This window comes from Eumetopias jubatus, unplaced genomic scaffold (assembly GCF_037043125.1).
Source record: "Eumetopias jubatus isolate StellerSeaLion01/CBP00866 unplaced genomic scaffold, mEumJub1_p1.0 scaffold_1, whole genome shotgun sequence".
Classification (NCBI taxonomy): Eukaryota; Metazoa; Chordata; class Mammalia; order Carnivora; family Otariidae; genus Eumetopias; species Eumetopias jubatus.
In genome coordinates, this window is record NW_028274807.1 from 10,528 (window position 1) to 81,047 (window position 70,520).

At 53.0% G+C, this 70,520-nt stretch overlaps 2 protein-coding genes across 2 annotated transcripts; both read right to left on the reverse strand.

Moving 5' to 3' along the window:
• Positions 1 to 19,844: 19,844 nt before the first annotated feature.
• Positions 19,845 to 23,097, reverse strand: LOC148164942 (voltage-dependent N-type calcium channel subunit alpha-1B-like). The gene is made up of 4 exons (XM_088024165.1): positions 22,985 to 23,097; positions 21,392 to 21,599; positions 20,912 to 21,156; positions 19,845 to 20,508 (listed from the first exon to the last, which is right to left on the reverse strand). The coding sequence occupies exons 1-4, from the start codon at positions 23,084 to 23,086 to the stop codon at positions 20,098 to 20,100; spliced, it is 966 nt and encodes a 321-aa protein (XP_087880291.1). The 5' UTR covers positions 23,087 to 23,097; the 3' UTR covers positions 19,845 to 20,097.
• Positions 23,098 to 23,207: 110 nt separating this feature from the next.
• On the reverse strand, positions 23,208 to 57,162 carry LOC148164943 (voltage-dependent N-type calcium channel subunit alpha-1B-like). The gene is made up of 13 exons (XM_088018944.1): positions 56,998 to 57,162; positions 56,132 to 56,333; positions 44,141 to 44,243; positions 42,779 to 42,971; positions 41,693 to 41,820; positions 33,947 to 34,069; positions 33,637 to 33,664; positions 32,542 to 32,650; positions 26,516 to 26,623; positions 25,900 to 26,012; positions 24,762 to 24,889; positions 24,476 to 24,577; positions 23,208 to 23,406 (listed from the first exon to the last, which is right to left on the reverse strand). The coding sequence occupies exons 3-13, from the start codon at positions 44,212 to 44,214 to the stop codon at positions 23,208 to 23,210; spliced, it is 1,305 nt and encodes a 434-aa protein (XP_087875070.1). The 5' UTR covers positions 44,215 to 44,243; positions 56,132 to 56,333; positions 56,998 to 57,162.
• Between the last annotated feature and the right edge of the window lie 13,358 nt (positions 57,163 to 70,520).

Below are 70,520 nucleotides of genomic sequence, written 5' to 3' on the forward strand. Positions count from 1 at the left end.
CCATGGGGGCTGGGACACAGGCAGGAGGGGGGTGGCTTTGCCTGGACCCCAGAGCACACCCAAGCCCCACTGAGCTGTGCCCCATGCCAAGCCCAGCTACTTGGCTCATCCTTGCATTGCCAAGTATGCACCAGCCTCCTGTGATAGCAGGCACGGAACATGTGTAGAGGTCCTACCCCTGATGGCATCCCTAGAACTAGAAGCCAGAATACCCCGATGTGCAGATGGGGAGCCTGGGGAGGCCCTGAGAGGCACGGGGTCTGTCCAGGGTCATAGCCCTGGGCATGCGCAGGAGTCTGGTCTGAACCCAGCTCTGTGTCCTCACAGCAGGGACACCGGCTGCACCCAGGCCTCCCGGGGATGTGGGTGGGCTGTGAGGGTGTCACTGTATGGATGGGGCATGGGGGGAGGGTGAGCATTCCGCAGCGGGGGAGGGGGCCCCTCAGGGGGCTCTTGTGTGAGGAGGAAGTTGGGTACGGGGACCCCAGGCAGTGGTGACCTCACTTCCCTGACAACAGAGCCCAACAGAATTTGGAACCCCGGTAACCAGGCACCCACATTCCACAGACAGCCCCCTGCCCAGCTCATTTCATTGGAGATCTTAATGGCAAAATGTTCACGTGTTGCCTGCCAAGGTCCCGAGGCTGCAGGTGGAAGAAGGTGCGCCTTGAGGACGCTGTCCCCCGCTGGGGATTTCATGTCAGGAATCCCCACCGCCTCTGGCCATTTGGTCGGAAGGACAGAAAGGTGACAGCAGGAGGCCCAGAGCCGGCCACCCAGCCCCACTTGCTCTGATGACCTGTGTAGTCCTAGGTGCCCTCCCTGTGTGTGTGTGTGTGTGTGAGTGTGCACATGTGTGTGTGCGTGTGTATGTGAGTGTGTGTGTAAAGAGGGGTCATGGGGGTGGGGACTGGGCAGGAGAACAGTGCGGATGGCCGGGCAGGGCTGTGATGCCTTGGGGCCGGCTACCGGTCCCTGTCTTTGCAGAAGGCCACGGAGGACACGGAGAGGCAGCTGGCGGACGTGCCCTCTTCCCTGACAGAGGGGGTGACCCCAAAGGCATCCCAAGAAACAGGTGCTGGGGATTGCGAGGCAAGACCTCCGACACCACGCGGACCACCGTCCCAGGTGGTCGTCCACTGGACAGTGGTCCAGGACCCAGAGCCCATGGAGGCTGAGGCCGAGGGTGAGAAGGGTGGGGCTGGGTGTTTGGGGTGTGTGGGGACGGGTCGGTGCGGCCCCACAGGGAGGAGCCCCCAGAGGCTGGTGTGGGGCCACGAGCAACGACTGGGCACAGAGCACACAGCGGGTGGACTGCAGTTGGGGAGACGTCCCCGTGAAGGTTCCTTCCCGGCTGTGGCTTCTCTGGGAGACCCTGGGCTGGGCTTTCTCTCTGCAAAGGCCCACGGAGAGCAGGCATATGGGTGAGCTTTTCTCCTCTCACAGCTGCTCCACCACCTGAGGAGCTAGAGCCCGATCTGGAGGGAGGGCTGGTGCCTGCAGTGACTTCAGGAGGAGACCAGGAGCCGGCAGGTGACCCGGCACCTGCCCACGGAGAGCCTGGTGCTGTCCAGGAAGAACTGGCACCTGCTCCTGCCCCAGCCCCTGCCCCTGCCCCTGCTACAGTTCCTGCCACTCCCCCTTCCCCCACCCCAGCCCCTGCCCCTGCCTCGGACCTAGATCCTGACCTGGCTCCTGCCCCTTCCCTTACCCCTGCCTCTGCCCCTGCCCCAGCCCCTGCCCCTGCCTGTGCTCTTGTTCCTGCCCCTGCCCCTGTTCCTGCTCCTGCCCCTGCCAGAGCCACTGTCCCTGACCCAGATCCTACCCTTGCTCCTGCCCCTGTCCGTACTCCTGCCAGAGCCACTGCCCCTTCCCCTGCCCCTGCCAGTGGTCCTGTTCCTCCCCCTGAGCCAGATCCTGTCCCTGCTCCTGCCCTGGATCCTGCACCTGCCACTACTGCTGACCCTGTCCCTCCCCTTGCCCCTGCCCCTGTCCCTGCCCCTATCCTGAGCCCTGCCCCTACTCCTGCTCCTGCAGGGCTCCCACAGCCACATCCAGAGCCCACAGCCCTGCAGGGAGAGCTCCTTGTACAATCACCCTTAGTTCCATCCCCGGAACCCGAGACCCCGCCCGATTGTTTCATGCCCTCCCCCTGTGTTCTTTCTCTCTGGTACATATTAACTGTTATTTTATCCTTCCATGTCCTATATACTGTTTATTATTTGTTTTAAATAAAATTACTTGTTTTCAATTGAACACGTCTTGAGCATTAAGTACATGCCCAACGCTGTGCCACCACAGCCCAGAACATTGCCGCAGAATATCTCATTCCCCAAAGGAGTCCCCGAACCAGAAGCCCTCCCTGCCCATTTCTCCTGCAGCCCAGACCCCGGTGACCCCTAAGCTGCTTTCTCTCTCTGTTCCTTTACCTATTCCTGATGCTTCTGTAAGTGGAATCACACAATAGGGGCCTTTGTGTCTGCCCCCCTATTTTCAAAGGGGACCCGTTTTCTTCTGTGTTTATTTGTCATAAAATTTCCCTTATTTGATATTGAAATCCCCGACGGATGACACATCAGATGGAATCATAGAGGCCACTTTAGGAATTATGGGCACAATCTCGGGGCTGAGACCCCTGGTCCTGCTGGGACACCACAGCCTGAACCCAGACAGGACAGGGCTGGTTCCTCCTGAGACCCACACAAAAACCAGGGAAATGCAGAAAGCTGGAAGACACACCACAAAGGGCAAAAGCATTGCTCACAACCCAAGGCCAAAGAAAGGGTTCACCTGACTCTGGTCCAAACCACGCTCCAAGTCACTGGGTTCCACAGGGACGGAGACCAAACACATGCAAGTCCAAGGCGGAAGGATAGGCACGCAGGGAATATGGGTCAGAGATGCGGGAGCTCCTGGGGAAGGACTCCGGCAAAGGAAACCCTATGGAGGCAGCGCTGGTCACCCTCAGACTGGCAGGTGTCTGGTCTGGGGACCAGCAGCCCTGGGGAGAACATGAGGAAGTAGAGGTCCCCTGGAGAGAAGGGTGACAGGCACCCCTGTCTGGGAGAACAGTGAGCAGCACCCATCCCAGGCCACAGGTGCACCCATCCTCAGCCTCGGACTCAGCCCCGGAAACTCCGGCTCGGTTTTTCACACACCTATTGTCAGGAGTGTTCATCACAGTGGTGCTGGAGAGAGCAGGGAATGGAACAACACTAATGCCCAAGGAGATGGATGGGATCCACTGTCCCAGTTCTCATGATAGAATGCCCTGCAGCTACTGTCCCGGTGTCATCCAGGGCACAGGATCTGGGAAGCTCCTCCTAAGACCCAACCATCCTGCCACCCTGCCCCTGGGAACATTGGGAATTGTTTGAGGAGGAGGGGGAGAGGATCCAGGATGACAGCGGGTCCAAGGAGAAGGAAGGTCAGCACTGGGAGGACAGATGGACGTGCCCTGAGCCACCATCCAGGGCCCAGGCTGTGATGCCCTCGGACTTCACCCCAACTAAGGACTCCTGATTTATGGACCCAGCTTCTGTGGTTTTACTCCCTCCCTCATTCATTCTCTCCCTCATTCATTCCCCACCTCCAACCCTCCCCTCCCTCCCCCTCCCTCCCTCCCTCCCTCTTTCCTCCCTCATTCAGCAGAGGATCTGGGGTCCCTGCTGTGTACTGAGCACTGGGGCTTCATCAGTGAGCACCCCCCAACCCACATGGTCACGTCCACTGTGGGAGGTGACGGGGGCAGTCCTCAGGGCTAGCACTGGTGATGAGCACCAGGAATCTGCTCCTGAAAACACCGGCCAGTTGCACAAAGAATGGAGAGACCCATGCTTAGCACTTCCTCTAGAAAAATCTAGTCCTGAAAAGTGATGAAAAGTAAGTATATCCTAGACTTCATGCGATGTGAGTTCTAATGGCAGGTACCTACTGATTCCTAGAACCAACAAAGAGTAAATCATCCAGTGTCGACTGGGGTGTTGTGACCCAACTTTTCTGACCAAATGACACGTTTCAGCCAACATCTCCAGGGCCTCTGAGTTTTCCCAAGGGTCTCTGCGATTCTCTGATCCTTCCATCAACCTCCTTGGGAAGCTCTATCCTGTCGTCTTCCTTGTCTCCTGCCTCTTCTGGGACCCTTCCGTGGCCTCCCCACCAGGGCCACCCCCACCAGGACTCCCTGTGCCCCCTGGCCTGATGCCCACATCCCACGCTGGGTCCTGTGAGTCCGGTGCTTTTTGCAAGGACTGTGTGCTCCCTCTGGGGTCACTTGGCATCTCTCTTGCAGTGGCCTGCATCTTCCTGTGCTAGGTCTCCTCTGAGCAGTCTGTGAGGCTGGACTGTACCCATGTCACGGGCATGGAAGCGAGAGTCCAGAAGGTCCAGACGACCTGCTCCCAGTCCCAGCGTGTGGAGCATGGGTCAAGGATGGTCCGCGAGCAGAGGAAGATTTGGGCCCAGGGAGACTGAGGGAGGATGTGGCACAGTGAGCCTGCAGGAGGAGAGTGAGCACTATGGGGGCCTGGTGCTCAGACCTGCTGGGAGACCGCATCTCACCCACAGCAGCTCTGTCCCCAGGGCTGGAGGGTGTCAGGGTAGCCACCCTCTGAGGCTCTAGGCTGACAGTGACTGGCAGGAGAGGAGGTGCACCTGATGCAGGAGAGAACCCTCAGGCAGAGAGGAGGGGGCAGGTGCTTCCCCAGCAGCTGGAGGAACTCGGGGTAGCCACCCTCCCAGGGTGCAGGATGGCAGTGGCCGGCAGGGGAGGAGGCACCTGGTGCAGGAGAGAGCCCTCAGGCAGAGAGGAGGGGATAGGCTCTCCCCCAGCACCAGGTGCACTGGGGCAGGCTGAGGGGGCATCCGTGGACAGCAGTGCCTGCAGCTGGGGTCTCCACACAGACCCCCTCCTCAGGCTCAGCACAAGCTTGTCTGGATGGCCTTTGTCCCCCAAATACAAAGTCTGGCCCAGGACCCTCCTCAAGCCCCGACTCCCAATCCTTTGACCTCAGCTCAAGTGACAAGAAATGGCCAATAGTTTAGGTGGGGTTGGGTGCACAGGGACATTTGCTTTTCTGGCTCATGCTGTAACATTGCTGGCATTTTAAAGATCTCAGGGCTTTGATTCAAAAACGGTAGGATGCCGGGGACCCCAGTCGGCTTTCTGGAAACCTGCCTCTGGGCCTTGCAGCCCTCCCATCCCACCAGTTCTGCTCAGAATCCCTCCAGGTCACAGACCCACAGTCTTGGCTCCTCAGATGGCCCGGACGATGCACCTTCAAAAAGCGATCCCGGTGGGGCAGCAGGACACACTGTGGATTCCAGCAAATACACCTCCCAGAAACTGAGGGTGCTGCTGGACGAGCTGTCTGAAAACAGCCATGTCAGGGTTCCAGGAAGATACCAGAGGCACAGGAGTAACTGAGGAGCATCTGAAGGTCAGGTAGGGGCAGTCAGAGCTTCCAGACCCTTCTTCCCTAAAGCTCCTCATTCCTCAGCCTTTCTTCCGGTGATTCTGCCTGGTTTCTATTTGCCCCAACTGTTATCCATTGCCTTAGGCAGCAGAGACTCACGTATGCCTTTAAATGTTTTGGACATTGAATGTCCTCCAGTAGCCACTTCACTGCTGGGAGAGTTGGTAGCAAGCAAGAAGTCCCAGAGGACTCCAAGGGTCTGGACTTGGTGTTTCCCTCTCCTGAGATGGGGACACCTGTGGGAGGTGCAGGTGATCAGCTGGGGGAGGGGGGCAGGCACCTGATGTGGACAGATGGGGCATAGGTAAGGCCCGAGGCCCCCGGGGTATGTGCCTGGCATCCGGACTGAACAGGTCTTCAAAGCTGCAGACTGGCTGGGATCATCTTCAGGCTGAGGAGGAAGGTGAGGGGAACAGAGGGGACTGAGGAGGTTCGGCTCAGACAGGAGAGGGCTGAGCCACACTTTTGGGGGAAAAGCGGGGTCAGGTTCAGACTCACAGGGACAGACCTTGAGGCCATTATGCCATGTGAAATAAGCCAGTCCCTAAAGGACCGACACTGGAGGACCCCACTTGTGAGGGATGGAGAGCACTCCCATCACAGAGGTGGAAGGAGCTGCTGGGTGCCGGGGCTGGGGAAAGGGAATGGGGGGTTAGGGTTCAGTTGGGGATGATGAAAACATTGTAGCGATGGACGGAAGTAGCCGGTGCAGAACAGGGATTATACTTATTGCCACTGAAACGCGCTTCATGGTATCAACTGTATGTCCATTATACCACAATACAAAAGAAGTGAGTCAGGACGTCGGGGCCGTCACAAATCCCTGGAGGGCCCAGGAGCAGGGAGCCTGTATCTTAGTTCTCGCTCTCACGCTCTGCCCCTTGTTGGGTGACTGAGCTCAGTAAGTGCTTGCTAAGACACAGTGCAGGCAGCTGGTCCAGAGAAAGTGCACAAGTGCAAACCCACTGGTGGGCACTGAGGAATCCCAAGGGGACGTGCATCCAGACGGAGCGAGTGCCCACATTTCACAAACACCAGCATAGAAATAGCCATTTATTTTTTTTAAAGATTTTATTTATTTATTTGAGAGAGAGGGAATGAGAGACAGAGAGCACGAGAGGGAAGAGGGTCAGAGGTAGAAGCAGACTCCCTGCTGAGCAGGGAGCCCGATGTGGGACTCGATCCTGGGACTCCAGGATCATGACCTGAGCCGAAGGCCGTCGCTTAACCAACTGAGCCACCCAGGCGCCCAGAAATAGCCATTTAAAACCAAGGCAGGAACCTTATATAGCCCAGAGGGCTCCACGCTCCTGGAGGCCGAGCTAGTGGCCACGGCCAAGGCCTCTGGTGGTGAGGGCACTGGGGGGTCTGAGAGGTGACTCGGCGCACCCTGACCCTGAAGCCCCATGGCTGGGGTGAGGTGTAAGGACTGGGAGGGAAGACCCGGCCAGCACCTGTTCTGGCTCCATGGCTGCTACAGGGCTGCTCCCAGCCCCAACAGGCAATGTCTGTTTAGAACCAGAGAGAAAACCTTTTCCCTCAATTGTTCTTTTTAAAGATGGTTGCTCAGCATTGACACAGAAAAACCTCTGACATAAAACTGGAGCCGTTCACAGCTGCAAATGACCCCGAAATGATCAAAATGTAGTGACCACAAAGAGAGGAACGTGTGCCCCCAGGCAGGCCTCCTGTGCACAGGGGTGCCTGGGGCATTGGCGTGCCCGTGCAAGCAGTGCTGGGCTCCACAGTTTCCCTCAAGGGGACAGAAGTAGGAATCTGCTCTGACAGGAATCTGCTGCTCAAGGCAGCACCCCCTGATGGAGACGGGGGCAGCCCCTCGTGACTTCCAGATGTCCTGGTGATTCTTGGGCACAGCCATGGATCTCAGCTTCTTCATGACCCAGGGAATGATGGGGGACCAGCCCAGCAGCCTCGGGTCCCGCAGATCCTCCAGGGGACAGCCCAGTAGCCGCGGGTCCTGCATGGCCTCTGGGGGCAGCCCCTCATGAGTTCTGTGTGTCCTGGTGATTCTTGGGCATGGCCCGAATCTCAGCTTCTTCATGACAGGGGCCAGCCCAGCAGCCGCGGGTCCCACAGGTCCTTCAGGGGACAGCCCAATACCGTGGGTCCCATAGCTCCTCTGGGGACAGCGCCTCATGAGTTCTGGGGGTCCTGGTGATTCTTGGGCACAGCCATGGATCTCAGCTTCTTCATGACCCGGGGAATGATGGGGGCCAGCCCAGCAGCCGTGGGTCCCACAGGTCCTCCGGGGAGAGCACCTTGGTGGGCCTGTGCAAGTCCCATGCGCTCCCTCTGGGGTCACTTGGCATCTCCCTTGCAGCGGCCTGCGTCTTCCTGCACTGAGTCTCCTCTGAGCAGTCTGTGAGGCTGCACTGTGCCCATGTCACGGGCACGGAAGCGAGAGTCCAGAAGGTCCAGATGACCTGCTCCCAGTCTCACCATGTGGAGCCTGGGCAGGGAGTGGTCCCTGAGCAGAGGAGGACTTGGGCCCAGGGAGCCTGAGGGAGGATGTGGCACAGTGATCCCACAGGAGGAGAGTGAGCAATGTACGGGCCTGGTGCTCAGACCTGCTGGGAGACCACATCGCACTGGCTCTGTCCCCAGGGCTGGAGGTTGTCAGGGTATCCACCCTCCCAGGCTGCAGGCTGGCAGGGACTGGCAGGAGAGAAGGCCCCTGGTACAGGACAGAGCTCTCAGGCAAAGAGGAGGGGGCAGGTGTTCCCCCAGCAGCTGGAGGAACTCTGGGTAGCCACCCTCCCAGGCTGCAGGCTGACAGTGACTCGCAGGAGGAGGCGCACCTGGGGCAGGAGTGAGCCCTCTGCAGAGAGGACGCGGCAGGTGCTCCCCCAGCAGCAGGGGCACTTGGACAGCCTGAGCGGGCATCAGTGGACAGCAGTGCCTGCAGCTGGGGTCTCCACACAGACCCCATCCTCAGGCTCAGCACAAGATTGTCTGATGGCCTTTGTCCCCCAAATACAAAGTCTGGCCCAGGATCCCCCCTCAAGCCCCAACTCCCAATCCTTTATACTCAGCTCAAGTGACAAGAAATGGCCAATAGTTTAGGTGGGGTGGGTGCACAGGGACATTTGTTTTTGTGGCCCATGCTGTACCGTGGCTGGCATTTTAAAGATCTCAGGGCTTTGATTCGAAAACGGTAGGATGCCGGGGACCCCAGACAGCTTTTGGAAACCTGCCTCTGGGCCTTACAGCCCTCCCATCCCACCAGCGCTGCTCAGAATCCCTCCAGGCCACAGACCCACAGTCTTGGCTCCTCAGATGGCCCAGACGATGTGCCTTCAAAAAGCGATCCTGGTGGGGCTGCAGGACACACTGCAGATTCCACCAAATCCCCCTCCCAGAAAGTGAGGGTACGACTGGACCAGCTGCCGAAAACTGACAGGTCAGGATTCCAAGAAGACACCAGAGGCAGCATCTGAAGGCCAGGTAGGGACAGTGAGAATCTCCAGTTTTGCCTAGGGGCAGCTCCCGTCCCCCTAAACCCTCAGTGGGATGGCTTTACTGGGGGATTGGGGGGGACCATGCCTGGAGGACCCATGGCTCCACTGTTAGAGGTCGCCGACTTGATCAGTGCACAGGTGGGGAAACCTGGCCACACCCAAAGAATTTCTAGAAACAGTAGCCATCTCAGTGGTAGCTGACCTGGGAGGTCAACCTTCCAGCTGCCTGAGGTGAGATCGAGCCACAGACCAGCACACTAGCCAGAAATGGAAGAAGGAGAACAAGTTCTTCATTTCATAGTTTCTAAGTCACCGGTTTGTTCCTACGGTCAGTATACTTTGCATCCTGGGAAATCTCTGCCTGTCTAAGGTCATGAAAATGTTCTCCTCATGTTCTCTGCTGGAGTTCTTAAAAAATCTCTGGTTTATAGGTAAAAATCATCCGGAATTGACTTTGGTTGGCACAGCCATGCTGGGAAAAGGATGGATTTTCCCCAAAATACTAAAAATAGAACTCCTGTATGATCCCACTGTCAGGTAGACCTTTTGGCATCAGCACAGTGGGTCGGTCCTGAGGCCTTGGAACACCTGTCCTCGCCCCGGAGGAGGAGGGCTGAGCGCGCATGCCCCGCACGGGTCGCGGGGCGGGACTCGGGCGCCTCCCGGCGGGAGGTGGGGGCAGTGCAGGATGCGGTGCACTCAGTTGCGTGGAGGCACCTGTCCCTTCTGGGGTCCAGCTGAATCCATTACATTTGGGAAATTCGAACTGAAATGGAGTCCAATTATCCCCTGACTTCTCCAGAAATAGAAACTATTAATTAGAAACCGTACGGAATTAAGTGAAATGCAGACACAGGCTTTACAACTTACACCAAAATTCATTTAAAATTGTAGATAAATTTAAAATGTAAAACTATCAAAATAAAGGGGGCTCCTGGGTGGCTCAGTCGGTGAAGCGGCTGCCTGCGGCTCAGGTCGTGATCCCAGGGTCCTGGAATCAACCCTCCGTCGGGCTCCTTGCTCAGCAGGGAGCCTGCTTCTCCCCTGCCTGCTGTTCCCCCTGCTTGTGCTTGCTCTCTCTCTCTCTCTCTCTCTGTCAAATAAATAAATAAAATCTTTCAAAAAACAAAAAGTAAAAAAAAGAAAATCCACATGGTCTTGGGTTCAGTGATGAGCTTTAACACACAACACCAAAAGCCAATCCACAAATGAAAAAAATTGATAACATGAACTTCCTAAAATTAAAACTTTTGCGGGGCGCCTGGGTGGTTCAGTCGTTAAGCGTCTGCCTTCGGCTCAGGTCATGATCTCAGGGTCCTGGGATCGAGCCCTACATCGGGCTCCCTGCTCAGCAGGGAGCCCGCTTCTCCCTCTCCCACTCCCCCTGCTTGTGTTCCCTCTCCCACTCCCCCTGCTTGTGTTCCCTCTCTCACTGTGTCTCTCTCTGTCAAATAAATAAATAAAATCTTAAAAAAAAAAAAACTTTTGCTCTGTGAAAGACCTTGCTCAGAAAACTAAAAGACAAGCCACGAACTGGGAGGAAATATTTGCAAAGCACAAATCTGGTAAAAGATTTGTATTCAAAAAATACAAAAGACTATCAGAACTCAATGATAAGGAAACAAACATCCTAATTGATAATGGGTAAGGATCTGAACAGATGCCTGGACAAAGAAGATATTCAGATACAAAATAAGCATACAAAATTATGTTTGACATCATCATTAGGAAAGTACAAATTTAAACAACAGTGAGACAGCCAGTACTGCACACCTATCACAAATACTAAACTCCAAAAACAAGAACACCAATTGCTGGAAGGTGAGGAATGGCAGCAACTGTCCCTTCAGAAGACATTTTGGCCATTTTTTCCAAACCTAAGTTAGTCTCATGTTAAGATCCAACAATTGCACTTCTAGTATTTAGCAACTGCTTTGAAAAACTATTTCCGAACAAAAACTCACATGCAGTTATGCACGGTAGCTCCATTCATAATGGTTACAAACTTAAAGAAACCAGGATGTCCTTCCATTAGTGAATCCATAAGCAAACTAAGTGCATCCATGTGAAGGAAGCAGAATATGCCATGCAAAATATACCTCTTTTGCACAAGGGATATTTGCGCTGATTAATTTTAAGAAACGCCAGACATGGGAGAATCTCTGAAAACTGGGTAAAAGTTGCCATTTGGTGAGTGACATGTACACTTATAAAGGAACACCCCATTTGTAAGCCTGTCTCCCTCTGTATCAGGAACAGAATTACTAAATCTCAAGAAACGCTTACCAAAAGAGAAGGCACAGACTTAAAGCTGTGTAACAACCATACCCTCGTTTACTGTGCTCACCTGATAACATCCCTTAACTGGCCTTCCCACCACCCAAAATCTTTTGGTCTTTAGCTGAAGATAGCATTTAGGGTGAGGGCTGGGCCACTTCAAGGAATTACACCATTTTCCTGGGTATCTCCCATGAATACAGGACATATGCATGATATTAAACTTTGACTTGTTTTTCTCCTGTTAATCTATTCAGCAATAAAAAGAAATGAACCATCACCCCATACAATCACATGGATGAACGTTACATGTATTTTTCTAAGTGCAAGAATCCAGTCTGAAAAGGCTGCACACTGAGTGACCCGATTTGTAGGAGATTCTGGAAAAGGCAAAACTAGAGATGATATAAGGATCTGGGAGTGAATTCCATGATATTTTCATGATTTATACCTGCCATTAAGCATTTGACAAAACCCAAACCTTTTGGGGCACCTGGCTGGCTCATTTGGTGGAGCGTGCAACTCTTGATCTTGGGGTTGTGAATTCGGGCCCCATGTTGGGTGTGGAGATTACTTAAAAATAAAATCTTTAAAAAATACAAACATTTCTACATCCCAAAGAGTAAATAATAATCTACAGAAAGTAAGTTGTTTAGGATGTGGGAGTGTCACAGGATGGTGTGGGGGCCAAGGGCAGGCTGCCCCAAATCTGCCACTTTGACATACAGATCATTTTAAATAAAAGTTACTTAAGAGACAGCCTATGCAATGAGGACACTTAGACCCTCCTCTGTCCCCCTGCAAAGGAAATCAATCTCCCATGTGAAGGTATCCCTATACCAGGAGGTAAAGAGATTTTGACATCACCAGAGATGGGAGATTTGGAGCCCATAAGGCTGTATAAACAACCCTTGTTACTTTTTACTAATTTACGACCCCAGCCCAAATTTTGTTTAGAATTCCTTACTAATCGAAGCTCCCAAGGTTAAGTTTTCTTTGTCCTGTGATTTCTTCACAGGTGTAGTTACTCTTTGTCCAAAAAGTATAAAACCTGGCTTCCTTGGTCATTTCTTTAGACCTCAGGTTCATTATTGGGTCTCCATGTGCACAGTATTGCACTTTAGGTTTTTTTCTCCCACTTATCTGTTTCATGTCAATTTCTTTCCTCATCCCACGATAAGAACCTTGGACAAAGGAAAATTTCTTCCTCCCCTTCAATGGAATACAGAACGTGACACATAATCTAACTGTATTAGAAACATATGGGGGGAAAAAACCCTCACTGTAGGTTGTATGACAAAAGGTGCTGACCTAAGTAACTTTGGAAATGAATGGAATCTGTAGATTAAAGAAAAAATGTACTGTACGTACACAGTGGACTCCATTTGATAAAGTTCTCTGCCATCAGAGTGGTAGCTAACAGTTCTGAAAACACCACATCTGTAATCTGGAATGGAGCAATGAATTAAATAAAGGGCCGGTGGTGAGAGCCAGGTTTGTCACTGTTAGAGTAGGAAGTTACAGATCAGCAAAGGGAGTAGATCACAATCTCCATGTGGTGGCGGACCAGGTTGGAGACATCAGTATAAACTCATCCTTAGCTTAATATGGACGCAGACGGTTCCACACAGAAATCTTTATCATTAGGTGTGTCGACATAGGTGGGAATACAGGCATATATTGCCTTGCATTGTCCGCTGAGCATGGACATTTAGCTCCCCCGTGTAAGACTTTAATACCGTTCTCTACTACCCAGAGCTCCTTAAAGAACTTGCTGATGCTAGAACTTGGACAGTAAGTATAGGAGCCAGGATAATCTTGACGTATCAGAAAGTAAGGAAGTACCAAGAAAAGAGCCACAGAGATGGAATGATGTCAATGGAAAGCAGGAGCCGATGGAAAGTGCTCTCCATCACCAAAGGAGGAATGAGCCAGCGACCAAACACTGAGGTGCTGGAACATAACCTACCCTGGTGTCCACGCTGGTAAAAATAAATGATTCTTTTTAAGATTTTTACTTATTTATTTGAGAGGGAGAGAGAGTGCATAAGCAGAGGGGAGAGACAGAGGGAGAGGGAGAAGCAGACCCCCCACTGAGTGGGGAGCCCGACGTGGGCCTCGATCCCAGGACTCTGAGATCATGACCTGAGCTGAAGGTAGACACTTAACTGACTGAGACACCCAGGTGCCCCCAAATAGACGATTTTTTAAAAAGAAACCACAGGGCCAAAATGGAGTCACTTACGTCAGGAGACCCAAGCCAGCAAACCAAGACTTACTACCTGACCTAACTGCAGTTCCACACACCCTCACCTCCACGTAAACTTTAACCGGTCAACCTGGAAAATGAACTGAATGGCCCCTTCTGTTCCCCTTAGGAGGGGGACATTGCCTAAAATAGTGCATCCTTTTCTAGTAATTTCTTTTTTTCAATGCCCTCTCTGCCTTTAAAATCCTTCCCCTCCCTGCAGCTCAAAGGAGCCCCTTTCTTTTTGCTAAATGGGATGCTGCCTGTTTCATGAATTGTTCAGTGAAGCCAATGGGACTGGGATCTTTTAAATTACTTTGTTGCCTTTTTATTAACAAATTACATAGCTTTTTATAAGCGGGACTGCATAGACCTCTCCTATAAGAATTCCAACTAATAGATGTAGATAACCATTCATCAAGTAAATGGAGCTAACTCTCCTCTCCTAAAGTGGGGGCTCAGGGCAGTTGTCTTCCTGCACATGGGAAAGAGTAACTTCCTGGTGGGGAAGCCTGACCAATGCTGCCTCAGCCAGGTGACCAGCGTTAACATGGACAGTGACAAGTGTTCCCTCGTTGTAAAGTAACGACAAAGCACTTTACCTCCCTGATCTGCTTCCTCAAAACCCATAACCCCAGTCTAATCAGGAGGAAAACAAGTAAATCCCAATGGGGGACTTTCTACAAAATGCCTGACCGGTCCTCCTCAACACTGCCAAGGTCACTGAAACAAAGCAAGACTGAGAAAGTGTCACAGCCAAGGAGAGCCTAAAGACACATGATGAGCACATGTCACATGGTGCCCTGCATGGGATCCTGGAGCGAGAAAAGGTAGAACAGAGGGAACCTGAATAAAATACGGACTCCCGCTAAAAACAACATATCAATATTTGTTCACTAATTGTGACAATTTTGTAGAAAACTCGAAAAAGAGGAGAAATTAGGGGCACCTGGGTGGCTCAGTCAGTTAAGCGTCCGCCTTCGGCTCAGGTCATGATCCCGGGGTCCTGGGATCGAGCCCCACGTCGGGCCCCCTGCTCCGCGGGAGCCTGCTTCTCCCTCTCCCTTGCTGCTCACCCTGCTTGTGCTCTCTCTCTCGCTCGCTCGCAGTCAAATAAATAAATAAGATCTTTATAAAAAAAAACAGACATTAAAGGTCAAATAAGGGAAACCTATTGCATCGGACTGGAAGTCTAGAGGAAATGGGTGATTTCCTAATTAAAATGCACAATAATAAAATGGACGCTAAAATAAGGAAAAAACAGGCAGACCAATGAGCCATCCAGGGCCTCATCTTACTGCTGGTTCTCCTCTCACTGTTCTGGGGTTTTCCTCTCCTAGGACAGAAAAGGAACAGGGACAGAAGTGTTCTGGAGCTGCCCTTAGACCCGACCCCACTCACTGTCTTCCTCTCCCCCAGCCATACCCTGCTCAGCGAGGACACTATGCACGGGGAGTCTCAGGGATTGTGGATCCTGATGTGTCACCCAGTTCTTTTTTGGATGGCAAGGGACTGGACACACTTACTAAAGTAAAAGAAGTTAATATTTTTTAATGGTAGAAATACCTTAATACTTGCAAGAGACAAGAGTGGGTTTGGACCTGGCAGGCCCAAAGGCTCACACTCTCACAGTGTGACCTAGACACACTCCAACACTCCATCCTGCTAAGCGCTCTGGGGTGGCCCCATTCATAGGCACAGTCTCTCTCACTGCATCTGGGGCCTCCCACAACTCCAGGCTGACACCCACTCACCATCCATTCTACTGGGAAGGGTTTCTCTTTCCCTTGGGTTCCATGAAAAGTCATGGCTTTAACTGTCTTTGGCCCGGCTTGGGTCACACTCTCATCCTTGAAGCCATCAGAGCACCCAGAAAATAGAGCAAGGGGTTGGGTAGACTTGGATCATACACGCATCTCTGAAGTGGGTGGAAAGTGGGGTCTGCCCTCTGGAACTGTCTGGATGGTAGGCAGGTGACATGGGGTTCCCAAAGGCAAGCTGAGATGCTGGACTTGGACGTGAGAAGAGATGCCAGGCTGGGAAAGCAGCAGACTCCGCATCACTGGTGACTGACTGCACGGCTTTGGAATCTGAAGCCCAAGGAAGGAAGGGGTCACTTCGTTAGGGTCACGGGCTGCAGCCGCCCATCCAGTGCTCTTGCTATTTTCCCATGACGGCAAGGCGCTCTCCTACTTGCTGAAAAAGCAACTTTGCTGTTGGTAGGAAACTCAAGGCTCCTGCCTTGGATATTGGGTCCTCACATCTCAGAGACTGGAAGGCCCACAGACCTCACTCTTCTCCCTGGGAGGAAGGAGCCCCGGAGTCACACCTGCCCCCCACATTAATCGCTCCTCCCCAAAGAACAAACTGGCTCATTCTCCAGTCTCTTCTCTCTCCTTTATGAAGAACAGAGAGCAAATGTAAGGATGATAAGGAAAGTATCGCTCATTGAAACAGTGGGAGGCTCAAGGATTATTCCACACCACAAATCCACACATGGCAGACTTTCTGGAGGCCACAGTCCCTGAATCATGCATGTGACTCTCTGAAACCAGGCAGCCTCACTGAGAAACTGCCTGCTGGGAGGCACAGTTACTCCCATAACCTTAATTCTTAACAAATACGTATGTCAAAGGTTTACATCACAATCGGGAGGCCAAAGGACTGCAGGGTCAGTCTGCTGTATGGCTGTATGGCTGCTGTGGACAGGGCCACATCCAACACTTGGAGGGTTAAGAGACTGTGAAGGAGGAAGCCCTTGTCTCAACCACACAGACGTTGGGAATGGAAACATCCTGTGGGGCTGTCTACACTGCCCATGGGCCTGTTACACTGCCAGGAGCACAGTCAGCTCAGTAATGGCTGTGGGGGTTGTCAGGACCCTTTCTGGCCTGAGCTGGAGGGCCACAGATGGCTCCCTGGATGGTCAGAGGCCAAGGGCTGTCCTGTCTACTGCCTGTTTCCTGCCGATCACTCAGATGGGATGAAGGATCTAGCCAGCGCCAGGGGGGGGGGTCCCCAACAGCCCGAAGAAGGCTGTACATGGGGGCGGGCAGGCCATGGCAGTCAGTCCTATATGAATCCATTCATGTCTACAGAGTGCCCTCGTGGGGTGGGGCCATGCTGGAACTTGCGGCTGCCCAGGCAGAGTGGGGCCAGCAGCACCCTTCCCAGGTGGGAAGGCAGAAGAACCCTTTATAACCTCTGAGTCCCCCTATAACCCCTGACTGGGGATGAGTTGGATCTCAAACTGTCAGGAATCAGGTGGACATTTCCCTTTTCTTCTGTCTGAGCCCAGGAGTGAAGGGCTGAAAACCAATGCTCCAGCTCACCTCTGACTCGTGTGTGACCCTGGGTGAGTCCTGTCTACCCTGGAGGCCCAGGGAGTTGGAGGAGGGGGAAGAAAGCCAATTATGCTTAAACCTAACCCCGATCCAGACCCTGGCCCTGACCCCAACCCATGACCCTCACCCCAACCCCACCCAGATTCTCAGGCTGATCCACACTTGCATCACGAACAGGCCCAAATCAGTTTTAGGGGGTTATTTTCTCCAGAGAGCTGCTCAGCTCTGCACTCCTGCCCACACGCCCATGGAGGTGGCCCTGCCTCCTGAGGACGCACAGGTTGCTGACTCCCACACCTCTTGCATACATCACCCAGCAGCATGGTGGGGTTTGTTTTGATTTTTTGCTAAGTTTTATTTTAATCCAAGGACTTTGATTCATACCAAATGTCATTGTAGAAACAATAGCAGAATCCAAAGTCTGGGTGATCAGTATTACTCAGGCAGCAAACTCGTCAATCACAGAATTGTTTTAAAGCAGGTCCCAGTTGTGTTGCATGGTTGGGACTTCTTTTTGGGTTTTTTTTTTTAACACTGTTCTTAAATATAAAGCTTTGCAACAAACCTTTGACTTATGTCAAATATAATTAAAAATTAACAAATGAGTACATTGTATCAAAAAGTACGAAGATATACATTTCATGCACATACTTGTATATATGTATATATGTATATATTTTACATGCACACATAACTTCATCAAACTACAGCCACTGCTTGACTGGTCCAGATGCAGACAACTGGTTAATGCATTTCAAATTTGGCAACTCACTATGAGATCTCAGTGGAAACATATGATAGCTGAGAAGAGACGATACAGAAACAAAACCCAAAGTCAGGAAAACAAGACACAGTATCTCTTCCCCCACTCCCTGTAGTTTTCACCAATTCCAGTGTCTAGAAGAATCCAGACAGACTGGTGAGGCCGTGTGGGGCTAGAACAGTGATTCTCCACCCAACATGGCCTGGGAAGCAGCTGCGGTTCTGCACAGAATGGATACATTCACAATAACGTGGGCCAGAGATGAAACATCAGCATCAAAATACACATCCTTCTGCTTTGCAACAGGAACAGAGCTATCTCATGCAGAGTCTGAGATACCATTCCAGTTATTATTTCCTATTGCATGTAAAATACTCTGTAATCTTTCAGAGTATTGTGCCTTCCAGTAAGGAGGTTCTATAAAATGGTTTGGTCACAATCATGCTGAAACCCTAGAACAGGTGGTGGTCTTACGTGATTTATTTCTATTGAATGTGTGTCCTTTGTTGCATAGCCCTGTGGGTTAACGACATCCACTCACTGGGACACACCTCCACACAGAGAAACGCACACACACGTCACAGGCCAGGTTTAAGGTGAGTCATGGGGCAACAGCCAATGGGAACACTCAAATGATCCAGCGAAGAGATCATCTGACATTTCCAAACACGGAGGATGCACCAAAATCTAATCATCTAAATATTCCTTTTGTTCACAAAACAAAGGGTCTCCCGGCATTTTATGCACAGCCTCCTACCTACGGTGTTTCCCTTTTGACAGTGGCCATGAGGTTGGATTTCCCTTTCGCTTCCTGCTTTCCCGTGTCTTGTGCCACAGTGCTGGGCTTCAGATGGCTCCTACCTGAGCCTCAGTCGCCAAGCTTCTCCTTGCCCCATCGCTTCCTCCGAGTTTTGGCCTCATTTCAGTCGGGCCGTCCCAAGTGCCCGCACCTGCACAGACACAGGCCCTCCCTCCTGCCCGCCGGGTCCATCTCCACTCCCCCACCTCTCCCTCTTCCCACGACCTCTCCCTCTCTCTGGCCTTATCTGAAAAGAAACTTTCACAACAGATACCACGCCCTCTTTGGCAGGCATCCCGTCCCTGAGATTCAGACGTAGAACAGACTGAAAACACCCCATACAAGGACACGCTCTACACTGCTCTGTGGCTTCCCAGGAAACCCTTCCACTTGTGGGAGGAAAACAGGGAAATGGTCGCTTCGTTTCCAACTACAACCGTCCCACTGGATGTTATATGAGTGTTCTCCATGGACACCAGCTTTCTACTTGGTTGATATTTGGAACTGGAAACAGTTCCAAGGATTCACCCACGCTTCACACAGGCTTCACATCACCGCCCCCAGGAGCCTGGCACGAGAGGGCTCGGAAGTCAGGCACTTGGTCGAGAGCAGCAGAAGCCAGGGGAGCTGGGGGGCCACCCAGGCTGGACGCAAGAGCATCTCCTTGCACGAGAGAGAGAGAGAGAGAGAGAGAGAGAGAGAGAGAGAGAGAGAGAGAGAGAGAGAGAGAGAGAGAGAGAGAGAGAGAGAGAGAGGCACCCCCCCCCCAAAGAGCTGAGAGCTTCCTACAGGTTGGATTTTTTTTAAGTTCTGTTACTATTTCCTTCCCCATTTTTCTGTTTTTCTCTTCTTTCTAGATCAAGTATATGGAATTGACAAAAGAGGGAAGGGTGTTTCGATTAAAAACCAAAACCAACAGCAAGAATGTTTTCCAGATTTGGTCCCTGTCAAGGTTGACAGCATCTGGGAGAGGACAGAGTGTGTGTGAGTGTATTTCTGGTGTCCACCTGCTGTTTCAGTACAAAGAGCCACGCTGGATGTGTTTGTGTTTGTGGGCACTGACAAGAATGCACGGAGCCACAGGCCGGGCTCCTGAGGTTACTGCTGTTGACCAACCACTCTGTCTTATCTGGCCAGGCATGTAAACATGCCGGGCTCCGTACCACACACGTGGATAAAGGATGGTCTCTACCAGATCCAGACCTCCTAAAAGTGGCCCGGGCACACCCCCCAGACGCTGGGAGCCATCACACAGGATTTAGACTGACAGGGTCCCACTCAGCACATGCAGTGACTTCCCGTGTAGGGTCTGTGGCACGAGACCCAGGCAGGCAGCATACAAGGGGACAGAGAGAGCCACGTCCCTCTCCGAAAGGGCTTTAGGAATTGGTCCAGCGTAAAAGAGAAGGTGGGGGCGGGGGGGTGGGGGGGAGCCACGGGGCCTCCCCTCAGCTGGCCCCAAAGGCGGGGTCGCTCCAACCAGGGGCTGCTGCCCCTGCCTCGGTGCCCCTGCGCGTCCCTGGGAGCCCAGCGTGGATGATAAAACTCATCGGCTGGAACGCGCCCACTGAGCAGGCGTGAAGCGGAGGTGCGGCTAGCACCAGTGGTCTTGATCGGGGTGGTGGTAGCTATGCTGAACCCGGCCGCCCGAGCTGAGCCCCAGAGTGCAGTGGTAGCCGTTGGGCACGCAGCGGAGGGGGTGCGACTGGGAGGTCAGGGAGGACACATAGGAAGTCCGGGAGGAGCGGCCTGAGTTGGTGGCCACAGCCTCCTTGAAGGTAAGCGTGTCCTCAGGCTGGGTGTGGGCAGTGTCCTCACTGTCCAGACGCTGCCCCAAGTAAGGGTCAGAGCCGATCCTAGAGCCGGCGGCCAGGGGCTGGCTGAGGGGGTCTCTCTGGAGCAGAGCGTTGTGTTCGGAAAGGCCACGGCTAAGCCGGCCCGGGGAAAAGGTGGGGAGGCTGGTCTGTGCCCCAGCAAAGTGGACAAGCGAAGATTGGCCATCTTGTAGGTGACACTGGGAAGGGGGGTCAGCGAAGTCTGGGGGAGCTGCCTCCGCCCACCACGGCCAGGGGTGCTAGCACCGGATGTTGGCAACAAGGGGCTCCCATTCACTGAACCACCACCCTACAAGAAAATAGAACAGAGAAAAAAAAAATCAAAGTCCCAGACCAGAGGCCAATGCAGGTGAGAACCATGGAGGTGGGGGGTGAGGCATGGAGAGAGGCAGGCACCCTGGGAGGGGACCCATAGGGTGTGTGGTGGAGGGGGGAAAGCCGCTGGTGCCGGTAGGCCTGGGGAGGTGGTTGGGGACCAGTGGGGAACAAAGGGACAGGCACAGCTCAGGGAGAAGGAAGACCAGAGGCCAGTCCAGGGCAGTTGGGAGGGGAGGATCGGGCTGGTGCGGGAGGAATGGAGCAAGGAGGGGGGGAGCACAGACTCGGGCCTGGGAACCAGGACATGAAGGAGGATTCGGAGCACGGTGGGGGGGGGCTCGTGAGGAGGGGCAGTGAGGGGGGTCCTGTCTTACCGGTCTCGGGGGTCCTGGCTCCTGCCCAGCTGTTGGTGACGTGGGGTGGCTGCTGAGGGAGGGTTTGGGCTGCGAGGGCTCCCGGCCCCCAAAGCGGTCACAGGAGTAGAAACGCTGCTTCTCCGAGGAAGAGGAAGAGGGCTGCCTCCGCTCTTGGGACCGGCCCCGCTCCTGTCTGCGCTCCGTCCGGCAGCCTGTGGGCCCCTCTCGCGGGGGTGGGCCTGGCCCTGCAGCACTGCTGGGTGCTGGCCAGGAAGAGGGGAAGTCAGCACAGCGAGCCAGGTGGGGAGACAGACCCCCAGCCCAGACCCAGTCCCCAGGGCCAGCAGGGGGACCCAGGGGGAGAGCTGAGGTGCGTGCGTGATCCTGCCTGGTCCCCAGACCTGGGCCTCACAGCCCCCTACTCAGGGCCGTTTGGATGGTGGAGGCACAGAAAGGAATGCCTCAGGCCCTGGCCATAGGAGGGACCCCCGCACGCACCGCCATCTGTGTCTGCGGACAGGCTGGGCCCCTTCTCCAAGGACTTCTGCTTCCTGTCCCTGCGGCGATGGCAGCGGTGGTGGTGATGGGGCGCAGCCTGGCTGTCTGGGGCACGGTCCAGGGCAGCGCTGCAGAGATGAGCCACGTGGGGACGCTGGGGCGCCAGTGTGGAGATGGAGCACTTCATGGGGCTGGCGTTGGGGGCCGGCTGTGGGTGGGATGTGGGTTGGCACACAGTCTGAGAGAGGGGCCTGGGGCAGGCTCCAGGGTGGCACTGCAGGCCTGGGGTTCAGGAACCACCAGGCCCCTCCCTCTCCCCAGAAAGCTCTTCCCCACCCAGGCCCACCCTTTCTCCCAGAGCACGCTGCACAAGGTGCTGTCCGTCTCTGCCAGCGGGGCCCAGAGAGCTGTTGGCCTCAGTGTCCCTGGGGGACAGGGACGATGCCAGGAAGAGGGAGCCTGCGGGCCTGGCTGGGAGAACCCTGAGGGCTGGCTGCGTGTGATGGCTCTGCTGGGCCAGGGCCATGGGGCTCCTGCCCTGGACTGAAATCGGGACCTGCGGAAAGGGGCTCTCCAAGAGGAGCTGACCCACAGCCTCCACTCGACGTCCTCAAGCTGGCCGCCCAGCGGGCCAGGGTCGGGAAGGGGAAGAGGGCGGGAGCCACCACCAATGGGAGGCAGAGACAAGTTTAGAGAATGAAGTCATTTGGAATGTGCAGAACCAGGAACCACAAAAGGAGGCAGGGACAGGGCCAGCCCCAGGCAAACACTGAAGGTCCCCGGCTGGAGGACATGCCCCTCTAAAGCCCCTCACCATCCCAGGAAGTGAAAGCAGGGCCCCCTGACAACAGCCTCAGGTCTGCAGGCCCCTCTCTGAGTCCTTGTGAATGGGCCCACAGCCCCCTTGCCCTGGAGCTTCCTGCTCGGTACTCAAAGCATCCCCGAAGGAGCAGGGGATGGAGGTGGTGCCGCCTCCAGAGTCCAGAGAAAGAACAGGGCAGGTCGGGCGCCTGGGTGGCTCAGTTGGTTAAGCGACTGCCTTCGGCTCAGGTCATGACCCTGGAGTTCCAGGATCGAGTCCCGCATTGGGCTCAGCAGGGAGTCTGCTTCTCCCTCTGACCCTCCCCCCTCTCATGTGCTCTCTCTCTCAAATAAAATAAATAAAATCTTTAAAAGAAAAAAAGAACAGGGCAGGTCCTCCCCAGAGCATCCATGGGGAAAGGGAGGACCAAGCTGTGAGGCACCGTGTGCATGGCGGGGGGGCCGGGGGGGGCAATGCAGGCTGGCGTGGGAGAGGGGTGTCCTAGAGAGAGGGAGAGTCTGGGTCAGGGACACTGGGCTGGGAGATGGAAGCCCCAGGGCCACCGCAGGAGGCTGAGCACCGGTGGGTGGTGGGGATTCCTGGCAGGCCTCCGAGGACTCTGGCTGCACCTCTTGAGACCATCATCCTGGGAGCTCCCAACGGGGCTGACAGTGTCCAGGCCGCCGTGCAGGTAGGGAGCCCTCACGCGGACACAAGCCCTCCCCAAGCCAGGGCTCCTCATCCCCCACGCCCCCACCCTCCCATGACCCTGGCCCTCCCAGACCACCCACCTGAGTCTCTGCAGCCGGGCGAGGCATGGAGGCCGCGCGTCCCTGGCTCTCCAGTCCGGGTTGGGGCTCCCCGTCAGGACCTCTCAGGGCCATGCTCTGCATCTGGACGTCCACAGCCTGGGCACACAGCAGCCCGCAGTCACACCGGCCCCCACCCCACTCTCACCTTCCCCCCCATCCTGGGCTCCCCGCCACACTCCTGCCATCCCCCACCATCCCTGTCTCACCCCAATCCTTGTCTCATCCCCCATCCCCAGCCTGGCTCCCCAGCCCTGGGAGCCCTCTCCGGGTTTCCTGGCTGCACCACTGGGATCTCTGTAGAGTGGCCACGCTCCAGGGGTGTCCTTGCCTCATAGGGTACCTCCTGGGTCCTCTGAGTGCCCCAGGAAACAGACTCCTTGATGCCACTCTCCTGGGGTTGTCTGTAGAGAAGAGAGGATTGTGCTGTTGGCTCAGAGGTCTGTGGGCCTTGGAAGGCCCACCAAGGACCTGGCTCCAACCTGCCAGGAACCTATACTGGCCCCTTCTACTCTGGGTTAGAAGCAGCCCAGACGCGTGAGGCCCTTCAAGTACAGGCTCTCAAGTGGCCACAGAGCAAGGGATGTGGACCCAGTACCAGGGCTCAGAGCAGATGGGCAGAGAGGGCCCCCGGACATGAGTCCGAGGGAGGTCTGGGCCCACCGCTTGCTGGTCTAGGGACACCCGGCAGGTTCCTTGGCCCTAGACAGGGCCTCCCAGGAGTAGTGGGAGGCCACATGTGCACAGCATGCATGACGCAGAGGGCGGACATCCTGTCTACGCTGGTGCACAGCAGGCCCTGACCACTACGTTAGGGGCAGTGTAGTACTCAGGAAAACCTACCTGATTAACAGTCCAAGACCCACAACTAGGCTGCAGAAAAGAACGTCCAAACATGTACAGATGAGGAGGAAATCAGGAGCCCTAAACATGCATGCTGTGCCCAGCCTGGTACCAGGCCCCACACCTTAGCCCTTGCTGGATGAGGCAGAGCACAGGCCCCCCTCTTTGGGCTCAGCCAATGATTTCCTTTAGCCAATAAGGGTGTTAGCAGACCTGGGACCCTGCTGGCCCTGAGGGGGTGGCTGAGAGGAGCCTGCCTGCTACCACCCCCCAGCGACACACGGTGCAAGACAGGTAGGTGACTGTTAGTTCGCAACACTTGGTTTTGGGTGGTTCATTACCAAGAATTATTGTGGCAAGAGTTAGGGGTTAGGTAACAAGGACGTTACCAATTTGTCTACAAAATACAATTGCTTCAGAAATCACTACTGGAGTGGAGATCTGAGGAAAAATGTCTTAGAGGAGTTAGGAAGACTAGACACACACAGGCCGTCAACAGAATGGGGTCAAAACAAATCATTTTCAACAGGCAGTGAGGAAGCAGAGGCAGAGGCCCCTCACTGGAAAGGGAAATGGGCACGCACAATGGGAGGTGACAGTGGGAACCACCGACTGTCTAAATCCACTGACCTCAGTGCCATCAGAGGCACCCATGTAACGTTTTGGGAATTAGCTTTGGAGTCCACCATGGACCGCTCCAGCAGCCCGCCTGGACTAGCTTTCAGGCAGCATCTGCGGGGAACCATTTGGGGGGAGGTGGGCACGGGGTGGAACAGAGAGGCCAGTCTCCCAAAGTGGTGATGGGACCTGAGGGCTCCATGTCCTGCAGCACAGCCTACAGGGAGCCCCTCTGGGAGGGGGAGAAACCAGGAGTCCTGCCTCCTCCGTGCACCTCGCACCCTGGCCAGGTACTCACACGGCCCCGCCGTTGCTGAGGGACGCAGAGCTCTTCTGCCGAAGGAAAACCCGGGCTCCTCGGAGCACAGCCGGCTGTGTCTGCTCCAGCGTGGCCTTCAGAGGGTGGAACAGGGACACAGGGCCCATCTGTAGAAGGGACGCAGGGAAGACGAAGAGCTCTAAGGGCACAGACAGGTGTGCCAGAAAGCTGGCCTGACCCCACAGCATGGGTTGGTGCTCCTTCTGCCCTGCCCCAGCCCTACACAGGAGGTAGGCGGGGGCTTACTCCCAACCTGGCCTGTGAGTGACATCAGGAAAGTCATTTCACTTCTTGGAGCTTCAGTATCCCTACCTACAAAATCTGGGGACCTCATCCAATTAAAAATGGTAAAAGGTTTCATCTCATCATCAACTTGGATTGATGGGTAGAGGCTGCATGAGCCCTGGACTGAGCAGAATTCTAAGGACATTTCAGGGCTTGGGGGGCGGCGGGGGGGTCACTGATGGGTGTCTGCAACAGACAGGGGAACGGGGGATGTGGTGTGGGCATCAGATACTTCCCATCCCATGATGGGTGAATGTCCCTGTAAGCTCCGAACACCAGGCAACTTTCTAGACAGAGTCTACGTATGGTCACTGATGGTTTGGCTGCGTGGGAAAGTTGTTATCTTTGAAGGATGACGTCAGGAAGATGGGGCCCCAAACCAGCCCAGTCAGAGTCATGAGTGGAAGAAATCATGACCCTGGACCCATCAGTTTGAATCTCTCCGGTCCCTGCCAATGTGCACGGTAATCAGGTTCTCCTCGAACCTCCCCAAACAACCTCCTCAAATATTCTTCAAACTTCTTTCTTCTACCACTTAAAACAGTGGGATCTCCAGGGAACATGTCCTCAGCCCCTTGTCTACTGCTCCTGAACACTAGGTCTCCATGTCAGGGGGCCCCCAGTACCAGCAAGAGACCAGCCGTTGGAAAGCACGCAGGCTGTATGGGGTTTCTGACTTTGGGGCCGGAGAGTGAGGCTACAGTAGGAACCTCTCATCTTCCTTTTCCCGCCATGCAATCCCCAGGAAGGATGTGGGTTTCCTCTGCCATCAAAACAACTGACGGGTGCCAGAGTCTGAGGTTTACTTCTTGGAAATCCTGGAACTCGGTACCTGGGACAGGCCTCCCGTGGCCTGGTGAATCTGGTCTCTGGGGGTCTTTTTCTGTTTGTAGAAGTCAAATATCATCAGAGCTGCGTACACCTTTCCTACGGTCATCTCATCGGCTGGAGGGAGAGAAAACAGAGGGTGGGGTGTGGAGGAGGAAGGGGAGGTGGGGGACAAGGGAACAGCCTCCACCACAGGGACTCCTGGACATGCTCAGGGAAGGGCACAGCGCTTGGCCGAAGTGGCATCTTTGGGCACTGAGCACGTGTCCTCTGGAGCTGTACTGACTCTCCACAGGGCCCTCCATCTCCTCCCAGTGAAGTGGATGTGGGGTTTAATCTTTAAGCACCTCATCTCTAACTGTAGGAGTCTCCCTGATGTTCTCTGGATTTTTTTAAGTATACACCCCTACCAGGAACGTGGGTGACTGTGGTCAACAGAATAAAGCCGAGGGAATCCCTTCCCACAGTCCCTATGCACCCACTGGTAAGACCGTTCTCCCTGCAGGTGGAAACTAAGTCTAGACTATTGACGAGGTCACCCTGGCCCAGGCCTCCTGGCTCTGCCTCTGGGTGGGACACAAAAGGGGGGTGAACAAGGAGAATTTCTTGCCCTCACTTACGTTTATGGGGTGGCACCAGTAAATCCAGGGTCTTCTGGGGCAGATTGGCCCACACAGAGGAAATCTCCTTCCTCAACTCTGCATCACACTGATGCTGCTTGGTGCCGGCTGGGGCAGGACAAGGGTGTGGAGGGGAAGAGAAATGTTAGGAGCTGTCTCACAGGCCCCCTGGGGGAGCCGGCAGGGAGAGGTATGGTGTGAGGGGAAATGGGGCAAGGACAGTGCCAGGAGAAAGGGCAGAGCAGGGAGAAGCATGGCCACGGCGGCTGTCGGAGCATCCCTGATGGGCACGTGCAGAGACAGAGGCCTGTGTGCGTGGGCCCTGGGAGTGGAGAAGGGATATGGTGGCGGTCCAGCTGTTCGTCCAGCCATTCAAAACTATCAAGAGAGCACCCTCCCGTGCCAGGGACTATTCTAGGTGATGGAACAAAAGCAAAGGAGCCGCCTTTGTGGCACCATGTGGCTTGACCCAACAATAAAGTGGCAGTAAGTTCAAAACCTAGTGTGTTGGGTGCAGAAAAAGCTTAAGTAGGGAAGGATGAGAAACATTAGGAGGGCTGAAATTTTGGACAGGGTAGTCAGGAAAGGTCTCATGAGAAGGTGGTGTGTGTGTAAGACCCCGAAGGCAGAAAAGGACCAGGGGGTGCAAAGGCCTCGGTGTGTCACACAACCAGCCAGGAAGGCAAGGCTCACTGAGCGGGGGGTGGGGGTGACGGGCTGCAGGGAGCAGATGTTGAGATAGGAAGCAGCAGAGCGTGATAAGCAGAGGGATAAAATACTCTGACCTTTTTTTAGCATCAGGTTTACTATGGTATAATGTACATACAACGAAATCCGCCCTTTTCAGTTATCCCATTCTATGAACTTTGGTAAATCCATAAAGCCACACATCCACCCCCACAATCGAGTCATGGTATATGGCCCCACTGCCAAAGTCCCTCTGTGCTCCCTTTGTAGCTGACCCCTTGGCCTCCTCTCACCCCGTCCCATCCCTAGTGTGTTTTCTGTCTCGGTCTGTTTTGCCTTCTCCAGAATGCCACACAAACAACGTCATCGGGTGTATTGGCTTTTGAGTAGGACTTCTCCACTCAGCGTGGTGCCTTTGAGATTCAGTCCACGTTGTTGAGTGTATAAGTAGCCTGTCTCTTTTGATTGCGGAGTACTACCTTGTGGTATGGATAGACCCCAATTTGTTTATCCATTCACCAGTTGTGAGCATTTGAGTTGCTTACATTTTGAGGAGATTATGAAATAAAGCTGTGAACATTTGCATATAGGTTTTTGTGCAGATGTATGTTTTCTTTTCTTCCCACTTGGGAGTGGGCTGGCTGGGCCGTACGGTAAGGAACTGCCAAACTAGGATCACAAGAATTCCATATTATGCATTCTCACCAGGACTTAATATTGTCATTTAGAAAAGTACTTTAGTTGTATTAATAACCATGTAGTGTTATCTTACTATGGCTTCATTTTGGATTTCTCCCATCCAAGTATGAACCAGGCCCGACCCTGCTTAGCTTCCGAGATCAGACGAGATCGGGCGCGTTCAGGGTGGTATGGCCGTAGACTTCATTTTGGATTTCTCTAATGATTAATGATATTGAGCATCTTTATAGGTGTTTATTTGCCTTCCATATATATTTTTTGGTGACATGTCTATTCGAATCCTTTACCCATTTTTATTAGGTTGTTTATTTTCTTATTACTGAGTTGTGATGGACCTTTATCTATTCTGGAAACTGATCCTATATCAGATACATGGTTCAAAAATATCTTCACCAATGCTTTAGCTTTGTCTTCTCATTTTCTTAAATGTCTTTCTGAAGAGCAAAAGTTTTTAATGTTGATAAAGTTCAATTTTTCTTTTATGGCTCATGCTTTTGGTGTCTTCAAAAATCTTTGCCAAACTCAAAATTGCCAAAATCTCTCTCCTGTGTTTCCTTCTAGAGGTTTTATAATTTTACATTTTACATTTATGTCTATGATCAATTTCAAGTTAATTTTTGTAGGAGGTAAAAGGTATGTGCTATGGACTGAATTGTGTGCTGCCCCCGTTCACATGCTGAAGCCGGAACCCTCATTGTGACTGTATAAGGCCGAGAAGGAGGCAATGAGGTGAAATGAGGTCAGAAGGGTGGGACCCTGACCCAGAGAGTTAGTGTCCTTATGAGAAGAGACACCAGAAAATTCATTCACTCTCTGTATGCACTCAGGGAAAGACCATGTGAGCACACAGTGAGAAGGTGACCACCCTACAAACCAAGAGAACAGGCCCAGGAACGAAACTTACCTTCCTGGCACCTTGATTTGGACTTTCAGCCTCCAGACTGTGAGAAATAAATTTCTGTGTTTAAGCCACTCAGTTGTGGTTCTTTGTTATTGGCAGCCCTAGCCGACTAAGACACTAAATGTCAAGATTTTTCCCTTTTCTGGGTAGTTGTCTAAATTTTTCAAGTACCATTTGTTGAAAAAATTATCTTTTCTTCATTAATTGCCTTTACAACTTCATCAAAAATCCATTGGCAATGTAAGTACGAGTCTCTATTGTGTTCCACTGACCCATGTCTCTGTCCTGTCACCAACACGATACGCCTCAATTGACGTGCTTTATAGAAAGTCTTTGATTCAGGTAGAGTAAGTTTTCTTTGTTCTCTTTTCAAAATTGTTTGTTATTCAAGTTCTTTTGCTTTTCTAGATACATTTTAGAATTTGTTTGTACATTTCTACCTAAAAACCTGTTGGGATTTTGATTGGGTGAACATTTATTCTATTGATGAATGTGGGAAGAATTGACATCATGACAATATGGAATCTTCCAATGCATGAAGATGATGCAGTGCTTAATTTTTAGATCTTCTTTGCTTCTTTCAATGTTTTGAAATTTGCAACATAGAGATCTCACATATATACTTTTTAGAGTTATCCAACAACAAAGAAGTACTTCATGTTTTTGGTGTGATTTTAATGGAACTTTTTCCCATTTCAATTGTTAATTGCTAATATACAGAAATACATTTGCTTCTTGCACACTGACCTTGTATCCTGTGACCTTGCTCTATACTTGGGGATGGTTTTAGTTACTTTTTTTAATGGCTTAAAACAACAGAAATTTATTATCTCAGTTCTGGAGGCCAGAAGCTCAAAATCAAGGTGTCCAGCATGACCGTGCCTCCTCCAAATGTTCTAGTGAAGAATTCTTCCTTGCCCGTTTCTAGATGTTGGTGGCTCCCAGCCATCCTTGGCATTCCTTGGCCCGTAGATGCCTCCATTTTATTCACTTTTTCTTAGAGTCTTTCAGATTTTCTCCATAGATAATCATGTCAGTTGTGAATACAGGCAGTTTTATTTCTTCCTTTCCAATTGGTATGCCTATTTCTTTTTCTTAACTCATTACAATGGCTAGGACCTAACGTATGGTATTGAACAAGAATGGTGACAGCAGACATCCTTCCTTTGTTCTTGATCTTAGGGAAAAAGGGGTTAGTCTTTCTTTGTTAAGTGTGTCATTCGCTGAAGGTTTTTCATAGATATCCTTGATCAGATTGAGGGGGCTTCCTTCAGTTTCTACTCTATGCAGAATTTTTAAAATCATGGATACTGAATTCTTGTGAAATGCTTTTTCTGCATCTATTGAGATGATCATATAGTTCTACTTCTTTGATATATTAAATTATATTGATTGATTTTTTATACTTGAACTCAACTTGCATTCCTGGGATAAACCCTACTTTTGTCATCAAGCAAATAGATATATATACAGCCAGACTCAGTTTGAGAAAACTGGGTGGAATATTTTTGTGTCTACAGTCATGAGGGATACTGATCTGTCACTTTCTTTTCCTATAATGTCTTTGTCTCATCTTGGTGTAGGAGCAATGTCAGCACAATATGGTAAGTTGAGAAATGTCCTCTTTTTCTCTATTTTCTGGAAGAGTTTATACAGAGCTGGTATTATCTCCCCCTTAAATGTTTGGTGGACCTCACCTATGGAGCTAACTGGGCCGGGGATTTTCTTTGTTGGAAGGCTTTTAACTATAATTTAATTTCTTTAATAACTATAGTGCTACTCAGATTCTCTCTTCCTTTTTTAACCCACTCAGGTTATCCATTCTTGAATGAGCTTGATATTTGGTGTCAAGGAATTTTTCCATTTCATTTAAGTTGTTGAAGTTATTGACAGAAAGTTGTTCATAAAATTTCCTTGTTATCCATTTAATGGCAGCAGGACCTGTAGTGGTGTTCTCTCTTTCATTCCTTATATTGGTTATTTCTATCTCTTTTTCTTGATTGGTCTAGCCAGAGGTTTATTAATTTTATTGCTTTGGTTTTTAACATGATCATTCTAGCTGTTCTGTTGCAGGCAGATAAGAACAGAGGCAGACCAGTCTGAAGCTACTCTAAGAATCGAGTCAAGACCCGAGAGAGGGGCTTGGACCAGGAGCTAGCAGTGGGAGAGGACATAGAAGTGATCATATTCTGGTATATTATGAAGGTGGAGTCAAGAGATATGACAGGAGATCATATATGGATCAAAACTGGGAAAAGGATTTTAAAAAAAAGAAAGAAAGAAAGAGGAGGTAAGAATGACTCCAGAGGTTTTTGCCTTGAGTGACTAACTGGAAGAACAGAGTTTCCCCTGATGGAGACGGGAAAGATCATGGGGAACACGTGGCGATCAAGTTTGGGCAAGTGAACTCTGGAATGCTTCCTGGGCCTCCCAGTGGAGACAGTAAAAATTCACATGAGAATGCAGAATGCAGGTCTGGAGTTCAGGAGGAGGCCTGCACTAAAAACACAAAGTTGGAATTCCCAGTATTTAGAACCATGAAAATAGGTGGAATGACGAACGTGGCAAAGGGAACAGTCTGAGGGGCACCGTGACATTCAGAGGATGGGAGACATGAGAAAACAGAACAGGAAACATCAAAGGGATTCAAGAAGAACTACACGACCACGGAGGAAGGGCCGAGCCGCGGGCGGGCGCGGCCACGGAGGAAGGGCCAAGCCGCGGGCGGGCGCGGCCACGGAGGAAGGGCCGAGCCGCCGGCGGACGCGACCACGGAGGAAAGGCTGAGCTGTGGATTAGGTAAAATGAGGACCGAGCACACGGAGGTCGCCGAACAGCTCAGCAAGAGTGGCTCCAGCAGCATTGCAGTGGAAACCCACCTGCAGACCCGACAAGAGAGACCAGACAGACAATACAGACCAGTCTCTCGAGGAGTTGGTCGCGAGGAGGGGAAGAATAAACATAGGGAAGCCAATGGAGGGAGCAGAAAACCTTTTAAAGATGGGAGAGATCATAGCTTGTTTATATGTTGATACAAAGAATCCAATAGGGAGGAAAAACTGACAGGCAAGAAGCAGGGTGCAGAATTTCTGGCATGACATCTGTGGGTAGATGATGAGAAGGGGACCTAGAGGGCAAGGGGGGCAGGGTACGGGACTGGCCTCGACTCATCCGCTACAAACGAAATGGCTGAGCTCAAGGGCTCGAGTGCGGCCAGGAGGGTGGTGTGGGGGCAGAGACAGTGCAGATCCCCTCTGGTGGCTCTAATTTTTCTAATTTTCACAGGAGGGTGAAGGTGGACAGGATACACTGGAGGTTTATTCTCTCCTAGATTTGGCACAGGCTATGCAGTCCTATCAGTCAGCTCAGGAGAGGACCTGACAGGGCCCGGGGCCACTACGGGGAGCGGACAGAAGGCACACAGACGCTGCACCCTGGAAGGGTGCTACCTCACGTGAACCTATGCTCTGCCGTCACATGCTCTGGGTAACCTGGACAGGTCATTTAACCTGCACCTCAGCTCCCGCACATGAAAATGGGATCATTACAAGGCTCAAAGGCAGGGCGGTTATCAGGGGATGAGGTCAGTGCCCAACAGAGGCGCCATGAGCAGCTGTCCTTGGTCGTCTCCAGACAAGCCTCCTCACCCCCCTTCCCTGCACACCCACCTGGGGGTGGCTCTGGACTGAGGACCGCCCGGTCCTGGCTTGGTGCCCTCCCCAGATGCTGCCTTGCTCACCTGGAGCCAGCTCGATCTCCAGTGCAGTCCGAATGAGGGCCATCAGCGTGGACGTGAAGTGGACGGTCATGTCCTCATTGGAGATGGGCATGTTCATGCGAACCAGGAGCTAGAGACAAGGGGAGCAGGTCAGGGCCAGGCCTACCAGGGTCCCTCCACCACAGGACTACAAGGGGCTGGAGGCCCCTAGAGGCTGGGCTTCGCCTCCTAGGGGTGCTTCTGCAGGCGCCCAGGCAAAGTTGGGTGGCTAGGAGTTTTGCCAGCATTCACACTCACCCTTGGACCACACCCCCCCCATTGGAGCAGTCCCTCCTTCTCCTAGCTACGGAAAAATAGAAGTCCAGGTAAAGACTGTAGCATAGCACCAAGCCAGAAGCCTGGATCCCTCTGAAAGAACAGGCACATGCTTAGCCAGAAGGACCCCTGCCCAAGGCTGGAATAAGGGGCGCGGGGCCTGGGCTGAAGAGGGAGGGATCTGGGCTGCAGAACAGAGGCGAGGCACCCTGGGATGGCCCACAGACAGGAGGGAAGACCCCTGTCCTTACAGCTCTGCCCAACGTCATCTCCTCCACCGGCAGCCTGGAGCACTGGACAAGGGGCGGGTTAGCCAAGAGCACAGCTCTGAGCTCCCACTCCCAGTGAGGCATCCCTTCACCCCAGGAAGGCTTCTGCCTCTCACCACCCAGCCAGGGGGCCTGGAAGAGGCAGCCAGCACCTTCCAGTCAGAAGGACCCAGAACAGATGGTACTGCACAGGGCCAGCGTGGAGGCTGGTAGGGAGAGGCTCAGGGCCATTGCACAGGAGTAAAAGTACTTCGGACCAGACTGGGAGCAGTGCCCTGCTGCTTTGCTCCCTGTTTCCGCATCAGGTGAACAGCCCCTTTTCTCTCCTCATTTTTCAAGGACAGAAGAGCGGGAGACAGATGTGTGTCTGTACCACAGACCTCCGGGTAGAGCCAGCAGCTGCCCAGAGCCTGAGGCTCTGAGAACTTAGGTGGTGTCCAGGAAGAAAAGTACCCTTGGTGTGTCTGGCATGGTCTCAGCCTGGGAGGTCACCTAGCTGACCAGGTAGAGCCCTAGGGGCACCGTGACCTACCTGTCTTCTCTCACCGTTCTCTTGTCGTCTACCATAAGACAGAGCTAGAGAAGGGGGCACAGGGCCCCTCCCCGGGTTGTGCCTGTCCTCTGCCAAGCCCACATCCCATGACAGAGCAGCCTCTCTTCCCCTCTAGGGGGGGCCCCCAGCCCGGCCCCCAGCCCTGCCCCCAGTGTCTGGGCCCTAGATCCAATCCTCGGCCTAGTAGAGACCGGGTGGCTAGAGACACGAGCCCAGACTCTGCCCCCCTGAATGCTGGTGAAGCCCCACCTGGCACATCCAATCGTGGTCCCAGGACCTCACACATCACCTTTGTGATGCACACCAGGAAAATCTGCTTTCCAGAGCACAGGGTCCCTGTAGACCAGCACCGATGGCAGGAGGAGAGGCAGAGGGATTCCTCTCTAGGGAAGTCAGGGAGTCGGGTCCCAGCCTGAAGGGGGAGCAAGCAGGTGATTTCCAAAAGAAGAGAGCTCTGTCCAGGGCACCTTCACCAGAGGCTCTCCTCTGCCTGTCCAGGCCCTAGAAGGGCAGGGATCTCAGGAAGCAGCAGAAGGACAAGGCCAGGGTAAACAGACAGGCATCTCTGCCCTGGGCCTAGGACCTCCTGGTCATAGCACCCTGAGCATCTCCTGGACCCTCCCCAGCTCCCCAAGCCCATCCATTCCTACCCACCCTGAGGCCTCCCCCGGTCTATTCATGACCAGAACCTTGGAACTGGCCAGCACAGCTGGGGAGGGGCCCTAAAGGCTAGCCCATCAGAGCCCTGCATGCCCAGCCTGGCCCCAGGTATCAGTGTGGACAGAACTCTCCTCCTTGGGAACAAAGCTACAGTCTTGCATGCAGGCCTCAGGCAGGCGCAACATGCATGCCAGGCAGGGGAGGGCTGAGGAGGACAGCAGAGGCATCTGCCGATGGCCTGAAGGAGCCACTTAGCTTCCAAAGGCTGTGCTGAGCCAGGTGACAGAGGGAGGCCCAGATTGAGAGCACAGAGACAGACAGCACGGACAGAACCAGAGAGAGGAAAGCTCTGCTGGGAAGCTCGCTCAGAGAGAGGGCGGTGGCAGAGAGGCTCCAGACACATGCTGGTGGAGCCGCACGACTCGGGCTGGCTCTGTTTTCTGGGAGCAATGGGAGCTGTAGCAGGGCTCTCGGTGTGGCGCGACGGGTGGGGGGTGGGGCTGGAGGGATGGGAGGTGCCTACACACCACAGGGCACATGGGGCAGGTGGGAGCAGGCTTGGGGCTGGGCCATGTGACCTGCCCACCCCCCAAGGAGGGAGGCCTGGAGATGTCCTTCAGTTTACCACCTCCTTGCCGCTCAGCCTCCTGGGCTCCTCAGCGATGGAGGGAGGGGGCGTGGGACTACCTGTCCTTACCCTGCAGCAGTCTCTGAAGCCCCAGGAATGACAGCAGAACGCCTCTCCCTGGCATCCTTTCCTTCTTAATGCCACAGCGCCTCCTTCCCGCTGTGGAACTTACAAAGCCCTGGGGATGCTGCCTCCCCAGGCTGACAGGAGCCCAGACCTGGGGAAGTTCTGCATGTGCGGAGCTGAGTGGGGGTTCCTCAGAAGTGCCAGAGGCCCTGCAGGCCCCTATTACCCCAGGCTCAGACCCAAAGGGCTGGATACCTCCACCCTCATCAGGTGCTTATGGGACAGAGAAGCTGAGTGCGGTCCTGAGCCCGGAACAAAAACAGCTTCTGTCTGAAAGGTGGTCTGTCCCCTCATTTCTGGGAAAGAGAAGGAAAGGAAAAAAGGCAGGTGGAGGGCTCCGGCTCCGTCTTCCTGAGCCTCTCAGGGGCTCTCAAGGGGGCACACCTGCGAGCACAAGGGGCAGGTGCAGACACCATCATGGTATCTGTGTCCCTCTGTCTGGGAAGGTAGAGGACATGGCTGGAGCAGAGAAAAGGAAGAAACAGTGAGACAGCAGAGCGGCAGACAGACAGATGGACAAGCCCCGAGAGGAGACGGGAGACCAGCCCCAGCACAGCCAGCCTCGGGGTGCAGGGTCGGGGTCTACCTTGTATGCAACTCGAGCATGGCATTTCTCCCCCGGCCCCAGGGGTGGGGACATGTGTTTCAGCATCTCAAACATGTCATTGTACCTGATGCGCCCACTGGACACCCGGCCCAGGGAGGCAGAGGCAGGGTGGGGTCCACAGGAAGGGGTGCGGCGGGAGGGGGCCGGGGGGAGGAAGCAGACAAGAAAACAGATCCAGTTAACCAGCGTCCGATTACACGCCAAAAGTCAAAATACGTAAAATGAGGGACTTCTCTGCTTGACACGATCCCCTCCTTGCCCCTCCCAGCCTCACCTCCACACTCCAGCCCCACGCAGGGCAGCGGGCAGGGGTGACATCTGAGCTAATGAACATGGAGGGATGAGGAAGGGCTGCATCGGGGCGGCTTTGGGTTGTCAACTTCTGATTTTACACTTTTAGAAACCACAGATAATGCCAAATCAGAAGAGCTGCTTCACCATGCCGGGAGAGCCGGCAGACAGAATTACGTGACTGATGAGGCCGGCCTGAGAACCACGGCAGAAACATAGCTTTCCGTCACGCTCAATTTGCTTCCAAGTTAGCCTAGAGGCTAAAGAAGTGGAGAAAACTCTACAACAAGCCAGAAAACTAGAGCTGGGGGAGCCCCGAGGCTCTAGAGACAAACTTGACCGGTGAGTCCTGCTCCAAGCCCAGAGACACCCTAGGCCGCCCAGGGCGGGGCTGCTGCTGGGAGTCAGGGCTAGGCAGGAAATGGGAGATGGGGGGGGGGGTGGAGGGGGCAGGGGCGTGGTGGGCAGCTGGGGTGGGGTGTGGCTTGGAGCCACTCTTGCACCCTCCTGTCCACACCAGGGGCAGGGCTGGCCCCAACATACGGGACAAGGCTGCGGATCCAGGGAGGTGTCTGGGGGCCGATGACTGTGTCTTCCGAGGTAGACAGGCCACCAGGCCTGCAGCCTCACCTCCACCCCTGGGGACACCTGCCTATGGGACCTGCTTGGGGTCCCAGAGACGAGGTCGGGTTCAGGCCACCCAGGAGAGAAAGGCAACAGCTTTTTCCTGGCAGGCACAGCTGCCCCAGGGCCTGGCCCTCCTCCCAGGGTTCCCAGCCTTGGCTGAGTGGATCGATCCAGAGGTGAAGCAGGAGGGCCCGTCTTTGGGCCTCCACTGCCTCTGTCCTCGCCTCCCTCGGGGACCAGAAGCCCCTCGGTTGTCAGGCTCTTCAGACTGGGAGGGGCCGCTCCTCCTGGCCTGCTTGTGCCCATGCGCTCCTCCTCTGGGGCCCTTGGCCTCCAGCCTGTCTGACCATTAGCCCACCCTGCAGAGCCTGGAGGCAAAGCCGGGAAAGACAGCTGCTTCCTCGGGCACAGGCAGGGCCTGGCCCCCAGCTCCCACCCAGCAGCCGACCCCTGCCCTCCAGGCCCAGCCAGCAAGCTTCGTGTGCACCGCCTCAGAAGGCTGCCTCTCCCCAGCCAGCGGGAGGGGTCGGGAGATCAGATGGGGCACCAGAGCGTCCAGGAGGTTGGAGTGCGGCGCGGGGCAGGGCAGGAGGAAAGAGAGGTGAGGTGTCCTCATTCCCAAACCAGGCAGGGAGTGTGCGCTGTGTTTGCATTTCGGGCAGGGAAGGGTATGTCCCATGGAGGCTCTGAGTTGCAAACCTTATAGGCCAACCTATGAGGGCAGTTCTTCCCTAAGCCGACGGGTGGCGCAATACAACGCAACAAACTGTACGTATCCTCACAATGAACCGGGCAAGTGGAAAGGAAATGTCACAGGTTATGGCAACCAGGGCACGATGAGCCCGTCCCGCCCGCCCACCCAGCCTGCGACAGGAAGAGGAGCCGGGCGGCTGGACAGGCAGCTCCCTGCAGGGAATCCTGGGGCTCAGAAAGCCCCGGGAGGCAGGGCAATCCCAAGACCATTTCCAGAGCCTGACGCGGGCAGGAGGCACACCATACAGAACCAGTGCTGGCCCCTGTCGCAAGCCCCCACTGTGCACGCACTGCAACCACTGGTCCGCTTCCCCCCGGGTCTTGTTCGCCCACCCTCTCTGGCAGCCCCTGCTCTCGCTCCCTGAGTTCTGGAGACCCCACGCCTGGCTCTCCTGACCGTCTCTACCTCCTGCATCTCCTGGAGTCTGCTGGCCCGGCTAAGGACCCCCTAATCCCAGGGTGGGCACCCTGGCCCACACCGACGTTTCTCTTTCCTGTCCAGTCAGCTCCAAGTCATTTCTGCAAAAGAGGGAAGAAAGAGGAAGCCCCACTTTGGCCTCACCCAAGGTGCTTGCTACCTCACTGGACCTAAAGGATCATGACGAAGGGTCTGGAAGCATGGTGAAGCCCCCAGCCCCAATAATCACCCAACCCAATTCACAGCCTGTTCTCTGGCTCATCTTCTCTCTTCCACCATCGAATCCCTCACACGGCACCAGATGGAAAGTGGGGGCACCATACTGTCACTGCAATGCAAAAAACTGTCCTCGCTGTCTGTAAAGCAAAGTCAAAGCTCCTTGTTTATCCCAAATTTCAAGACCTTCTCAACCTGTCCCAGCCGCCCTTCCAGCCCCTTTGCAATGCGTTCTCTTCTGCATCAGACACAATCACAGCCCCTTCCCTTCAGCCCCGGCCCCAACCTCTTCTCTAGAGCTCAATCCATCCTGCCCTCTTCGGTTTGGCTCAAATGCCACCTCCTCTGACTCACCGGCCAGATGGGGTTTCTCCCTCCTCAAACACCCCAGGCTCACACTATGGCTCCTCTGTTCTCCCACAGTCCCGTTGGACTCAGCATCCCGAGAGCACGTGCTTGCTTCACCTACACACCCCTGGTCCCCAGCACACGGCGGATGCTCAGGAATGTTGACTGGGCAGATGGATGAACACAAAGATGAGTAGACAGATCGCTTACAGGTGTGATTGTGATTCTCCTCTCGACTCTCTACCCTTCACCAAGTGAAGCAACGGGGAAGATGGGAGAAGGCGGCACCATAAAGCAACAACCCCACGCCTTCTTCATCTCCCCACAGCAGGCATGTGTGCACGCACATGTGCACATACATACCCATGCACACCTGCGCTCACACACATGTGCACACACAAGCATGCACGCCCGTGTATACCCGTGCACACGCGCATTCACACACGTGCACACATGCACTGCACACACCTGCACACAATCACGTGTGCACGCGCGTACGCATATATACAAACCATGTGCGTGTGCGCACATGTACACATGTATGTCTGCTGCATATTCACACACGTGCACACAAGCACACACACGTGCACATATGCACCGCACTCACATTTGCACACACGCGTGCACGCTCATACGCGTACACACAAACCATGTGCACGTACACCCATGCACACACGCGTGCACACATGCACCGCACTCACACATTTGCACAATCACGTGTGCACACTCGTACGTGTACACACAAACCATGTGCGTGTGCGCACATGCACACATGTATGTCTGCTGCACACATGCATGTACGCATGCCACATGTGCACACAAACACACCCGTGCACATATGCAACACGCACCCACAGAGCCATACACACATATGAAAGCTTGGGAAATTTCACAAAGTTTTGTTGTTCTTTAAGTCTCTCCAAGAACGAGGAGACAGCAGAGTGGCCACCTGGGATATAAAGCGGACCACATCCCTACATCTGCCACGGAGGCTAGGAAGGGCTCAAAGCACCCTCGGTCCTGTGCCCAGGACTCAGTCTCCTCAGCTGCCTCTGCTGGGCCTTCCCCTATCCCCTGCCATCTGGAGGCAGGCTATGTTTTCAGCCCAGGCCACTTGGGAGCAGCAAGTCTGAGTGTTAGTTGCGGGTCACATTTATGCTACTTTTGGACCATGGTCTTGGGTGCTATTTCACAGATGCCACCTCTGGGGTGACGCTTATATTTGCTGTCTACTCTTCCACAGCACTTTCTTTACCCCACTCCCAATGGCCCCTGACTTCCAGAGGCCCCATTTTCAGAACTCTGGATTTGGGAAACAGTCTGAGCCCCCTGTGCACCATCACAAAACCACAGTCTGGCCCAAGTCCATTCCCTGTATGTCCAAATTCTGCTCCACCTGTGGCTGGACTAGGGGAAGCCCTGGGTCTACAGTTCATAAAGATTGGGGGGAAGTCCTCCCCTCTCACAGGCCTGCACTGACTTGCCTTTGTCGTGCACTTATGAACATACTGCCCATACAGCATCTCTGCTTCCCTGCAACACACCCTTTAGAAACAACGTGCCCGGTCCTCCCTTTGGCAGCACATATACTGGAAACAATGTGCCCAGAAACAGCAGCATCTCTTGAGACCACAGTGCAGATGACCCTCCTAGAATGAGCCTCAAGCCTGCCTCACTTGGAGTCTCTCCTGCTCTCTGACCTGACTGGGCCCTCCTGACCAGAGAACCCACACCTACCCCTGAGCCAGAACGACACTGGGCACTGCAGGGCCGATGTGCTGACGCATCAGCAAAATGACAGGACTCTCCGAGGCCACAAAAACGGTCACCTACACCATGAAACATAAATAAATCCATGCTTGTTCTGCACTGCGTGAAAATTATTCAGTTTTCACTACAATGGAAAACACCCGGAGACACTACAGGAATGGAAATGCCCTAGGGTTGCTGGTGCTACCAGTGGTTTCAGGACTTGCCCAGCCTGGGAAGGGTCTCATACAGCATCTTCTGGATCCTCACATGATGGGGTAGGGGCTCCGGGAAGGCTGGATGAGAGGAGGGTGGGGGAGCCCAGCCAAGCTCCCAGGGGCTTGAGGGTCAGAGAGCTCTGGAGCAATCCCCTTGCTGAGCTCCAATTTAGGGAAAAACTGTGGGCAGTAGGGTCCTCACCACGACGACACTGACCATCTCCTCCAGGCCTCTACCACGCAAGGGGTGACCAAACACAGAGCTGTGCGAGGGGGACACGGGCAGGCTGGGAGCCTCGGAGAGAGGAGGTGGGAAGTGGCTACACCCCATCTTCACAGTCTTCTCATTCCCTTCGAGCGTGGGAAGGGACGGATGCCCATCCATTTACTGATGCACTTGGTTCATTCACATTCATGTCTGCTGAGCGCTCACCATGAGCGAGGCGATGAGCCGGCCTGTGCCTTCCCCAGCAGCCAGGTGTCTTGGCCCTTCCATGTCCTGTGTTGGCCTTGCAGAGAGCATGCCCTGAATAACTACTCAAGTATCCGCTTGAGAGAATGAATGAATGAATAAGCAAATGAAGAAGCGAGTGATGAAGGAACAAATGGGCAGATGGTGAGTCCATGCTGCTTTGCTAGTCCCGAGGATAAGAGTATGTGTCCTGGGTGTGCAGGACTCTCCCATGGATCACGGAACACCCTTCTAATGCAAGCCAGTCCCCTCATGACATACTTGCTCTGTCTGGAAACAAACTACCCCTCACTTAATGCAACACAGTAACCCTTTCCCACCATGACCAAAGGGTCTTCAACATACTAGACCCTTCCTGGTAGCTCCTTTAATTTCAGTGACAGTTCACCAAGCGCCCGCTATTTGCAGCCTGGGCTGGGGACACAGGTGCATGTTGGCTCCTGTTCCCAAGAGATGGCAGAGAGGGAGAGGCCTGAGCCCATGGGCGGGAAGAATGTCATTTCTGCCATGAAGGCCTCCAAGTTTCATGAGGATGGTGAGGCCCCAAGGGAAGGCCCTCCTGCTGTGTCCACACCCTCTCCCTTGAGCCCTCCACGCCCCTCATGTGACAGACCTGTGAGACAGTACACTCCCATTTGGCAAGAGACCCGAGCCTCACAGACCCCTTGGAACCTCCTAAGCCTGGACTAAGGGTCTCACAGAGCATTTCTCCGCCCAGGGAGCTGTGTAAGAGCACTGTGGGCATGAGAAGGAGCGTGCCACCTAGAAGGGGACCTGGCACCACCCTCTGCGGACCCCGCCAAAACCTGAAGGGGTTTGACAAAACCTGTGCCACATGACACAGGTCTGAAGCCACCCAGCCCTGTCCCGAGATCCGTGGCACGGACCACCCTGAGGACCACGGAACACGGGGGCCACTCACCACGCGGCCGGGTCGTACTCAGCCCAGACCCGGATGAACTCGTCCAGGGGGTGAGGCCCTAGGATGGAAGAGTCCCGTGTAAGGTACTCAAAATTGTCCATGATCACGGCCACAAAGGGGCTCAACATCTGCAGGACAGGAAGGAGAAGGGGTGACGTAGAGAGACCTCAGCCCGCCCTCTACCCTAGCCCTTACCCTCCAGCCAAAGTCTGTGCGAAACCATCATGGCAGCGGAGGCCACTCTGACTCAGCCAGAGCCCGTCCAGCCCTGCTCCCCCCAGCCTCTGGGCCTCCCCTGCACCACCACCACCACCACCAGCCCCCGCAGCAGCCAGCCTCCTACCCCGGGGTTCTGGTCCCGCAAACTAACCCAGGTCCCTCCCACTCCCTGCTTCTGCTGCCCTACCCTAATTCATGTTGGCACCCCTCCCGCCCCACCTCCCATCACCACCCTCTTCCCCACCTAGCCAGCCTTCAAGGAAAACAGTGACTTTGGAGTTAGTAGTTTGGACTCCAGAGGCCAAAAGCTCACCTTCCTTTTTGTTTAATTGAGTTGAAATTCACATAACATACATTTAATCATTTTGAAGAGTACAACTCGGTGGCTTTAGTGTATTCACAATATTATGCAACCACCTCTCTAGTTTCAAAAATTCTTTTTTTTTTTATTTTTTTTTATTTTTTTTTAAAGATTTTATTTTATTTGACAGAGAGATAGAGAGCACAAGTAAGCAGAGAGGCAGGCAGAGAGGGAGAAGCAGGCTCTCCGCCGAGCAGGGAGCCTGACACGGGGCTTGATCCCAGGACCCCAGGATCATGACCTGAGCCGAAGGCAGCCGCTTAACCGACTGAGCCACCCAGGCGCCCCCCAAATTTTTTTTTTTTAAGATTTTATTTATTTATTTGACAGAGAGAGACACAGCGAGAGAGGGAACACAAGCAGGGGGAGTGGGAGAGGGAGTTGCAGGCTTCCCACGGAGCAGGGAGCCCGATGTGGGACGCGATCCCAGGACCTGGGATCGTGACCTGAGCCGAAGGCAGACGCTTGACGACTGAGCCACTCAGGCAGTAGAGGGAGCCACTCACCTCGTTCTTCTCCAGGCTGCATTCAGACATCACCTGCTCCTCGAAGGTGATGATGATCAAGGCCACAAAGATGTTGACAAAGAAGAAGGGGAAGACCATGAAGTAGACCACATAGAAGATGGACAGCTCCATGCGGTACCCAGGGCCTGGGCCCTGCTCCTCATAGGTGGCGGCCACAGAGTGTTTCAGGACCCTGCACCAAGGGCAAACACCAAGTGTCAGGGGGACCCCTGAGGAAAGGGCCATGGGAAAGTCAAGACCTGTATCACAGGTGAGGCTTGCATATCTGAGCCCAGAGATGGCAAGAGGAAGGGGATGCTCAACACTGCGGGCCCCAGGCCGCTCCCCAGGACCGCAGTCTCCTGAGGTAGACTACCCTCCCTATAGGGCTTGTTCTCAGGGCTGTTGGAGGGCCATCAACGGGAGGTCTCCAGGGACCGGAGGTCCTAACCCCAGGACAGGTGGAGGCCCAGGAGTTCTGCCCTGCCTGCTTCCTCCTGGCTCACACCTGCTCAGGCCCAGCTCACCAGTTCATACCCAGCTTCACCTGCCTTTAGAAAGCCCTGGGCTCCTGGCACAGCATTGAGCCTACCTTCTGAGCGGTGGTCCTCCCAGCCCCAAAGGAAGTCCCCAGTCATCCAGTGTGGCACTGAATACATACATCCCTCTGTCTACCCTTAACTGAGGCCAGAAGGGTAGCACAGGGAGACACCAAATAGACCCATCCTCCCTCTGGCCTTCAGCCACTCAAAAACGATTTTCAGGAGATCACTATGCTGTGTACTTTGTCTTAATCTCATCCTCTTTCCAGGTTGCCCGCCAGAAGGCAGAGCCATGTCTTACCTGGTAGGTGCAAGAGACTATGGTGTATTTGCTGGAAGACTAGAACACAAACAGAGGCAGAGTTTGGGACTCCCTGCCCAAGCTGCCCCTCTGCTATAGCATGATCTGCTACAATGAGCCAGTGAGCACTCACATGGGCCACCCTTCTCCTGTGGACACTGTGAACAGTGTCAGCAGAACCCAGAGCACCCGTACCCGAACCCTAACCCATACCTTAACCCGTACCCTAACCCATACCCTAACCCATACCCTTACCCCTAACCCCTAAACCCAAACCCTACACCCTAACCCTAGGCCCTAACACTAACCCTGGCCCTACCCTAGGCCCTAACCCTAACCTTAACCCTAGGCCCTACACCCTAACCCCTATGCCCTAACTGCTACGCGCTAACCCGTAGGCCCTAACCCCTATGCCCTAATCCCTACACTCTAACCCCTAGGCCCTAACCCCAACCCTAGGTTAGCTCCTGAGTGCTTTGTTCCCTCGGGCTCGCTCCAGAGCAATACCAGAGGACTCACCTTCCACCCAGAAAGAAAGCCCGCCGTTTGGAACTCCGGAAAGGATTCACAGCAGGAGAACGCGGCATGCCCATCCCAGCGAACTCACACTTTCAGCGGTTCCCTGGCCAAAAAGAAGAGCAAGACACTCACGCTGACCCACGCCCTTAACCCCCACCGCCGGGAACCTCGACGCAGCGCTGGCACATCAGGCCTCCCGTGTCCCTATGTCCTAACACTCAGTCGAGGTTGGCTTCTGAGGGGTCAGTCCCCAGAACCTGGCTACAAAGCCCCAAAGATTCGGGACACCCGAGCAGTATCGGGGACTCAGGCTGCCACCCAGAAAGTAAACGCACCATTTGCTCTCCTGAAAGCAATCAGAGCAGGAGGACTCTGAATGCCCATCCCAAGGAATGCACAAATTTTGCGCCCTCTAGCGGCAAACCCTGAGCCTCACAATCAACCTCACCCAGGCCCTCCAGACAAACCCCGGGGAAGCAGGCCACAGTGCTGGTACGTCGGGCCTGCCGTGCCCCTAGGCCCTAACCCTATCCCTCGCTGGCTTCTGAGGGCTCTGGCCCCAGAGGCCTGGCTCTAAAGCCACAGGGGTTGGGGGCACCTGAGCAATACCAGAGGATGCAGCCTGTCCCACAGGAGGAAGCCGCACCGCTGGGAACTCAGGGCAAAGCTTTCCGAGTAGGAGCACTCTGCGTGCCCATCCCGGCGAAATGCCACTTTCAATGGCCCCCTGCCCGCAAACCCTGAGCCTCACTCTCACCCTGACCCATGCCCCCCACTCAGATCCCCCGTCCCCCAAAGCTTGCCCCAGCGGGGGCAGATGAGGGCTGAAACGACCCTAGACCGTTAGCCTATCCCTAGGTTGGCTTCTCAGCTTCTGTCCCCAGAAGCCTGGCTCCAAAGCCCCAGGGATGGCAATAACTGAGCAACACCAGAGGACTCAGCTTCCCAAAAAGAATTCAAAAACACTACTTGCAACTCCGGAGAGCGTTCAGAATACAACTCTGAATGCCCATCCCAGCCAATTCACAAATCTGGCGCCCTCTGGCAGCCGACCCTGAGCCTGACACTCAACCTAACCCACGGCCTCAACTCAGACCCCGGGAAGGTCATCACAGCGCCAGCACATCAGGCCTGTCATGCCCCTAAGCCTAACCCTAGGTTGGCTTCTGAGTGCTCTGTCCCCAGAGCCTGTATCCAAAGCCCCAAGGATTCAGAACACCTGAGCCATTTCAATGGAGTCAGGCTGCCACCCAGAAGAAAAATGCGCCATTTGGAACTATGGAAAGGATTCAGAGCAGGAGACCTCAGCATGCTCAACCCAGTCATAACCCACATCTATTGGCCCCCTGGCAGCACACCCTGACCCTGCCACTCACCCTGAACAATGCCATCAACACAGACCTCTGGGAAGCTCTCCCCAGTGTGGACACGTACAGTTCGCCCTGACCCTAGGCCTTATAAACACAGGTTGGTTTCCTAGGGTTGTGTCTCCAGAGACCTGGCTCCTAAGCACTATAGATGGGGACATCTGAGCAATACAAGAGGACACAGCCGGCCACCCTGGAGGAAACCACGCCAATTGGAACCCCAGAAAGCATTCACAGCAGGAGATGTTTGCATGCCAATTCCAGCGAACCTCAACATTCAGAGGACACCCGGCCACCAACCCTGAGCTTGACACTCACCCTGATTCATGCCTTCAACTCAGACCCCAGCTCGCCACAGTGCTGGCACATCGACTGCCATGCCCCTACAGCCTAACCCTAATCCTAGGTAGGCTTCTGAGGTTTCTTTCCCCAGAGACCTGGCTCCAAAGCCTCAGGGATTCGGGACAGCAGTGCAATACGAGAGGACTCAACCTGCCACCCAGATGGATAACACACTATTTGGAACTCAAGAAAGCATTCAGAGTAGGAAAACTCTGCATGCCCATCCCAGCGTACCCCTACTTTCAGTGGCTGCAAACCCTGACCTTAATCTCACTGTGACCCACGTGGTCAACTCATGCCCCTGGGAAGCATTCCACGGCACAAGCCGATTGGACCTGCCACACCCATAGGCCCTAACCCTTACTCAGGGTTTGCTTCTGTGGGCTCTGTCTCCAGAGGCCTGGCAATAAAGCCCCAGGGATTGATGACACATGGGAAATACCAAAGAACTCAGCCTGCCACCCAGAAGGAAACTCTGCCATTTGGAAACCTGGAAAGCATTCAGAGCAGGAGAACCCTACTTGCCCATCCCAGCGAAACCCCACGTGCAGGGGTCCCCTGGCGGCATACCCTGAGCCTGACACTCACTCTGACCCATCCCCCAACTGAGAGCCCTGGGAAGCATGACACAGTGTTGGCAGATGTGGCTGAAATAACCCTACGCCATTATCCTAACCCTAGGTTGGCTTCTGAGGGATCCGTCCCCAGAGGCCTGGCTCCAAAGTCCCAAGAAATGGGACACCTGAGCAATACCAGGGGACTCAGGCTGTCACCCAGAAGGAAACCGCACCATTTGGACTGCGGGAAGCGTTCAGAGCAGGAGTGCACTGCACGCACATTAAAGCACACCTGCACTTTCATTGGCCCCCTTGCCGCAAACCATGAGCTTCACACTCACACCGACACACGGCCTCAACTCAGACCCCCGGGAAGCTAGCCATAGTGCCCGTAGATTCAGCCTGCCAAGCCCCTAAGGCCCTACCATAACCTAGGTTTGCTTCTCAGGAGTCGGTTCTCAGAGGCCTGTTTCCAAAGCCCCAGGAATTGGGACCACCTGAGAAGGACCAGAAGACTCAGCCTACACCCAGAAGGAAACCTCACCGTTTGGACTCCAGAAAGCATTCAGGGCAAGAGAAACCTGCAATTCCACCCCATCCATCTCCCACATTCAGGGGTCGGGCCTAAAATCCTGGGCATGGCACTCACCCTGACCCATGCCCACAATTCGGCTCCCTGAGAAGCTCACCACACTGTTGGTAGATCGGGCCTGCCACGCACATAAGCCCTAACCTTAACCCTATTTTGGCTTGTGAAGGGTCTGTCCCCAGAGGCCTTCCTCTAAACTCCAGGGATTGGGGACAACTGAGCAATACCAGAGGACTCCGACTGACACACAGAAGGAAATCTCGCCATTGGGAACTCCGGAGGCCCATCCTAGCAAACCCCCACTTTCAGCGGCCCCCTGGCCAAAATCCCTGGCATGACATTCATCCTGATCCACACCCTCAAATCCATCCCCTGGAAAGCCTGCCACAGTGCTAGCAGATCGGGCCTGTCATGCCCGTAGTCCCGAGCCCTAACCCTGGCTTGGGTTCTGATGGGTTTTTCCCCAGAGTCCCGGCTACAAAGCTCCGGGCACTGGGGACACCTCAATAATAGGAGAGAACTCAGGCTGCCACCGAGAAGGATCCTGCGTCATTTGGAACTACGGAAAGGTGTCTGTCCTGGAGAAATCTGCACGCCTATCCCGGCGAACCCCCACATTCCGCTGTACCTCAACAAGAACACTTGACAGTTCAATATGCATTTATGATAAAAACTCTAAACCATCTGGGTATAGAGGGAACACACCTCAAAATAACAAAGTCCATATATGAAAAACTCACAGCTGACATCATACCCAAGGGTGAAAAGCTGAAAACATTTCCACTAAGATCAAAAACAAGACAAAGAGGGCGCCCGTGTGGCTCAGATGGTTAACCGTCTGCCTTTGGCTTGGGTCACAATCCCAGGGTCCTGGGATCGAGTCCTGCATCGGGCTTCCTGCTAGACGGGGAGCCTGCTTCTCTCTCTGCCTCTGCCTCTCTCTCTCTGACTCTCATGAATAAATATAAAACATATTATATAAAAGACAAAAAAACAAGACAAAGATGCCCACTCTCATCACTTTCATTCAACACAGTATTGAAAGACCTAGCCAAAGCATTCAGACAAAAAGAAAAGAAAGAAAGAAAGAAAAGACGAAATCCAAATAGGAAAACTGTCACTGTTTGCAAAGGACATACTATATATAGAATTCCATAGAGATTCCAACAAAACTGTTAGAATCAACAAAATCAGTAAAGCTGCAGGATACAAAGGCAATATACAGAGACCTGTTGCATTTCTTTTTTTAAAGACTTTATTTGACAGAGAGAGACAGGACAAGCAGGGTGAGCAGCAGAGGGAGAGGGAGATGCCGACTCCCCACTGAGCAGGAAGTCCACTGAGGGTCTCGATGACAGCACCCCGGGATGGTGACCTGAGCCAAAGACAGACGCTTAACCGACCGAGCCACACAGGTGTCCCAACTTGTTGCATTTCTGTGTACTGATGACAAACCTTCACAGAGAGAAAATAAGAAAGCAATGCCATTTACAATTGCATCAAGAAAAAAAAAAACCTAGGAGAAAAGTAACCAAGAATGAGAAAGACCTGGTACACTGAACACATGTTGCAAAAGGAAGGAAAAACACATGCATGTTGAGGGGGCGTGTATGGGTCAAAGAAACAGGACGACACAAATAAACGGAAGCATTCGTCCTGCTCATTAACCGGAAGAGTTAATCATGTTCACACGTCCACAGCAACCAAAGCAATCTACAGATGTGATGAAATCCCGATCTGAATTCCAGTGCCATTATTCAAAGAAATAGAAGACAGTCCTAAAATTCATATGGAATCACAGAAGACACCAAATACCCAGAGCAACCTGGAGAAAGAAGAGAGCAGGAGTCACCACACGCCCGGATTTCAAGCTAGATTACAAAGCTGTGCTCATCAAAACTGTATGGTGCTGACATAGAAACAGACACACAGGTCAATGGAACCGAATAGAAAGCTCAGGAAATGATAATCACAGCACTTTGGGCAAAGTGTACTCATTAGAGTCAGTACATTAAAGGTATATTTAGACTTAGCTCTGATATAATTATTATTAACTCTGAACGAGAATTAATATTTATCTCCTGTTTCAACAGCTGATTCCAATAAATGCATTTCTTTAAACTTGTTTTATATAAACACATATTATTAAATAAGAGTGATTTAGAATCCACGTTTTTAAGAAATATTAAAATCACTTTAATAAACCTATCAGGGAAAAGAAACAGAGATATCAATCATCACAACTGACAGCATCACAAAAGACAATCAGACACAATCTCTGATCTGATGGAAGAATATAACATTTTGAGTAGTTCTGCCCAAATGTTAAACCTGTTGAAAGCTATAAATCCGGCAAGTCATTTACAAAAACACACGAGAGAAATGTCCTAACAAATAGTATGAACATGTAATCAATAAAGTCCACACTGCATATATTCCAACAGGAAAAAATACTTTCCCAAAAAATAAACTGTAAAACAAAAAAATGAAGGAGGAGGAGAAGGAAGAGGAAGAGGAGGAGAAGAAGAAGAAGAAGAAACCTGAGAAACTAACCCACACATGTATGGCCTTAACTTACGACACAGGAGCAGAAAATATACAACGGGGAAAGGACTGCCTCTTCAGTGAACGGTCCCAGAAAACCGCACACTACATGCAGAAGAATGGAGCTGGATCGCTTTCTGACAGCACACACAAAAATTTTAAATGGATGAATGACTTGAATATAAGACCGGAATCCATAAACCTCCGAGAACAAAACACAGGTAGTGAGTTTCTCGACACTGGTTTTGGCAAAGAGTCTTTTAGATCGGACACCAAAGGCAAAGGCAACAAATGCAAAAATAAACAAGGGGAACGACATCAAACTGAAATTTCTACATGGCAAAAGAAACCATCAAAACTTAAAAGGCAACCTACCCAATGAGAAAAAAAAATCTGCAAATCATATGTATGAGAAGAGGCTAATATCCAAAATATACAAAACACTCATACAAATCAAAACAGACAAAAAAACCTGTATAAAAAATGGGGAGAATATGTGAATACTTTCCAAAGATGGCACCCAGGTGGTCAAAAGACACAGAAAAAGTTGTTCAACATCACTAATCGTCGTCAGGGAAACCTAAGTCAAACCCGTAATCCGCTATCTCCCCACACCTGTCGGGATGGCATTTGTCCCAGAGACAGACACCAGGTGTGGTCAAGGGTGTGCAGAAAAGGGGACCCTGTGCACTGTTGGTGGGAATGTACATTGGTACAGCACCTGTGACAAAGAGTATGGAGGTTCCTGGAAAAATGAATACAACTACCACATGACCCAGTGATTGCTCTGGGTGGATTTATTTGGAGAACACAAAAACACTACCTCAAAAAGATAGATGCACTCCCATGTTCACTGCAGCATTCTTCACAGTAGCCAGACATGGAAACAGAGACCTTGGGAGCATTATGCTAAGTAACTCAGACACAGAAAGACAAATACCAGATGTTCATGGACGTTCCACATGGAAAAAAAAATACTGAATGCACAGATACTGAGAACAGATTGCTGGTTGCCAGATCCAGGGATGGGGGAGGAATGGGGGAAGGTGGTCAAAGGCACAATGTTTGGGCGCCTGGGTGGCTCAGTTGGTTAAGCGACTGCCTTTGTTGGCTCAGGAGTCCCGGGATCGAGACCCACATCAGGCTCCCGGCTCAGCAGAGAGTCTGCTTCTCCCTCTGACCCTCTTCCCTCCCGTACTATCTCTCATTCTCTCTCTCTAATAAATAAATAAAATCTTAAAAAAAAAGGCAAAATGTTTGAGTGATAAAATGCATAAGTCATGGAACGTTCTGTGCAGCATGGAGACTAAAGCTAACCCTGCAGGATGGCGTACAGGTTCCCCCGCTATTTGAAAGTAGTTTCCTTCCTTCCTAGGAAGGAAACCTCTCACAGCAAGAATGGTGTAGACCAAAGGAGGAATTACCATTCATTTCTACAGAAAAAAATAGCGTGCTCAGGCTCCAAAAATGACTTCTCTTTGGCTTTTCCTAGGCCTCGGGACACGACTTCCTAACAGATGCCCAAAATAAATGGAGATGAAGCACAGCAGATGCTCACAGACACAATTCAAAGTGCTGGGGGCTGGACGTGGAGAGCGGTTCCCAGGAAAGACCTGGTTGAGGTGCACGCTGCCCCTGCAGCGGCTCCCCGCAAAACAGATGATGAACGCAATGCTCACTTTTCGACTTTTTTCATAAGAGCAAAATCCTCTTCAGGATTCCTCCTGTTATTGAAGCTGGGTAATGAAACAGACCTTTAAAAAAAAAAAAAAAAAAAGCCATGTGTACCGTGAACTTTTAAAAAGTGGGGGATATTGTACTTGAAAGTCGCTGAGGGAGTAGATGTTAACTGTTCTCCTGGACACGCACATCAGCAGATCCACCGTGAAAGGCACCTTCCTGAGCATGCGGAACACGGACGACCTCCTACCCCCAGAAACCTCCTCCTTCTCCTCGCTCAGGACAACCAGCCACAGCTGGGAGTTACCCCAATTCCTCTTTCTCCCATTCCCAGTATCTAACCCATCAGCAAATCCGGTGAGCTCCTTCTTAAACGTACCCAGAATAGGACTGACCACTCCTTCCAAGGCCACCTATCTGGTCCACACTAGAGGCCATCTCTTGCCTGAGTTCCTGGAAAAGCTTCATCATGGACCTCCCCTGCCCATCCTCAATCCTCTGTCATCTGTTCTCAACACTGTAGCCAGGATGGCCCAGTGAAACAGGGTCCCATGGGGTCACAGCACTGCAATGGCTTTCTGTCTCCCTCTGTCACCTCCCTGAGGTGATGTCCTAAGCTGTCTCCCGTGGCCACAGGGCCTTCTTGCTACTTCTGGACATACCTGGTACGCTCCTGCCCCGGGACTTATACACATGCTTTCCTTCCGTTTAGAATGCTCTTGATGTGATATCACTCACCTTCTTTAGATCTTGACTCAAGGATCACCTTCCCAGTGAAGTCCCACCTGGCTCTATGTGAATAGCAAGCACCACCCTTACCTCCCCTGCAGCACCCCAGCCCCGTCTCCTGCTCCGTATTTCCGTAGCAGTTATCACAGTCACCAGTCCATCTCGGCAGGGCAGAAACGAAGGCCTACACTGACGCTTTCACCACTGACTCCCTCCGATTTCCTGGTCCAAAGCCCCGGGGGAAAAGGTGCCCCAGGGCTCTGGCACAGCCAGGATGCCAAGGACCAGGGGTCCATCGACTGCACCCTGAACACTATCAGGAAAATGAGCCACACGAGGAATCCACCTGCCCATGAGACCTGAAGCCAGACACCTTCCTCAATTACAGGTGAGCACTCACACTTCCTCTCCTTGCCTGAGGTGCTCATCTGAGAAAGCTGAGCAGAGACCCATCCCAGGATCCAACTCTCCCTCTGGCCAAGGTCCTGGGAAACAGACATCTCTCCTCCCTGCACCAACCACCTGGGATTGACGTCCGGAATACTCCGGCGGTCAGGCAGAGTGGTGCACCTGTCCCTCTTTCCTGCAATATCATCACAAACCAGGCTGTGCTGCACATTTTCCAGGAAGGAGCCTGCAGCGGCATCAACAGGCCGACCAGGCTCGGCCTCAGTCTCGCACATCAGGCCCCATGCAGAAGTAGAACTGCACGGATACTGGTGTCCTGTGTGGCCTCGGAACCTAACGGCAGGAGCTGAGATTTCAGTTCCAGATGAAAAGCGACCTCTTGCACACAGCACAGGAATGTGGAGAGGATTTCTCAGGGGTGGGGCTCTGGAAGAACTGCTTCTGCTGACTGAATTCACACACACCAGGCAGAGGACATCTGCTGTGCCTCCTCTGAGGAAGCAGGGGCACAATGGGCAAGAATCGATAATGCTGCCTGTGGGCTGCTTCCCACCAACCACCCTGCTGAGCCGAGGGCTCAAGCACTAAACAGGAAGCAACTCTCTCATCACATCTGCAGCAGGAGGGCTGGCCAGGGAGTACAGCCCAGTCCCTGTCCCTGTAGCAAGCTGGCCTGTCCATCATGAGCGACGGTCCACCACCACGGCATCACAACCTCCCAGCTATCTGATCCGACTACCCTGCCAGGCTCAGACCTGCTCACACAGTGAGTCATAAGACCCAGCGACGTCTTTCCACTGCAACTCAATGCTTCTCACAGAGAAGCAAACTCCAGCCTCACAAATGTGCTCACCATTAGCTCTGGAATTCCCTGGGTGGCGTCTACACTGGCCCACACAGGTGTCCCATCCAGACCACTCCACAAGTACCCTAGGGTTTCAAGCCACTTTCAAACTGCCCTTAGAAAGGCAGGAACTAGCTCGATTAGGCACACCAGCCAAGTGACTCGATGTGCTGGAAACTCGGACAACATCCTCGCTGAACACCAAGGCTTCCAAGTCCAAGCTTCAAACCTTCGCTCACTGGGCATTGAGCACCATGTCGGCATCAACACTGGTCTTGCAATTCACTTGTCTCCCATTCCTTAAAATCAGAAACCAAGCTCCAGTCACCACTCTATTTTCCCTCCAGAAAAAATAAGGCAAATGACAGAATAAAACACTATGTGTGCACAGCACACTTCTAATCGAAATATAATTCCTTGGTCTTTCTCATACGGGCAGCCCTACATTACCCATACTAATGAGAGAGGCCACGAGTTCAATCATTATATATATATATATATATATTTGACCTTGTGTTTTTCTTTACGATATTTGTATCTCAAAGTCAATGTCTATATTGTTTTCTCAAAATAATAATAATAATAATAATAATAATAATAATGACATGGTCACATAAGGGTCTGGATCTCCATAGCCAAACAACATGGCTTGGTCCAGATAAGGATGAAGACACTACCTCAGCCCACGAAGTGAAGCCCTTTCCCTCAGGGATCCCGACATGCCTCACAGTATGATGAGTTCCTTTGCTACGTGGAGTTGTCCGAGTACAAAGGATGCAGGCACCCTCCAGGATTCCTTCCATTTTCTTCACAAATTCCCCAGCTCAAGTCACAAGTGACTCACCGGGTCAAGCTTCCAGAGCCCAGGATGGGCCACCAGGTAAGCAGCCCCCTCAGGGAAGGCTAACAGGGGGCTCGATTTCCGTTGGGAGCACGATGCACCACTCCACGAGCTCCTGAAAAACCTACACTCCTTCTCCATGTGCCCCTCTCACAAAGGGCAGGGCACCTTGTTACAGCTCTGAGGCTGTGTTTTACTTTAAAACATGATTTCTAGTATCGGAATGTGGTTCATGGAAGAGGAAAACATGAACACCCACCAAGCATTCTCATAATATTTCGGAAGATTATTTTCCCACTGTTTAATTAAATCGAGATATAAAAACACACAGATAGCCCCTTCCACTAGCAGGTATGATTCACTTTGGTGATGGAAAGAAGAGCAGGAAATAAAAGAGTAACAGATGTTCCGATGACCCGTCATTTCCATAATCAAAATTTTGAAACTTCACACACACACTCAAAGAAAGAAGCTCAAACAAACGTCTTGGCCTGGCACCTCTGAGACGTCTGAACTGGAGTGACAGGGACAGACGATGATGTCGTGTATGTTGGGTGAGGCTGGTGGCACAGAAGAAGGTGCTCGGCCAGCTCTCCACCTGGGCCTCACCTGTCCTCGGCCAGGAACCTCCTCACGGCCCTCCACCTGTCACCACTCTCACTTGGGAGACCCAAAGCCACCCCTGGAGCCCGCCCTGCCGACACCCTTCTGCTCGATGCACTCAGCTCTCCTCTGAGACCCCTGTCAGCTTTACCCAGACCTGGAACTCCCCCATCCGCTGCACAGCTCCAGGACTCCCCTCTTCTTCCAAAATGACACTGGCCCAAGGCTTTCATGAGAAAGGTGGAAGGCTACCCAATGAATGGTTCACTACTTTCCCCTTCTGTTGTATTTCTCTCCAATTACCTTCCTACCTGGGCAAACTGTAAGGAACGTATCAATGGGACATGGACATGCTATGAGACCTGCTTCTTTCATTGCAGCCTTCTGAGGACTCCTTGTACAATAAAACACCGTATCCTATGACGGGGGGGGTTAAAACCTTTATTCACAGAATAACACAGCCCAAATCACCTCATTTTTAATTGCTCTTCATCAGGCAGAACAGTTTCTGTGGAAAAAGCCTTTCCATAGATATTAGATGCCAGCAATTTCATAAGGAGTCAATGGAAGCTCTGTGGGATAACCTGACTCACCTAGGGTCAGGCAAACAGTTCCAGAACTCAACCCAGTGCTCCTGACGCCAAGCCCCTTGATGCCACCAGCATCCAGAATTCTCAAAGACTCTCCTTCTGACTCCACCACCAAAGAAGCTACAGAGAAAATCAGCATGTCAAAATATCTAGATGACACATATAGAAAAACTAGAAAGTCAAGCTCAACTTTTTTTTTTTTAAAGATTTTATTTATTTATTTGACAGAGAGAGACACAGCGAGAGAGGGAACACAAGCGGGGGGAGTGGGAGAGGGAGAAGCAGGCTTCCCACGGAGCAGGGAGCCCGATGCGGGGCTCGATCCCAGGACCCCGGGATCATGACCTGAGCCGAAGGCAGACGCTTAATGACCGAGCCACCCAGGCGCCCCTCAAGCTCAACTTTTAAACAGTAAAAGGCTGCTTTGAATAATTTTGATTTTTCCCTCGACCCTAATTGTAACTCTTCTGATGAAAAGACTAATCAATTATGAAACATCACCTTTGACAAATGACAAGACATCATCCGAGTCTGTATCCTACGACAAAAAGCCAACTAACTCTAGATGCTGGCCACTCAACCATATCCTAGGCCCAAATGAATAAACGCTGTTAGATGAAGGAACAAATGATATGTTAAAAACACACAAAGAGTAAATTTCACCTTCCCTTTCTAATAAAGGTTACTTCTAGGAAACAGATAATCAGAATCTATTTTGTAAGCAGTAAGTGAATAGAGAAAATGGGATCCCCTGCACCTGCAATCTTCTACCTGCAGGGAAATTAACTAACTCCCGCACCAAATGGAGAATGCTGACAGCTACTGAAGTTTTACTTCATGGCTCAACTAGAGAAAAGAGGAAAGCCCAGGAGGTTTGGGGTTCACGAGAGGTTTTACCTCCTGTCCTGACATGATGATGACACTGTGCCAAATGGACCTGCTGCTTTCTCTGAACGCTGACGTCCTGTGACAAGCTGCATCACTGACTCACATGCTGATGTTCAGAACTTCAGGTCTCCTGGAGCCAGAGCAGAGAAGTGCTGTCGGGTGGGGATGAGAAGGCACCTCCGACCTATGGCCTGCAAACCTGCTCCGGTTTCTGGGAGAAGGGGAAACACATGCTTGTTTTTTAAGTAGTCATTATCTTCATTCTAGTGTAGACCAATGACTTTGACATTTTTGGAAAAGCGAAATTACTCTTCCAAATGAACACCTCAACTCATCTGTTCCTCATGCAACTTGAGTGGAGTCTGGTTTACTCCAGCCTCCAGGCCGCCACCTGGAGGATCCTCCTGCACCACCCAGTCAGCCCATTACCACCATCCCCAGGGGACACGGGGCACAATGCTGAAGTTGGGGGACGACTCTGGGGCTTGTTGCCACCGCACCTGTGCCTGGGGGAACAGGGGACACCCTGCTGAACTCGGGGTGCTGCTCAAGGTCCATTACCTGCACTGTGCCAGGGGACAGGGGGCACCCCACTGAAGTTGGGGACTGTGTGCGGTCCTTACGTGCACTCTTCCAGGGGAACGAGGCAAACCCTGAAATGTCCGCAACCCATCCCACAAAAACTCGGGTGAGCGGGGCCCTGGAGTTCACGGGGCTGGGGGATACCGCCAGTTGAAGGGCTTTCAAGGGAAAAAGAAAACTCATCTGAGTTCGCGGGATTAGCTCGCTCCCCGCCGCCTTCGAGAACCCCCAACTCCCATCCAGGGCGCACCCTGCCCCCGGGACCCCCACCCCAGCCCACAGCGCGCTCTCACCCAGCCGGGAACGCCACAGGTGAACTCTCTGGGAGCGGGCCCAGCTGCCAGACCTCTGCAACCCCCGGGCAGCTCCGGGTCCTCCCGCAGAGGTAGCTCCACCCCCACGCGGTGACTGGTCGGGGAGGGTGGTGCCCCGAGCCCATTGGATGCCGCGCCTGCCTCTACCGGCCAACCCGCCCTCACGCCCGCGGCTCCCCGCGACCGCAGGTGGTCCAGGAGGCCCCTCCTCAAGCCAGCACCTGGCTGGGCGGCGCAGGCATGGGCGGGGGTTATGGGCGGGGTCCGCCCCAGGCACACACCCGGCCCATTCCGCGGACGCCTCGGGCTTCAGACCACCCCCAGAGCCCTGCCCCTTCCCTTCCTGCACCAACCCTGCCTGCAGAGCTGTTCCTGGCCCCCCGCAAGGTCAGCCACACTCGGACCTTCCGAGGCTTTGGGCTTTAGGAAATGCAATGGTTTCACGCATTTCCAAGGCAGTTTTAAACCCAAAAAGTAATTCTCTAGGCGGGAAGAGCTTCACTGTCTGGTCTCACCCATGGAGTGGATAGTGCTTCTTGGACCTTCAAAGCATCCTTGTAGGATGAGCCCGTTTATGCTGGAATATATATATACATATGCTTGGTTCTGCAGGGAAGCTCCAGGATGAAGAACAGCCGCCCTTCTGTGCTGTTGGAGTCGTGAACCAGGAACATTTATTTTTCACTTAAAATGAAAACGTATTGTTATTGTCGACACTAAATGAGCAAACTCTTTTAAACAGCTGAGAGAGAAAGGAAGAGAGTTTTATTCAAACCCACCGCAGGACAGCTGCCTGGGAGACACAATCTCCAGAAAGAAGGGAGTGCTCCGGGGAAGGAACATCTGGGGCAGGTTTATATATTTGTTCTGTGTTGTTTTACATACAGAGTTACACATCGTCATGAGGGAGAACGTTCCAGAAACTTATAGACTTCTTCCTATGCTTTCCGTTTGTGCAAGTCGGTATGACTTTAATCTTATGGGAGCCAGAGAGGTTCTTCCGTTTTTCTTATCTTTATGTTTGCAATGGCATTTTTGGGTTATCTTCTTCTGGCATATTCTGGGTTCTTCTCAAACCAGATGTACAATATGTGCTTGGGACAGAAATAGGACCCACGCTCTGAGGTTTTGCCCATTCGGAACTTGGTAAAATGTTAAAGGATAGCTTCTCTGGGAGCCCAGGATCCGGGCCCATGGATGGTAAAAGATTAAAATTTCCATTATCATTAGAATTACTACTCAAGGGAGGAACTTGAGACAAAAGGACCTTTAACGATAGTACCAAGAAATCAAAATGATGCCTACAGAAGTTTACCTGTTCCATGGTCCACACGGGTAACAGAGGGGTTCAGAGACGCTGGGCTCCTCCCCTTCTCCTGCCCAAATCTCTGAAGCACACAGATAACTTAAAGTCAGAATTTTAGAACTGCTAGACATCTTAGAGATGTCTGGCACCATTCCCTTAGACTACAGAATAAAACAGAGTAGCTCATTTTCACAGCACTAATGGAAACATGAAGTGCTCCTAAAGCTTGGATACACTGTCTCAGTTCTTTCCTTGCTGATTTTGACTAATGTAAGTCTTAGTCATACCATATAAACGCTACGATGGTTGGGAAGGAAATAATCGTAGCTAAGAGACTATTTCAGCTGTGTTTATAAGCACGGTCTCACTTTGTAGAAGAGGCTGAGCTGAGTGTTTTTAAATACTATTTCAGACCTCTCTTACAGCACACTCTGATCATACCAGAGCCTGAATCAACTAAAAAAAGATAGTTCTTTCAGTAACTGTAATATTAGAAAAATATTATAATGTCTCTATTCCTAGAGATCGTGGAGTATCTCACTCAAAGATCCTTCAATTACGATGGGCAGAGGTTAAAAGGCCAACTGAATTCATTCCAGTTGGCCACACAACATAAAATTCCTGATCCTTGATATGTTTCCAGATAGAGAAGACCAGAGATAAGAGGGAAATAGCAGGGCGCCTGGGTGGCTCAGTTGGTTAAGCGACTGCCCTCGGCTCAGGTCATGATCCTAGAGTCCCAGGATCGAGTCCCACATCAGGCTCCCTGCTCGGCGGGGGGTCTGCTTCTCCCTCTGACCCTCCCGCTCTTGCGCTCTGTCGTTCTCTCTCTCTCTCAAATAAATAAATAAAACCTTAAAAAAAAAAAAAAAGAGGAAAATAGTACCGTGTATGGAATAACAAAGGATTTGGAGTCAGTTTGGAGATCCCACTTAGGTCTCTGACACTCAAATCCTCTGTGACTCGTATCGTTTCTGAGCCCCTGACTTACCATCTAGAAAATGTGACTAATAATACCTACCTCATAGTTTAGAAGTTCAAGAGGGAGAATTCCACAAGAGCCAGTGTGATGGCGCTCAACGGCAGGTGCTCAGGAAGCCATAATTACTATTTGGATCTATTTCTTTTCCAGATAAATGAACACGTGTTGAAACCCTATTTCTAATAGATGACTCACAAGATGATTTTCAAACCTTAAGGAAGGTCAAGAAGCTGCTATTGTGTCATCTTTCACTCAGAAATCATGTTGTTGGACTGGTGAGGACAATACAATAGCACCATCGTCACTAGGAGTGTGGAGCTTCCCATTTCCACATGGCCATGTTGTCCCCCTTAGCTCAGGGCCACCAGAAAGGGCAGCTTGGGTGGGAGACACCATCATCACTAGGAGTGTGGAGCTTCCCATTTCCACATGGCCATGTTGTCCCCCTTAGCTCAGGGCCGCCAGAAAGGGCAGCCGGGGGCGACCACATACCAAGGCTGCCAGGTGTGGCTGAGGCAGGCAGAACTCGGACTTAAGCCTCAACTCCTGTCTACCTTATTTATAGTGCTCTTCATGGATAGAATGCCGTTGTCTGTGAGCTCTGATGTAGGAAAGATCGAGAATTTCCATTGTGATTCCCTCTCTGACCCTTAGGATATGTAGCAAAGTTACATTTAAGTTTTAAACGTTGAGGGACTTCCTGGTTTTCTTTTCATTATGACTATGGCTCAATTCCCCTGTGGTCGAAGAATATAATCTAGTTAATTTCAGGCTTTTAAAATGTGTAGACTTGATTCACGGCCCAACGTATCGGCTATTTGGGTAAATATTCTAGGACCACTTGAAAATAATGTATTCTGCACTTACTATGTAATGTTCCATATATGTCAAATAGGTCACATTTCTTACCAATGTTTTGTCTGTTTTTCTATCGGATATTGCGAAAGGTATACTAAAATCTTCAAACAATGCTACTCTAGTCAACATTACTTTGGAGAATCTCCCAAGTGTTATAAGCCAAGAGAAACAAAAAGAATACCCATTGAGGAGATAATTGTGACTATTCACAGATAAGATGATGGTGTACATAGAAAATCCAAAGTAGTCTATAAATACACTATTAGAATTAAAAATGGAAAACTTGCAAATCTTAGAACCAAGGAAGCAATACAGAAAGCAGCCAGGGGGAAGAGATTTCTTACGTACGGAGGGAGGAACATCAGAATACTGTCAGAATAACACCAGGGAACTGGCAAGCCAGAAAGGGCTGGAAAGACAAGTACATGGTACTAAATGAGAACATGCAGCCAAGGATACATAGCCAGGAAAATGTTGCAAAAGAAAACCAAACTTGGGGCATCACAATGCCTGACTTCAATCTATATTACAAATCTGTGACAGGATGGTATTGGCACAAAAACACATAGATCAATGGAACAGAATAGAGACCCCAGAAATGGACCCTCAACTCTATGGTCAACCAATCTTTGACAGATCAGGAATGAATGTCCAATGGAAAAAAGACAGTCTCTCCAATAAATGGTGCTGGGAAAAGTGGACAGCCACATGCAGAAGATTGAAACTCGACCATTCTCTTACATCATTCACAAAGATAAACTCAAAATGGATGAAAGACCTCAAAGTGAGACAGGAGTCCATCAGACTCCTAGAGGAGAACAGAGGCAGTAACCTCCTCAACATCGGCCACAGCAACTTCTTTCAAGACATGTCTATAAAGGCAAGGGAAACAGAAGCAAAAATGAACTTTTGGGACGTCATCAAGATAAAAAGCCTCAGCACAGCAAACGAAACAGTCAACAAAACTAAGAGGCGACCCATGGAATGGGAGAAGATATTTGCAAATGACATTACAGTTGAAGGGCTGGTATCCGAGATCTATCAAGAACTCAAACTCAACACCCCAACAACAACAACAAAATAATAATAATCCAATAAGAAACGGGCAGAAGACATGAACAGACATTTCTCCAAAAAAGACATAAAAACGACTAACGTTTACCATCACTAGCCATCATGGAAATTCAAATCAAAACCACAATGAGATACCACCTCACACCAGTCAGAATGGCTAAAATTAACAAGTCAGGAAACGACAGATGTTGTGAGGATGTGGAGAAAGAGGAACCCTCCTTACACTGTTGGTGGGAATGCAAGCAGGTACAGTCACTCTGGAAAACAGTATGGAGGTTCCTCAAAATGTTAAAAATAGAACTACCCTACTAACTAACAATTGCACTACTGGGTATTTCCCCAAAGATACAGACGTAGTGAAAAGAAGGGGCACCTGAACCCCAATGTTCATAGCAGCAATGTCTGCAATAGCCAAACTGTGGAAGGAGCCGAAATGCCCTTCAACAGATGAATGGATAAAGATGTGGTCCATATATACAAGGGAAGATTACTCAGCCATCAGAAAGGATACATACCTACAATTTGCACTGACGTGATTGAACTGGAGGGGATTATGCTAAGTGAAATAAGTCAAGCAGAGAAAGACAGCTATCATATGGTTTCACTCATATATGGAACATAAGGAATAGTGTGGAGGACCACAGCGGAAGGGAAGGAAAACTGAATGGGAAGAAATCAGAGAGGGAGACAAATCACGAGAGACTCTGGACTCCGGGAACCTAACTGAGAGTTACAGAAAGGAGGGAGGTGGGGAGATGGGGTATCTGGGGGTGATGGGTATTAAGGAGAGCACATGTTGTGATGAGCACTGGGTTATATGCAAATAATGAGTCATTGAACACTACATCAAAAACCAAAGATGTACTATATGTTGGCTAACTGAACCTAATTAAATAAGTAAATAAATAAATATGCTTTCTACATGAAAAACAAATAATAATGAGTACAGAATTTCAGACTTGCAAATGAAATGTTCTCAAGATATGTATCACAGCAGTGTAAATAGACTTCACACTACCGGACTTTATACTGAAAATGTTTGAAATGGCAAAATCAATGTTATGATTTTTACAATTTTTTCCTTTTTTTATTATGTTGTGTTAATCACCATATATTGCATCATGTTTCCCTTCCTACTATCTTCTTCTTTTTTCTTAACATATAATGTATTATTTGTTTCAGAGGTACAGGTCTGTGATTCAACAGTCTTACACGATTCACAGCGCTCACCATAGCACATACCCTCCCCAATGTCTATCACGCAGCCACCCCATCCCTCCCAACCCATCCCCACTCCAGGAACCCTCAGTTGGTTTCCTGAGATTAAGAATTCCTCATATCAGTGAGATCTTATGATAGATTTTTACCATTTTTTAAAAGTACATTCTGTATGATTCCATTTTTATAAAGATTTTATTAATTTATTTTAGAGAAAGAGCGTGGCACGAGAGTGGTAGTAGACACAGGAGGTGGAAGAGAGAATCGTGAGCCTGCGCTGCCCTGAACACAGACCCTACGTGGGGCTCGATCCCACACCATGAGATCACATCCTGAGCCAAAATCAAGAGTCGGCGGCTTAACGGACTGAGCCACCATCCATCTCCTTGGGCATTAGTACTGGTGCATTGCCTGCTCTCTCCACCACCGCTGTGCTGAACACTCCTGAAAACACATCTGTGAAAAACCAGCCAGAATTTCCGGGGGAGAGTCTGAGGCCAAGCACTGCCAGGTGATGGCTGCACCCGTGGCCTGGGATGGGTGCTGCTCACTGTTTTCCAGGCCTGGGGTGCCCAACACCCTTCTTTCCAGGGGACCTGCAGGGGACCCCAATGTCCTCAGGTACCTGAGGGCAACCCGGCCCAGGAATTCACCTTCTGTAGCAGAGGACAGATGGGACTTCTTTCTCTGGCCAGGAGTGTGAACCCTGATCCCGGGAAAGGAGAGCTCTCCTGGACTCCTCGCCCAGCCAGGCAGCTGTGGCCATGATGTATGTGACGGAGCCAGAGCGGCTGGGACTTGGAGGGAATGAGTGCCTTAAACCAGCCTTGTGCGGGGCATGCGGGAGCAACAGCCCCTGCTTCTTGGGGAGCAGTGATGTGTGCAAAAGGGAGGAGGCTGGGGTGGAGCCTTCCAAGCCACACCACAGTCTCTCCCTTGGTTCTGAAACCAGCAGGAAGGGACCTCCAACGGCAGAGACCAGACTCCAGGAGGATGCCTATCCAGGGAAAGGGGGTCCACTGGAGGGCACTGAAGCACCCAGCCCCACCGACCTGCAGGCCATTTGCACAGGATCACCTCCCACACTTCCTCAAAACGTTGTCCGTCTTCGTGTGTGGACAGTGACTGGCCCACTCAGGGCTGGTGCACTTCCAGAGGAGGACTAGAGACTTTTCAGGGCTTGCTCATGGGTCAGAGGACCACCGCCAAAGAAGCAGAGAATATCCCTCTTCCTCCGGAGCTGGGGAAGGCAGCCACCGTCCTGGGGCGGGACCAGTCCAGAAATGTGTTCTTTCTGAAGCCCCAGCCTTCCGTGGGCGTTGCTATGCCTGAGAAAGGCCCCCTCAGCCCCAGAGTCAGGAGCAGTGAGGAGCTGTCTCCAACCCTGGCCCAGGATCACGACCCGAAACCATCCTGTCTTTGGGAGGACAGGTCTCCTGCAGGAGCCAGGGAGGGGACTGGCCCCTCTCCCCTCCCCAGGTCCAGGACTCCCGGGACCTGCAAGAGCTCTTCATCTGAGGAGGAGTCATGGAGAGCAAGTGTGACTCGTCAGCCCAGCAAGTGAAATAACCAAACTCCAACGCTCAGGTTCTAACAGAAGCAGAATTTCAATGTACTGTTTGGGGGCAGCCTCCTCCCCTCTTAGGCCTACGGGACCTTGTGGGACCCCAAGGAAAGTCTTTGTTCTCCTTCCCTCAGAGAGAGGAGCTGGCCCCGTGTGCCAGGGTCCCCACCGTGTTCCCAGTGCTGAGGAAGAGCCACACGCAGGGGCCTGGTGTCAGGAGTGTGGTCGGCCACTGCTCCTGGGCTCCCAGCCAGGGGCCTGGTGGCTGCATGGAAAAGCTGAATTGCTTTTGGGGGAAGGAGTGCTCACTGCCCACACCGCTCGCCATCCCCCTCTGCACTCTGCAATCCAGGCTCTGTGCCCAGCTTACGTCAATCACCAGCACTCCACATGTTCCTGCCATGGGAGGGATCATTGAGCATCACCCCATTGCACAGAGGAGGAGAGCGAGGCCCAGAGAGGGGAGGTAAATGGCTCCAGTCCCAGAGCTGGTCAGCAGAGAAGCTGGAAAGCCAGCCCTCCAGAACCCCTGCTAGACCAGCCAGAGACTCCCTGAGTTGAAAGCGAGCCCTCCCCTGCCTGACAAGCCACGCACTGGCCCCTGACCTTCATGATGGCCTGTTCTTGACCGTGAAGGTGAGCTGGCCGACTAGGAGGGGGAGTCCAGCTGGTGCGACAGGCTGTAGCTACAGGACAAAGTGACATGTCTGAGCTAGCAGGAGCCACACTCTGGTCTCCCTCCCGGAGCCTGCCTGGGAGCTGGCATCTGGGTGCCCTAGGGGCCAGCACACAACAGGGTCTGCACTGACCAGGGAGCCATGGCCCCCAGGGAGAGTCCACTCTGCCCTCTCCCCGCACCTGCCTGGCCTGACCTCTCCTCACTGTGGGGCTGCAGGACCCGGAACCAGGCCCCATAGGGATGGCTCGGTTCCAGCTTGTAATGATTTCACAGCCCGTGGAGCCCCTGGGGCTGGAGGGAGGACTGGCTGTGGACCAGGACTGGGCTGGGGAGGATGCAGGGCCTTGTGGAGAGTGAAGGATGGGGCAGGGGCCGAGTCCTGGGGCCACTGCTCATGTCTAGAAAGGGCTGAAATCCCTGAATGCCCATGGTGTCCCTCATTACAGTAACGACCCCCTTCCCACTCGGGCATCCTGCTGGTGGGCCCCTCCACCCCGGCCTCCTTCCCGCCCCTCTGACTCCAGCCGGGGCTGCAGCCAGAGACAGGCTGGACCTCTGTCCCGGATCCTGCCAGGAAGACAAGGCAGAAGGAGGAGAGGAGAAGGGGAAGGGGCAGACTGATCTTCTCCCTGTCCTGAGTCGGCCTCCACTGATGCCTCCAGGTCCTCTGGCCCAGCCCTGCACTTAGCTGGACCCTGAGAGGGAGTCTGCATTCCAGGCCAGCTGGGTGGGAGGGGTATTCAATGACCTGTGCGTCCCCAGATGTCCTACCCACCTGGCCTTGCACCCTAAGGCCTGCGGCCCAGGGTGGGTGTAATTGCGGGGCCCAGTGGACTTTGGGGCCATAGAGCAGTTGGCTGTGGTGAGGGGATGTGGGGGACCGGTCAGGTGCAGAGCCATGGGGCTCATGTACATGCGCTGCAGGGCTGGTTCACCGTACAGGTGCTGCGTGCAGGTCTCCTTTGCACACCTGGCCATGACACATCTGGCTGGCCCTCTCGGTGGGGAGGTCTGGGTGCCTGGTGCACCTGTCCCCCACCTACCCCTGGAGGAGCGGCCATGTTCAAGCGTTTCCATGTCCAACCCTCAGGGACAGTTGGGAACCTGGGTCAAGAGAGGCAGGGACTGGCCCAGGACAAATGAGGGGTGCAGAGCCCAAGGAGCAGGGCTGCTCTCCAGTCCTGGGCCAGCCCCAACCCTCCCATGAGGTTCGCTTTGGGGGTGAGAGCCGCTCAGATCCTCGGGGAGAGCTACCCACCCCGTCCCATGTGGGGACATGACCTTGGCATCCCCAGGCATGTAGAGGCATGTGCACCTGCAAACCCACCCACACACACCACTCTGACTGCCCAGCTGGGGGTCAGAAGGGGAGGACACCCTGGGAGCGAGGTGGGGACAAGGGGGAAAGAAGAAAGAGGTTGGAGACAGCTGGGCCATGGGGCAGGGCATCAGGACTCCTGGCAAGGACCCAGATCCAGAGCATGGGGAGGGGAGACGGGCCAGGCTGATGGTCAGGGGTCCCCAAGGGGCCCAGGGGGTTGCAGGGCACTGGGAAAAGACAGGGTCTGGGTTCTGGTGTCCACCACCACCCTGGGCACTTGGGAGTAGGAAGAGATACCCACCCCCAAATCCAGAGCCCAAAAGGCCTCAGCTTCCTCTGCTGTCACTTGGGCTGCAGAGATGCAGTGTCCCAAGGGTCCCACAGGCTTGTAGAAGAGCCTGTTGGCCTTGGATCTCCATCCCTGACCCTTTGTGATCCCAGTGCTGGGAAAATGCTTTGTACTCACTCTTGGTCCTTCTCAGCAGAGGACAGACTCGGGGCTTGGGAGGCTGAGGACCTGGCTACGCAGAACGTGGCAGAGCCCTGGGCCACCAGTCTGGAGACCAAGGTCAGGGCCCTCCTTGTTGCAGCCTCAGGGTCCCCATGTGGAAGAGGATCCAGAATCACTGCTCTGGTCAGGGGGAGGAGGCCTTAGGAAGGAATGGGGCACCAGGACCGGAGAGGGAAACGGGGACAAGGGAGGCTGCTGAGGTTTCTCACATCGCCCATGGATCCCACAGATCCTGCTCCTGGGAGAGACACAGACACAGAGACAGAGAAGGAGACAGAGAATGAACACAGGACAGAGGGAACCAGGAGAAGTCACAGATTTTCCTCCACCAGCTTGGAAATGACATCCTGGCATTTTGTGCCATTCTATTCCGGAGAGCGCCGTCACATAGGCCATCCACCCTGGAGGGGAGGGGATTCCACAGGGATGTGTGACCAGGACTCAGGGGTATTAGGGGCCACTGTGGGGACTGCCCAGCACACGGGCACAGACGAGGCCCTGGGACCTGAGCCTAACCCTAATGGGAGCCCCTGGAAGTCTGTGTTGTGAGAGGACAAGGTCAGAATCAGTTCATTCCTACCTTCCCACGGGGGCTGGGACACAGGCAGGAGGGGGGTGGCTTTGCCTGGACCCCAGAGCAGACCCAAGCCCCTCTGAGCTGTGTTCCATGCCAAGCCCAGCTCCTTGGCTCATCCTTGCATTGCCAAGTATGCCCCAGCCTCCTGTGATAGCAGGCACGGAACACGTGTAAGGTCCTACCCCTGATGGCGTCCCTAGAACTAGAAGCCAGAATACCCCGATGTGCAGATGGGGAGCCTGGGGAGGCCCTGAGAGGCACGGGGTCTGTCCAGGGTCATAGCCCTGGGCATGCGCAAGAGTCCGGTCTGAACCCAGCTCTGTGTCCTCACAGCAGGGACACCGGCTGCACCCAGGCCTCCCGGGGCTGTGGGTGGGCTGTGAGGGTGTCACTGTATGGATGGGGCATGGGGGGAGGGTGAGCATTCCGCAGTGGGGGAGGGGGTCCCTCGGGGGGCTCTTGTGTGAGGAGGAAGTTGGGTAAGGGGACCCCAGGCAGTGGTGACCTCACTTCCCTGACAACAGAGCCCAACAGAATTTGGAACCCCGGTAACCAGGCACCCACATTCCACAGACAGCCCCCTGCCCAGCTCATTTCATTGGAGATCTTAATGGCAAAATGTTCACGTGTTGCCTGCCAAGGTCCCGAGGCTGCAGGTGGAAGAAGGCGCGCCTTGAGGACGCTGTCCCCCGCTGGGGATTTCATGTCAGGACTCCCCACCGCCTCTGGCCATTTGGTCGGAAGGACAGAAAGGTGACAGCAGGAGGCCCAGAGCCGGCCACCCAGCCCCACTTGCTCTGATGACCTGTGTAGCCCCAGGTGCCCTCCCTGTGTGTGTGTGTGAGTGTGCACGTGTGTGAGTGTGTGCGTGTGTGTGTGAGTGTGTGTGTGAAGAGGGGTCATGGGGGTGGGGCCACCCCGAGCAGGAGCAGGCTGATGAGGGGTCAGATACCCAGTGGGCAGGTCATGTTCAAGGTCAAGGCTGGCTGGTGGGATGGGGTGTGCGGGCGCTGCCCCTTCTGCCCGAGGTTGATCCCGATAGCCCTGCAGAGATGGGTCACTGCATCCCGGGTGCAGGGCTGTGCACGCACAGGTGTGTGTCTGATCTGGGAGCAGCAGGGGGACTGGGCAGGAGGACAGTGCGGATGGCCGGGGAGGGCTGTGATACCTCTGGGCCGGCTACCGGTCCCTGTCTTTGCAGAAGGCAACGGAGGACATGGAGAGGAGGCTGCTGGACACGCCCTCCGTCTCCTCGACAGAGGGGGTGACCCCACAGGGGTCCCCAGGAGCAGATGCTGGGGATTGTAGGGGAAGACCTCCTACACAACCCAGACCACTGTCCCAGGTGGTTGTCCACCGGTCAGTGGTCCAGGAGCCAGAGCCCACAGAGGCCAAGGCTGAGGGTGAGAAGGCTGGGGCTGGGTGTTTGTGGTGTGTGGGGATGGGTCGCTCCTGGCCCCACAGGGAGGAGCCCCCAGAGGCTGGTGTGGGGCCAGGAGCAAGACTGGGCTCAGAGCACACAGCGGGTGGACTGCAGTCGGGGAGATGTCCCTGTGAGGGTTCCTTCCCGGCTGTGGCTTCTCTGGGAGGCCCTGGGCTGGGCTCTGTCTCTGCAAAGGCCCATGGAGAGTAGGCACAGAGGTGAGCTTTTCTCTTTTCACAGCTGCTCCACCCTCTGAGGACCTAGAGCTGGCTCCAACTCCATCAGCAGCTCTGGGGGGAGGGGTGGTGCCTACAGCGACTTCAGGAGCACACCAGGAGCCGGCAGGTAACCAAGCACCTGCCCACAGAGAGCCTGGCATGGACCAGGAAGAACTGGCACCTGCTCCTGCCCCAGCCCCTGCCACAGTTCCTGCCCCTGCCAGAGCCGCTCTCCCTGCCCCTGCCCCTGCCCTTGCCCCTGGCCCTGCTCTTACACCCAGCCCTGCCCCTATCCTAACCCCTGCCCGTACTCCTGCTCCTGCAGGGCTCCCAGAGCCACATCCAGAGCCCACAGCCCTGCAGGGAGAGCTCCTTGTACCATCGCCGGACCCCGACGCCTCACCAGAGTGTTTCATCCCCTTAGTTCCATTGCCGGACCCTGACGCCTCATCAGAGTGTTTCATCCCCTCCCCCGATGTTCTTTCTCTCTGGTTCATATTAACTGTTATTTTATCTTTTCATGTTCTGTATACTGTTTATTATTTGTTTTAAATAAAATTACTTGTTTTCAATTGAACATGTCATGAGTATTAAGTACATGCCCAACGCTGTGCCACCACACCCCAGAACATTGCTGCAGAATATCTCATTCCCCAAAGGAGTCCCCGAACCAGAAGGCCTCCCTGCCCATTTATCCCCCAGCGCAGACCCTGGCAACCCCTAAACTGCTTTCTCTCTCTCTGTTCTTTTACCTGTTCTGGATGATTCCATAAGTGGAATCACGCAGTAAGGGCCTTTGTGTCTGCCCACCTATTTTCAAAAGGGACTCGTTTTCTCCTGTGTTTACTTGACATAGAATTTCACTTATTTGATATTGAAATCCCGATGGATTGCACATCACATGTAATCATAGAGGCCACTTTAGGAATTATGGGCACAATCTCTGGGCCACCACAGCCTGACCCCAGACAGGAAACGCTGGTTCCTCCTGTGGCCCACACAGAAACCAGGGAAATGCAGAAAGCTGGAAGACACACCACAAAGGGCAAAAGCACTGCTCAGAACCCAAGGCCAGAGAAGGTTTTCACCTGACTCTGGTCCAAACCACGCTCCAAGTCACTGGGTTCCACAGGGACGGAGACCAAACACATGCAAGTCCAAGGCGGAAGGATAGGCACGCAGGGAATATGGGTCAGAGATGCGGGAGCTCCTGGGGAAGGGCTCCGGCAAAGGAAACCCTATGGAGGCAGCGCTGGTCACCCTCAGACCGGCAGGTGTCTGGTCTGGGGACCAGCAGCCCTGGGGAGAACGTGAGGAAGTAGAGGTCCCCTGGAGAGAACGGTGACAGGCACCCCTGTCTGGGAGAACAGTGAGCAGCACCCATCCCAGGCCACAGGTGCACCCATCACCTGGTATGCTCAGCCTCGGACTCACCCCCGGAAACTCTGGCTCGGTTTTCACAGATGTATTGTCAGGAGTGTTCATCACAGCGGTGCTGGAGAGAGCAGGGAATGGACCAAGACTAATGCCCAAGGAGATGGACGGGATCCACGGTCCCCGTCCTCATGATAGAATGCCCTGCAGCTACTGTCCCAGTGTCATCCGGGGCACAGGATCCGGGAAGCCCCTCCTGAGACCCCCCTTCCTGCCACGCTGTTCCTGGGAACATTGAGAATTGTTTGAGGAGGAGGGGGAGAGGATCCAGGATGACAGCGGGTGCAAGGAGAAGGAAGGTCAGCACTGGGAGGACAGATGGACGTGCCCTGAGCCA

Excerpts from the sequence above, each read along its gene's own strand:
- LOC148164942 (XM_088024165.1), bottom strand. The coding sequence starts at position 23,086 with ATGCAGAGCATGGCCCTGAGAGGTCCTGACGGGGAGCCCCAACCCGGA. Across the intron at positions 21,157-21,391 it reads GTCCGCAGACACAGATGGCG|CACCCAGCAGTGCTGCAGGG; the intron begins GTGCGTGCGGGG and ends CTTCCTGGCCAG. Across the intron at positions 20,509-20,911 it reads AGCCAGGACCCCCGAGACCG|GGTGGTGGTTCAGTGAATGG; the intron begins GTAAGACAGGAC and ends ATTTTCTTGTAG.
- LOC148164943 (XM_088018944.1), bottom strand. The coding sequence starts at position 44,214 with ATGGGCATGCCGCGTTCTCCTGCTGTGAATCCTTTCCGGAGTTCCAAA. Across the intron at positions 42,972-44,140 it reads GCTTTCTTTCTGGGTGGAAG|GGTCCTGAAACACTCTGTGG; the intron begins GTGAGTCCTCTG and ends CCCTTGGTGCAG. Across the intron at positions 41,821-42,778 it reads GCAGCCTGGAGAAGAACGAG|ATGTTGAGCCCCTTTGTGGC; the intron begins GTGAGTGGCTCC and ends CCTGTCCTGCAG.